Here is a 51,307-nt window from a genome sequence, read left to right on the forward strand (position 1 = left end):
GGCTTGGCCACTGTAAAGTGGTTGATTTAACCCGTTCTGAATATAGGGTTGCCCACTATTCGCAAAGATCTGTTGTTCAGATCCCTGGTACACCTGTTGAAACTGAGGTTGTTGGTATTGCACCATCCATGGTTGCGAAGCCATGTTTTGTTGTGCGATACTAACCGACGGACCAAGATGCGGGGTTATGGTTCCCGTTTGTGTCTGTGTCGTCCCGGCAGTTGGCGATTGTGGTTGTGTTGCAGGTTCAATGGGCTGTTGCATTACAACTTGGGGTTGACATACAACAGGCATCGATTGAACTTGCGACACGGTTACAATTGCTGGCGTCGTCGGGATACTAGACATAGGTACACACTGTTGCATGGAATATACAACTCTTGGTTGTTGGGGTAACATAGGTACCCAACCACTCGTCGTTACTTCAGTCAAACCTGAATGTTGTTGAAAACTGCCGTATGGGTATCCCCCCGGAAGGGGAAGTGAAAGGGCATATTGCCCCCCATATGGTAACAATCCGGAACTCAAGGGTATAGATTGCCTTTGAGGACTGGATGGCCCAAACTGATTTCCAAAGGGATCAATTTGTCTAGTTTCAACATAAGAATTATCGGGTATTATACCGGAAGAACAAACTGGAACAGACCAAGTTGTCGTAATAGTCCCTGGGTGGACTCCTTCTAGCTGATGAGAGCTAGTCGGGACAGCTGGTATGCCGGCAAACATCGTTGGAGTGACAGCAGGAGGTTCTGCTGTCGCTGTGTCATTTGGCACAGTCCTAGATGTCGACGGTTGCTCAGACATTTTAAGTCTATCCAATAAACTGCCTAACGATTCTACAGGAACTTCCAGTGGCGATGGACAAACTTCTGATGCAGAAGGAAAAAGAGTGGCGCCTACTCCAAAATGAGTTGGAGTATTTGCTTGCTGGTCCTCTACGATTTCCTCTATTGCAATCAGACCAGGAGGAAGAGGAAGACCGTCAGGTCTGTAAAAGATTTCTGGTGCCGAAGAAGGGGTTGCTTCGACAGCGACAGTTGTTTGAGCAACAAGACTCTGTGGACCGGTTTCAGATGGAACTGGTTCAGTTATGCAAGTACTTGTCCTCAGACTAGGATCAGTACAACTGTCCCTCTGTTGCTGTTGAACTTCTTCAATAGAGGCAGGGATTCCAGAAATATTAGGAGTGACCAGAATCTCAGATGTTGTCGGAACTGTTGTTCTAACTTTAATGGGATATTTTGACCCGGTCAAGCGAGTTCGCTTCGTCCGTACTACTCTCGATTCCGGAGACAAAGACGGTTGACTCGCGAGTCTCCTCGAACGACGGAGTTTTAATTGACTTTCCTCCACGGTTGCGGATTACTTGATCAACTAAAATACAAAAAAGGGAATTATGTTTCCGTATTGAATGAATTTTATTAGACGCTTTTAGACACAACTTTGCTTTTTCATGTTTTAAGAGTCGAGAAAAAGCTAAAGATGACTCTAGTCGCCTTCGATGTATTAACGAGCCCGAAGTGACAAATGCTCGGTTGGACTTTTTCAGTTATAGAGTTTGAAAAAGGCCAAAAGAAACTGCTCTGGAGATCTAGGCAGAGGGTGTGCCAAACCTTTCGCGAAACCACAGAATACGTTTTACGGTACGGGTGGTCGATCTTCGTGAATGCTGTGTTCACTGCATCGCGATCAGTAGGGCGGCCGACACGGCTTCCTAAGGATAAAGGATAAATGCCTATAGGGGTCTCCCAATATACGCGACGGTACGCGGGAGCACAAGTCCGTATTAGTGCTATCGTCCCTCAGGAGGAATCACCCACCTTCGTAGAGATCAACAGTCACTACGTTTAACGACGCCGGAACACGTCTCTACCTAGACCTCTATTGTGAGCGTTATGTTACAAAGCGTTTTTAGATTCATTCAATATATTTTAAGTTGATCTTGTTTAGCAGTTTGTCTTTCAGGATCACCACGAGATGTATTGGTACAAATTCCTAAATGCAGCTAAAATGATAAGCAAGCTTTACAATCTTTTTAGCTTTGAAAATCCCAACTACTGAGGGGAGAGAAAAACATTATCTTTCCACACAGAGCACAAAGCACAAACTAATGCACTTTCCCCTAGATCAATCACGCAAACTTATCAAAAAATGCAAATGCAAGATGCATGTATTTCTTTTCTTTTCCCTTAATGTTGATGTAGACAAAAGGAAACTGTCGTATAATTTTCGAATTCAATTTGAAGCGTAAACAAACAAGTTTTGTCTAAAATCAAAAGACGCCTTACAGGTACTTGTTTCGACACTAAAAATGTATGAATTCAAACCATAAAATGAAAAACAAACAAACTCAAACAGCCATGAACAGTAATAAAACTAGCTCTTAAGATCACAAAGACACTTTTACAGTTCAGGATCTAAGAGGCCACAGCTACACTGGTTTGCTTTTCACAATGGGAAACTGTAACTGAAACAAGAAATACTGAAAGAACAATCACAGTTTCATCACACAACTGAGGTGGAATAATGTCAAGGAAAGTTGGTTTACAGCAAGTACAAATGACAAGCAATCAGCAGCAAAATAACAGTGAAAACAGGGCCAAGACTCAGTGGGAAACCTCAGGAAGACACTGGCTAACTGGTCCAGCGCAGGCTCTGGTCTGTCAAACTGACTCTCAGCGCAGTTCCCGAAGGGAGTACCTGCGCTGAAATGCAGACTGCCTTTGGACAGCCTGCACTGAGACACGAGAGTTGCGTTTACAAGGGTTTCCGGGTCATAAAAAGCTCAAAAATTCACTGTTTTTGCTGAAATAAAAAGCTATAGGTCAAGTACAAGCTAAGGGATGATCAAGAGGATGAAAAGCTATCACAAAGAGCACAAGAGTCCTTGTGGATCAGCTCTTCAAATCATAAACTTGCTCAGAAACTGAGCCAGAGCAGCTGCCCTCTACTTTGCAATTGAAGGACTCAATTGCAGTTCGATTAGGTGCTCTCCTTGTTTATGAGATGAATAGCAAGAAACACAATAAACCAACAAGATACTAGGTCCCCAGCGGAGTCGCCAGTTTGTTGTGGGGAAAAGTATCCGACTCGGAATGACCCTATCCCTACTCTAAGGGTGATAGTTCCTTAGCAACAACTGAAAGTAAAGCTTTGATAGTTTTCCTTTATGAAAATACAGAGAGGGAAGAAAAGATTGACCAACTGATGTCTTTCGCTTTTGTCGATCCCGTCTTCTCTCTTTGCTTCTTGCTCCCAGCTCCTTGCTCTCTTGCCGGCCCAGCTACACACAGATCCTGCAAAAACGAGAGAAGGAAACTACAAGAAACATGTACTCATAACTGATCCATGGATTAGGATGAATCAAATATACAGATGAAAACAATACATCATTGCAATACAAGTATATAGGAGAACATCAAAAGCTTTATTGATAGAAGAAAAAGGTTCTGAGAAGGTTACAACCATAAATGGCTCCAATCCAGCAGCACCTCCCCAGCAGCAAGAAATCTCCTCTTCTCCTCTATAAAAGCAATCACCCAATAACTCTAACTGTAAACCAACAGCACTTCCTTACTTTGCACAAAATTCCAGCCTTCCTAGACCTCATAGAAGAGCTCTATATATAGGAGATTTGGAGAAAGGATGAGTCAGCTTGAGACTGACCTAAAGCTGCCTTGTGTCCTCTCCCTCTTCAGTTAAACTTCAGTTCTTGAGTCCACTTGGAGATCCTTGCTTCCACATGGAGATCAAGTACCTCTTACTCATCATAGGGCGAATTCCTTGAACCAAGTGTCAGTTTGGAAGCTTCCTGGGCAGTTGACACCTTGCAGAATGACTGTGCCACTTGGCCAATCTCGCCCAGCGCAGGTAGCCTTCATTGGTTTTGACTTTCAGCGCAGGTACAAGGAGGAGCAGTTGACATTCAGTGCAGATGCTTAGTGGAGCAGCTGACATGATCCAAAAATAGCCTGTTTTTTAGTGTTTTCAGGTGGAGAACTGATAGGAAGTGCTGTGGTTTGCTGACCTTGTTCCTCTAGGGGTAAGAACAACATGTTTAGGGATTGAGGATCCCTGTAATTATTGACATTTCATGCTCCATGCTGCGAGGCACAAAAATGTCTATAACAGTTCTTAAGATACCACCAGATCAAAATCATGCCGGAAGACAGAAGCAAGACCACCTTCGCCACTGAATGGGGCTACTTTCAATACACTGTCATGCCATTTGGGTTAAAAAAACGCGCCACCATCTTTTCACGCATAGTTGTTGCCGCCTTCAAAGAATATATCCACAAATTCCTAGGAGTTCTATCTGGATGATTAGACTGTCTTTGGATTGGTTAAGCACCACATAGCAAGCTTACGCTTGATGTTGGATACTTGTCGATGATACCAGATTGCGCTGAACCTCAAGAAGTGTATGTTCCTCGTTCCCTTTGGGAACCTACTGGGACATGTGGTCTGCAAACAAGGACTAATGGTAGACCCCGCAAAGATTGTAGTAATTCTGAATTTGGAAGCACCATGAAGTGTTAAATAGTTGTGCACTACCTTGGGACACACAAGGTACTACAGGAAGTTCATCAAAAGCTATGCCCAGATCACCACACTGATGGAGAAACTATTGAAAAAGGATGTCACATTCTGCTGGAATGATGATTGCATGAAAAGCCTGGATGTCCTAAAGGGGAAATTGGCCTCCGCTCCAATCCTGGTCTTCCCAAAATGGGATGTGGAGTTTCATGTCCATGTTGATGCGTCATGTATCGCGTTGGGAGCGGTGCTCACACAAGAGGGCGGAGAAGGCTTGGATCACCCTATCGCGTTTACAAGTTGTAGATTGTCCAAAGCCGAAAAGAACTATTCCACAACCGAGCACGAGGGATTGGCTATGGTGTATGCGCTCCAAAAATACCGGCACTATTTGCTAGGAGGACATTTCAAGATGTATACAGACCATTCCGCGCTAAATTACTTGGTCAATAAGCCTGTGTTGGGGGGGCACATATGTAGGTGGCTCTTATTGTTCCAAGAATATGACTTTGAGGTCGTGGTAAAACCTGGATGCCTGAACACAGGACCGGATCACTTGTCATGTATTAAGATGGGCGAGGAACCTACTAGTTTGGAGGAAGGATTACCTGACGCACAACTCTTTCCTATGCACGTCACGGATGGACACTTTGAAGATATAATCCACTTTTTGACAACAGGGACTGTGCCGAAGGAATACTCCGTCCAACAGAAGAAGGAATTGGTGGTGCGCGCAATGGATTTTTTTGTCATCGTGGGGCACCTATACAAAATGGGGAATGATGAGATTTTGCGAAGGTACGTACCTGAATTTGAACGAAGTCAGATCCTCACGGAAGCACATGGGGGCGCTGCAGGAGGACACTATGCAAGATGAGCGACTGCACAAAAGATTCTCTGCACAGGGTTGTGGTGGCCAACCCTTCATCAGGATTCAAAAATACACTATAAGGCCTGCGATATATGTCAAAGGATCGGTAAACCATCGCGAAGGGACGAGATGCCATTGAATCCACAAATTATGCTGCAGTCATTCGAGAAATGGGAAATTGACTTTGTAGGACCTATCAAACCCCAGGGAAAAACAGGCGTGTAATACATCATCACCGCGACGGAGTACCTGACGCACTGGGTGGAAGCACAGCTGGTCAAAGACTGCACGACTGCTACGGCTGTGAAGTTTTTGTTTGAACACGTGTTGAACCAATTTGGCTATCCGAAAATCTTAATGAGTGACCGCGTACACTTTTCCTGAACGAGACCATCAGCGCGCTCACAGAAGAGTTCTAGGTGTATTATCATAAAAGCACACCGTATCACCCACAAGCCAATGGGACAGTAGAAGCCTTCAACAAAATACTGGAGACTGCGCTAACCAAAGAGTGTAATGCACAACGAAGTGATTGGGACCTGCGCGTACCTGCAATACTATGGGCTTATAGGACAACGTGCAAGAAATTAACAGGACAAACACCTTTCTGGTTAGTTTATGGCGTGGAAGCTGTCATGCCAATGGAGTATATTGTACCTAGTCTGCACATAACAGCCCTCACAGGTATGACGGACCGCGAAGCTCTAGAAAAAAGGCTCGCACAATTGGAAGAACTTGAGGAGGAACAGTTCTTGGCTGGTTTTCATCAACAAGTATAAAAGCAGCGTGAAAACACCTAGCATAATCACCATATTAAGTTGCACACCTTCAAGGTAAATGACTTAGTGCTGTTGTATGACAGTAAGTTTGATTTTTTTTTGGGAAAGTTCAGAATGCATTAGCTGGGACCATATGTGGTTAAGGAGGTCACAGACAGAGGCACAATCCAGCTAGTCAAACTAAATGGAGGACCCTTCCCAGGCAAGTGAATGGTAGTCGCTTAAAGCCCTACACAGGTGGGCCGACTATCTGATTAGTCGGTAGAAGCACAGTCTTCGCGCTCCAAGGATCCAGACAAAGGCGCGGGACTATAAACATATGCAGCAGATACTGGTACAGATGTATGGAAGAAGTTCGGACACAGAGGTCTCGGGACAACATATGCAGCAGATCCAGCAAGCAGCAGCTCAGTGCGCTACTAACCTCCGCGCAGTTCGAGAACAGTTGGAGGGACTCCGTGCAAAGATCACCGCGCCGACAGAGTGACTCAAGGGCGAGTCGTGATGTTTGTGTTGGGAGCCTGTTGGGCATGGAATCCCCCCAAGGCATGTTTTGGGGCTCAAAGCCCAAGTTTTGACTGAATCTTGTTGTAAAGCGAAGGTATGATAGAGTCACAGGGTTGTCCGCCCTAAGTTTGTAATGTAATATTGGCAGGATAGACCTACCCATGGTCCGCGGACCATGGGATTGTATAAATAGAGCAAGGCTCTAAGTGTAAAAAGATAGACAATGGGAGAGAAGTAGAGGAAAGTCTAAGTGACTGAGTCGCAAGTTGAAGTGTGTCTTTGGGTCGTAGAGTAGGAGAAGGCTCTGCAACTGAGTGCGCAGAGGCCTAGTAGTCCGCAGCTGAGTGCGCAGACCCCTGTAGCTGAGTGCGCAGGGCGAGTCGAGTCTGTAACCAAGGAAGGAATTAATAAAGAGAAGTTTTGTCATAATTCTGTGTATCTGTTCTTGGGTTAATGCATGTTTGATATGATTTGCAAATATATTGTTTATTTACTACGCGCACCTGTATGAATGGTTTATGTTGTTAAGTATAACTTAAAGCATGCAAGTAGGCTAAGATAATCAGATAACATTGGAATACCAGTAAGGTCTTGGGTAATAACAAAGAAGCTCGACATTCAGCCCCTTAGTAGGGCTGCACGAAGGCGGTATATCAGACTGCGAGGTACAAGAAAGTGCACGAAGCAACCTGCGCGCAAGGTCAAACCGCGGACTAGTTGAACTCATCAGACATCTACAGGGTGCGAAAACCTGGTTCTAGCACCCTCCCATACTACTTCGGCTGAAACCTCGGTCTGCGCTCCACGGACTGTTGACGAAAGGGTTAGTAGTGCCGAGATTTGTTTGGCTAACTTAACTCTGAACCTGGGTCAGGCCCCAATAAGCCAACATTGTTGGAACAATATCCTAAGCAATTTCAACACTCCTCTAGATCTTTGGAGATAATCAATTAATAATTAGCTAGGAGAGTCAACTTAGTGGTTGATTGGTTTGGAATTTAGACCAAAGCAATTAACCAATGTGCAGAGTAAGGAAAAATTCAAGTAGTTTGTTGTGCACCCTCACTAATCTATGTGGACCTTGTCTTCCTCACTTAAAAGGAGCTAGTTACAACTTGGAGCCATATAAGATGACCTTATGGGTTGATCTATGAACAAGAATGTGATATGTGTTGCATACGAGAATATGTTGGTTTCTTACACTTCTATGTATGTTGAGTTATGCTTACTTGTGCTTAAGTGTTATGACGTTGACATGAGCTATGCTCATTTCTTCGTTCTTGAAATAACCAACCCTCTGATCTACGTAATCCCCTTTCGCTCCAAACAACTTTCACATCATTATTGGTTCCCTGACCTAATTCCCATGCAAACTGTAGTTTTTGGTTTCCTCAACATCCAAAGCGACTTAAATTGCACTTACCATCCTAATTGTCATAACATATATATTAATCACTACTTCATTACCATACAAGTTTCATTAATATTTTAATAATATTATAAAATTATATTAAATACTACATAGTATAATATTATAGGGGTAAAGATTCATCATCGTATATTTTGGACAAGCCATATTAGTCACTCAGGTTAAACGTGTCAATGAAGTGTGACAAAATATTTCAATTAAAGACATTTTTTTTTTAAGTAAAAGTCTTAGCTTGTCTTGGGGGGAAACTCAATTGGTGATTGAAGTAATGTGAGTCCTAAGAAGACTGAGAGATTCAAGTTTCAAATCCCCCCGTTTTTTACTTCGTTTACAGAAAGGAGGATAAGCCATAGACCCCATAGGTTTACTAGTAGCTACGTATCAGACAAGTTGTTGGGTTCCTTTGGGATACAAAAAAAAAGTAACTAGTGCCTAGTTACTTAAGCAAATTAAGGAGGAGGTAAGATTGAAGTAATGTGAGTCCTAAGAAAACTAAGAGATTCAAGTTTCAAATCCCCCCATTTTTTACTTCGTTTACAGAAAGGAGGATAATCCATAGACCCCATAGGTTTACTAGTAGCTACGTATCAGGGAAGTTGTTGGGTTCCTTTGGGATACAAAAAAAAAGTAACTAGTGCCTAGTTACTTAAGGGATATAGATGGAAAGTTGATGAAATTGGCCAATGCACAATATTGAGTGTGGTATAATATTTATATATGAAACATGTTTATGAAAAATGTAACAAAACATTGATATTATTTTAATATATTTACTAAATTTCTAATTCGCATGTGTTTATATCCATGTGGGATATGTTTAGGATGTACATAGCCTTATACATCTTGTTCATCCACTACTAAACATTTTGATGATCATAAACATGAGCATAATTGCATTATTTGTCTTGTTTATTATGAGACGCATGACATCATTAACTTGACTAGTGGCATTATCAACTTGTTTGTCTAATGGAATTTACATATCTATATGGTTTATAAAACCCTTATTTTCCTTATATTTTATGATGTAATACTTTTTTATTATTTATGGTGTACAAATAATGTAAACTGACAACATAAAATATCTATAATCTTAATTATTAAACAAAACATATTTGGTTATGCATCAGAGGTTGGGAAGGTCACCTATTGCATTGTTGCTTTCTCTAGCTACATCCTTGGCACCTATTGGTGAATGATAGACTAGGGGACCTAATGAATAAGAATAGTGCTGAAAGCTTGTCTCTAGAATCATTTGTGCCCAATGATGAACAATTGGAGATGCCATGGAGTGAGAATCTGGTTGAGGTATTGTGTTACTCCGGTCTTGTTGTTGGTAGAGCACTTTAATTGGTAATTCCATAGCAATTAATTGCATCTTTTGTTGAAGTAAAATTTCCATGATTATTTCCACTTTGAAATTGTTGTTAGTGTCTCATTGTCCCGACTCTTTAGTAAAGGAGTAAAAGGAAAGCACAAGATTATGGATAGACTCCTCATGCCTCTGTAGAGTTTGGCGAGTTTTGCAAAGTCCTTTACAATGCATGTATCCTGAAATCAACAAATTGTGCCTGGAAAAAGATGGTGTTTTAGAATGCCCAAACCTATATGATTACCTCTTCCCGATGAAGAGAAGCAATCCTTTAAACAAGGGATTGTGCATTCAAAGCAATGAATGGAGGGTTGGATGTAAGAAGCTAGAATTATTGTTGCACTAGCGCCACAAATATGGACAAAGCCTAATGGTATGAATTAGTTCATGGTAAGTCAAGGAGGGTTTATAGAATCTCATCATGATAACATAACATGAGTATATAATACCCATTAGAGTCCATGGGAGGCAGAGCAAGCATATTTCGATAGTGGGAAAGTCTTATTGTAGGCACTCTTGCTATGTGGGCAATGAATTCCATGAATTTTACCAAATGTCATATTGATGCGCTTTCATGTGGTGGAAACATATAGTTATGTTATGGGTTGTATGTAAGCCTTGTTGTTGATAATTAAAGTCCTAAATTTTTCCTAAGTGGCCATATTAGCTGGATAATTTGCCATCGAATTGTTTTTCCTTAAAGCATGAAACATTGCACCATATCAAATGAGTGACGAGAATGGTTAATTCTTTCTAGAATGGAAGTAAGGTGAAAACCAAATGGCGAATAATCATAGAGCATATCATTGATGATGATACTATAATCTTTGATTACTATGAGAGTTGAAATGTTCAATCACTTGGGCTAAGTTTAAGTCTTTTACGCATAAGCCTCTACCATGTTGTTAGTCATGACGTTGAGGCTCCATGTAAAAATATATACAATTATTCCTCTAGGGTTGTAGATAGCCCCTCTCACACCTGCCACCTCATTCCAAATGATTTTGATATTAAATTTGATATATAATTCTTTTTAAATTTCACATGTAAAATGAAAAATAAGATGGGAATCAAATCAAAATATAAGTCGATATACAAGTTAATGTGTTTTTATGTAAAAAAACTGACAAATATTTTAAGTAAAAAAAGAAAAATTTTCAATACAAGTAAGATGAAAATTATGTCAAAGTTTAAGTTTATGGTTGTAGCGTTGGGTGTGTTGCTTGATTACTTCATGTCCATTGCTTTATGACTTCAACAACCAACCTTTTCTTGATACATTTATTTTCTGAAGTAAACTCCATAATAGTCATTATGATAAGTCGACGTTTCAAATCTATTAACTAGATTCATGAATAGATTCGAAATATTGACTTATCAAAATGTCTACTGCCAAGCTTAATTCGAAAAATTCATATATCAATCACAATCCCATAGAAATCTAAAAACAACCAACCTTTTCTTCTTGCAATTGTCTTCCTTTTTGAGCCGAGAGGTGCTCTACAACCCAATATTACAGAGATGTGTAGGCATTAGGTGTAATGTAAGAAAGATTATATGTTAAAAATTTATTTATTTATTTATTTTTATTAATTTTTTCCCCACAGAAAAAATTGAACTTTTTATTAAGTGAATAAAAAGTTACAAAGTAGATGCAATGAAGCATTCATGAACAATCTGTGAGATCAACATACACAGTAAGTGAAATCAACAACATAATGAGGAAAGTGAATATCACACTTACTCAAAACAAAAATATCACCATAGGTAACCATGAAAAGCAGAGAAAAAAGGGAATATGCCTCTCCGAACAATCAGAGAAAACAACCCAAACTAGTATCCAAAAATAACCAACATGTCCAGGACAAGTCTAGAAACCAAAAAATATACATAGTCAACAAGATGCCAATAATCCATAAACAACCCCCAAAGGCTCGATAGAGCAAAAACCCAAAAGTTGAGAAACCATATAAAGAGTTTATAAATAAGGAGCCCGATCAGAAACCGTGACCCACCCGTTGTCCGAGTCAGTTATGTACCAGGAGTCCAAAACCTATTGTAAACCTTTTTTATAGAGATAATTTGCCTCCATATTCCTCTCCCCGCAGGGAGAGATGCTTCCTCTGCTGTCATCTGGTCCACCACGAGTACAAGAGCACTCCCTTCAGCCACAACAACAACAACACTTCGATTTTCATTGTTTTCATTATGTAACATGACCTCCACCTGCTGGTCCCCCGACTGGACACCTGGAACCATCTCATCATCCACAGGCAGTCCCTGAAATTCCCCAAACTAGTTCCACCCAGTTCTTCCTCTTGCGCCTGAACCCCAAAGGGAAATCCCTTGCCAAGTGACCGTGCTTATGACAACGGTGGCAACGATATGGCAATTTTTCATAATCCAGGGTCTATGTCAAGGTATAGCCCACCACTTGAATCTCCATCATATCCGCCAACCCCTCCCTCGGGTCCAAATAAACCAGAATACGAGCCACTTTCCTTTCATTTGTTACTTGGAAGGACATATATGCTTCCAAAAAAGTACCCAAAGTGTTCCCAATAACCTTAAAAACATCCAGGGACCAGAGTTGAGGAGAAAGTGAAGGGAGGTGCACCCACACCAGAATCTCACCCAATCTTTCTCTCTGCGCATCAAATAGGGGGTGCCATCTCTTGAAGAAAATAGGGAATTTCCCAAAACCCCAATGTCATTCCAGAACCCAATCAACAGCTTCTGAATTAGTGAAACAGATCATAAGCCACCCCCATGCCAGACCAATAACCTCCGTCTGAGACTCCGGCCCTGATGCCCATTCCTTATTAACCCATTCCTTGATATAGTTAACAGAGAATTGTTTACCTTTTACCCTACCCACAAGAATTCTCTTTGTTGCATCCATTGCCTCATCCATCTGGATATCCACCCCTAAAATTAGTTTAGGTTCCCCTCCTTCTTCCTTATTACCTTCCCTTTTTTTCTCTTCTGCCCAGAGGACAAAACATTCACCAACGGAGTGACAGAGGCATTTTCTTCATCCACTTGGTTACCCCTTGTACACCACCCACTAGGATATCCGAAGCAAAGAGAGTGTTTTGCAGGCCTTCTAGAACCAAATCCTGACCACCAATTCCACTAGTGAGGGGTTGTCCGCCCTCCCTTGACCCTAGAGACCCCAACTCCGGAAAACCACCCTAGTCCAAGGCTTTGCTAGTGAAATCATGGAACCCTAACCCAACATTCACATCAGATTCATGTAATCCGTGGAATATTTTATCTCCAAAAACCCATTAAAGGTTTTCAAATCATCAACCCCATGCTTCGCCTCGAGTCGAAAAGACTTCGATAGATTAATCGCACATTTCGTAACAAGGATTTTTCAATTCAAAGTTTTGTAAAGACCCGGTCCCCCGACCAGCTTCCCAGCCCCCAGAAGCTCATTAAGGCAAGAATGAAGCCCTTCCTGCCTCTTTAAACCACTGCTCCTTACAATGTCTTCCAAACCACCCAATAAACCCCCAAAAACAGAGACAACAACAGGGGAAGTAATACTTCATTTTATAACACTTTTGAAAATAAATATAAAAGCAAAAAGGTATTGGGGAGATGTAGTGGTGTAAAAAAATGATTCCATAACCATATTTAATTTTAATTAATAAGCACATAAAAACTTAATTCTTACAATAAACTTACAATATAACAAGATTCTTAACCATGTATATTCACCCCCATTTTTACTATGGATATTATTAACTTGAAAATAGGTTTTTCTACAATACCATGACTTATTAATACCACATGCCCAAAAACCATAACTCATTTCAAAATCAAAATATTTTATATATATTTTATTTTATTTTTATCTTATATCTTCTAAATTAAATATGAAAGCAAACATGTATGGAGAGGAGTTGGAATGCCTGTAAACATTTTAACTCGATCGAAATAAATAAAAATAAAAATTTAATTAGTTTAAAAGAACAAAATAAAATAAAAATTAATAATTATAATTGATGATGATGATGATGATGGTTAACGTCCCCTGAGACCAAACTTTGGTCTATTGAACCTAAAGAAACGAATTATTTAATTTGATTTAAGATTTTATTCCTATGCTCAAAAAGCTTGGAGAGAAGCCTCTCGAGCTCACTATAATTTTGACATCGTAAAAGGTTAGGAAGGTGAGTGTTGCAAAAAAGATTATGAAACTGAGATTTAATGTGGTTGTACGCGGGGCACTCTAAGAGGAAGTGATTTTCATCCTCGATGTTCATATTGTCATAGAGATGGCAGATCCTTTCCATCCATGGTGCTTTGGGAACTGCCCAACGACTCGTTTCACTATGGAGCTCATCAGAGTTTGTTCTAATCTTGGCTATATTAATTTTCTTCTTTGAGCTAGTTAAAACAAAGAGATACTTTTGATCTTCTAGGGTGGGGTTGATGACCTCCTTATAATATCTTAATTTTATTTTAACTGCTAAATCTTTCTCACACCACATTTTTCTTTGAACTTAGAAGTAACAATATTTTTAATGTTATTAATGTTTTGTAATACAACATTCTCGTCGATCTCCCAATGGTTTAATAAGGCGTTGGTGTCTTTATACCAACCTCATTTGAGCCTTAGGTGGTTTTGGTTGGGTTTTAAAGCTAGCTTAGGAAGTCTATGGTCTCCTATGTTATTGAGCTTGCGCTTGTACAACAGAAGCCTAGTCATAGCTAGGCTGTCGATAGGGGAAAGACCCACTTCCATAAGGAGAATAGGATATGGTGTATTGCTTTTAATTTCGAGGTTATACGTTATAAAATGCTTATGGATTTGCTCAATATTTCTCCAGGATTCTCTAGAGATGTTGCAACCCCAAACCTCACATCCATATAAGATAACAAGAGCGACTAAAGTTTCAAATAGAAACTTCTTTCTACCCCACATTACGAGGTTTGCCATTTTACAATTATTTTCAAGACCAAAATAAGCTTTCCACCCCGCATTAATCCTTTTCTCAATGCTATAGTTCCACTTGAGCTTGTGATGAATATCAATTCCTAAGTACTTGTAAGACAACACTTCCTCCAAGTTACTATTGTCATACATAAAATTGGCGTAAGTGTCCTTCTTGGATTTGACAATCACAACTTTTGTTTCGTTAGTGTTTACAGTCATACCCATGGTAGAGCAAAAATCCTTAAGAAGTCTAAGTTGCTTATCAAGATCAGATGGGCACCTTGCGAGAAGAAAAATACAACATTTTGACTCTTCAAATGAAATTAAATTAAATTTAAAAAATAAAATAAAATAAAAATTAATAATTATAATTATCAATACACATTTTGACTCACTCAAATTGCACAAAACTAAAAATAAAAATAAAATAAAAAAGATTAACTGGTATGGAAGAGTTGTTATAATGTAATGTTTAACATTTTGACTAAGTCAAATTACATAAAAATAAAAATAAAAATAATAAAAAGATTAATATAATAATTAAATTTAGGTTTCTGTGATCTATCACGAAAAGTAAGAAAACTTTTGGTAAAAATCACATCATCTCAGTTTTGTAGGTGTGTTTTTACTGAAAGTTTTTTTACTTTTCATATTAATATAATGTAATGTAAACATTTTAGCTAGGTCAAAATAAAATAAAATTAAAAATAAGAAAATAAAAATAACCCTATAAAAATAAAATAATAATAAAAATAAAAATGACCCATGCTATTGAGAACCCATGGTATTCATGTGGAATATAGCGTATTTAGAGGGGGAAATTAAACCAACCTAGATCCTTCTTAACTCTGGATCTACCAAGCCCATAGAGGGATCAAATCTCTTGATATACAAACCTTTTTTAGAGTGAAAACAAATTTGATCTCTTTGAGCGCTTGGTAGATTTGGAGTTAAGATGGATCTAGGATGGTTATACAACAACCAAAAAAACATGTTAAAATTTGAAAACCCATAAAATTAACATTTTAATCATATTCAATAATTTAATTTATATAATAATATGAAAATTCAGTTAAATTTTTATTACAAGGCCTCACATCCTTTATTTGTTTATTATTTTAAATAGGTAATTGAAAATGCACATTTTTTTTTTAATATATTATTGTAATTATAATACTTTTTATGTGTTTAGAGTTCTAACCAACATTGCATAGAAATACTTATAAGTAAAAATCCAATAAATACCCAAAAAAATAAATCCAAGGGTAAGTAGTGACAAGGAAATAACCCATAAATATTACAAAGAAAGTATTCAAGGATATATATCTTTTTCTTTTTCTTCTTCTTCTTCTTCTTTTTAAACTTGGAATAAAAGTACTTTAACCACAATACTTTCCCACACCTTGATTATGAGGTCTAGCCCCACAAAATTTGGAGAGAGTCAAATCCATGATCACAAACAACTAGTTCCAATATCAAAGAACTTCATACTTGATTCTAAACCACTTTAGCTAACCCTTAAGGCTATTCAAAAATATATATCTATAAAGAAAAACCATAAATATTACAAACAAAAGATTTCAAGAATGTTTATTTTAAAATTCTTTGAAATATAAAAACTTTTAAAAATAAATTTATTATTATTTTAAAAGTGTTTTTTATAAAGTTCTTTAGATTATAGGAAAATTTCAAAATAAATTTATCACTGTACATTTGATGTATGTATTTATGAATAAATTTAAATTTATCATTAATAAATGTAATTATTTTTGATAATTAATATTTAAAATAATTATAACTTCAAAATTAAATAATAATAATAATAATAATTAATTATAATATAAAACTACATATAAATGATTAAATTTAAAACGATTTATTTAAATCCAACCTTTTATACTCGATTCCGTGCAACACTTAATACTCTACCACAAAATAGTTATCAATGACCGTCATGCTCCACTTCTGCGACTTCAAGATACAAGCGAGAGAGAATTATTATACTTCAAATTAAAGGAGTCGTCTTAAAAGCATGGTTAAAACAGTGGAGATCTTTCACAAACTTAATTTGAAACACTTTTTAAATAAAAAAAACATGAAAATATCCATGGCTACATGTACACATAAAAACCAAATATAATGCACTTCAAATGGTCTAGCGCACCCAGGTCGGTTCCCACTCTCCGTATGCTTATAACTATCTGGATATAGTTAGTTACTAGTCATTTCCTAGGGACTTGGCATTGGATCGAGTTGCGCGCTCAATGTGCCCAATCCGAAATTGAAATTGAAATCCATCTCTCACCCAGCGACGATTGAGTATGGCAGATTACTATGACATCGACCACATTCTCATGGAGCAGGAAGTATGTATCTCATACTCTTACATCGCATTTAAACTCATGTTTCAGCGAATAACGGGTGCATTTGTTTATTTCATTGAGATGCGATTATGAGTGTTTTTGTGTGCAGCCTGTGTCTGTAGTGTTTCGGGTCGGCGCAAACGGAGCGGGCCTCTTGGATCCTGGATCTGAAAATAACAATGTAGGTATCTATTTCTGTTCGTATGCATCTTTTCTGGTAAACGTATCTCTTATCTGATCTTCAAAATGTCTGAAACGTAATGAAAAATGGTTACCACAGGTAGAAGCAGGTGCAAAGGTGGAGCTACCCTTCTGGTTGGCCCAGGATCTGTGCACTAGAGAAGCCGTCTCGATCAATAATCCAACATTCTATAATCACAGGTATTTCTTCTGTCTTTTAAAACTTTTGTAACCCTCATCTTCACTGGGAGAAGGATTGGCCTTGCCACTTTTAGTCTGCAAGTGCCACTCTGTCTGTAACATACCCCCTTGTCTATCCGGAGGCGGTTACTGGGTTACCCGACTCCGTTGCATGGTTACAAGAATGGGGTAATGGTTTTTTTCTTTTTCTTTTGGAATGCTAACATTTATTATTCAGCTATCATACTGTTCCATTCCATATCAAAAGCATAGTTAGTTACAGAAGCACATGATAGGATTCAGGAATACATCTGCTTCGAAGTTGCAGAATGGTTACATATACGATCTTATTTAGCTATAAAGAAGATGACTATTGCAGTGAATTTTGAAAATGCTGAATCATACAACAAATTCACAAATTTGGGAAAACAAAAATGAGTATTTCTACAGATTTATCGATGACCTTTGTCTGGATCTGTCCATATATTATTATATATATAAAGATGAGATTGAGAAGAAAATTCTTCACAAAAATGCACGGAACTTCCCTTTCTATTGCACATATTTATTACATATCCAGCCAGTCCATCATGGTTTTGATAACGTTTTTTGACTAGTGTAAACATAGAAGTCGGCATTAGGGAGGTAGACTGACAAGGTCAGCATGATTAAGTTTTCAAGTTGTTGCATTTATCATCTAAGCTCTGTATATTCTAATAGATTGACAAGGTCAGCATGATTAAGTTTTCAAGTTTGTTGCATTTATCATCTAAGCTTTGTATATTCTAATAGACTGACAAGGTCAGCAAGATTAAGTTTCAAGTTGGTTGCATTTATCATCTAAGCTCTGTATATTCTAAAAACCATGAATGCTCAAATATATCCTTTTTTCACTTTCACTAGAGTTATTTGTCATGTTTCATATGTTTCAGATGTGTGAAGTAATTTATTCCTGACATGCTGAATTCCCAGTTCACATATCCTAGATTTAAGTTTCGGATGTGGATGAATGAAATGCGTTTAAGGTTATCATCTCAATCCATATAGTGACTTGGCATCTCTTTTCAGCAGAAGAGGTCCACTGCTTCTGCATAAATGCCTTACATTCTACATTCACATCGCACTGCTTTTAGTGCACTTGATGATTTAAGACTCAAATGTTTCTTTGATAGGCTTGACTTTAAACTTAAAGACGTTCGGTGGAGTTCTTATTATTCTGAGAGATTAGTTTAATGCAGGGACTTAGCTCTCTTAGGTTAGGGTTGAATTTACGAATGCTTGGTAAACATCATAACATGCTCAAGGAAATACCAATGGGCTACCTGATATCCAAGAGTTTCTAGTATTAAGAGGACTTATAGACAATACTTTCTTGTTCTCAATCTTATATGCAAAATGAACGCCTTAAGAGAATCGTTTCTGTCTGAGAGAATGCAGATTCTGTAATTTTCTAGTCAACCTGATTCCTATTGCTTCGGTTTCCAACTATTAATGAAGGTGGTTTCGTCCAAAACATTCCTGGCACTTCAATGTTCTTTTAACAATTGAATGAGCAGCTATTCAATTAAACAGCAAGGCTCTCAAGCAGCATTCCCCTTCGAAACAACACTTGCCCTAGCTCATGTTTGCCAACCATCAAAACTACTCTTGAATGCATTGTAGTCCAGCACTCTTCCTTCTTCCTTAAGACTCAGATACAAAGAAATATACTCTCCAGCATTAACACAAAACAGACTCACTTTACTTCTTCCTCTACATTACCCAAGCATTGACATAAAATGTAATTATATTCAACAACAGCAACAAATTAAATGTCCCTGAGGAAAGGAACAGTGTACATATTCAAACAAAAACCAGCACTCCAATGCCATTAATAAAGAGATAAACAGCCAGTGGGTTCACTTGTAATTAATTCCCAACATCCATTAGAGCAGTCTCATAATATTTTAATAGTTTTTCCTCCACAAACAAGATAGCACTACAGAAGGTTTGTGCTTTACCCAAATGACAACACTGTCAGGTGCACTGAAGACATTGTAGGCTTGCTCATGCAATGGAAACATATCATATTTAATGACTCAAGCAAGCTCAGGAGGCAATCAAGAATTAAATTCTAAATCTTAAAAAAATGAACTTCTCAGAATCATGTTTCTTTTGGCTTCCATTCTGTCAAAATTTCAGACTCCAGTCACTATCTCTCTGGGTTTAGTATGGTTACAGGAGCGCAAAACCAATCTGTGACAGTTTCAACTATTGGCTTTCTAAGTTTGAGTAACCATCTTAGACTAACAAATAATATTCAAAGCTTTGCTTTTGACAGTGCTTGAAGCATGCTAGGTTTGAGTTTTTGCACCAATTGGTAGGTTTATTGTTAAAATTGGCAACTAGGGCTAAACTCCACATGTGTCATCTTATTTTTGACAGATGATATAGTTTTTTGGATTCCTTTCTCCGAGAGGTGTAGGATTGATCTAGAGATCATCTGATTCCGACATGTACAAATGAAGTTATGAATTTATTTTGATTATGGACAAATTGTCAAGGTCAGCTAGCAAACTTATGTAGGCTTAGAAGCCCAACAATCACGTCTATTCATCCTCAACGTTTGCTATAAATACATGATGCCTTAGCCTCATTTGGACACACTGAACTTCACACTTGTCTCAGTCTCTCCTCATTGATTGGGTACGGATTTCTGGGCCTCGCTCTCTCCACATGTCTGAAATTTCAGGGGACCGAATTTCTGGACTGTTTGACCCAGTGAAACATGAATCTCCGGTCACTCGCGATTAATCACGAGTCAAACTCTGCTCTTCCCTCAAACGATCCGATTCAACTATGGGCGAGTCAAACTCGCGTTGACCGTGTTTGACTCGTGGTCAACGCAGGTTTCACTTGTGACTCACCAATTAATTGCGATTTAGGCGACCGAGGTGATTTTCAATCCTCAACTCGAGGGGCATGGTTACCATTATCGTATCACTTTAGCAGCAATCAAGAGATTTCAGTTACTGCTTTTTTACTGATTAGTATGCAGTATTTTATAAACTTTTAGAAGCAGATGCTTCTGGTTCAATGTAGTCACAGGGTAAGAGTCAAGACCCAGTACTTTGGATCATGTTTGGAGTCATAAAATATATGAGATAGTTATTCATTCATGATATTTTGGACATCTATTGATATTATGCATTGTTTGGACATGGCTTTATTGAATATCAATGAAAAATGTTTGTTTGTTTGTGTATATCTTAAATTATTGAATTCACCGATTTTTTCCCGATCCGATTAAAACTCTTCGCTCTTTTGGCTGGCCGATTTATTGCCGATTCCGAGTCTGGTAACATTGGTTTGACCAGACTTTGACTGGGCTGAATTTGACTGTTTTGAGGGCTGTTTTATCTTGCTGTTTGGAGGCCGAAGTTGACTGAAGTTGACCGATTTTCTGAGGGGCAAATCTGCCTTGTTGACCAGTGTTGACTTTTCTGGTTAGGGCTCTTTTGCTGCTGTTATAAATTATCAGATTTGTAAATTGTACTCTCTCTGTGCTGAACTATTGAAGACTAAAAGAAGATTTGATCAAGGGTTTCCCCACATTGGGGTTTGTCCCTGGCTAGTGCCATATTCCCGTGTCTTCTGTATTGTCTTGTCTGCAACACTTGTTAGTTATGTTTTTTCATTAGTTACTGTCATATAATGTTTAATGTGATTGCTAAATGGATTAATGGACATATGGTTGAATGACGTATCTAATCTAAGCAAAGAACATGTTAACATGAAAATTAACATGGTATCAGAGCTAGGTTGAGGACAAGCCCTAGCTAGAAGGAATGCAGTCACTGACAAGCTCGTTGGTAAGTCTCCATGACCACCTCTCTCTTCAAAAGTCAAGGATTCATCAAAAGGCAAAAGCATTCCCAGGATCGAGTTCCTTATGGCATTAAATCAAATTTTGGCCAAGATCTCCAGCTATATTTTCCACGTAACAACAGGACCATTCTCCTTATTTCTAAACATTTGTTTGTGGCAGAAGGTCGACTTTGGAGATTGGGATTAGTCTCTGTGGATTTACAGTACTTGTTTTGGATAAATAGATCATTAGGCATATCGTTGGAGAAAGTTAGTAGCAAAAGATGTTTTGATCTAAGGCACTTCACATGATTCTAATAACTCTGAAATTTTCAGTGCCTTTGGTTTGATTTACTCTTTGGAGGGGCAACTCGAATACCCAGTCAAGGCTATGAGCATAGCGAGTTTTCCTTTCTTCATGAGATATGTATCGGTGGATGGTTTGTGTGTGCGTGGGTGAAGCACTACTACAAGCAAAACATTTTACATATGTTGGGCATGAATCTAATTTCTTAGAGGCTGTGTTCTACTCCTGTACATAACCACAAGTTCTGAAAGTCATACTAAGATGGACGAAGATCATTCCTGTACACTCCAATGCTGCTGTAGCTTCTCTGTTGGGACTGTGTGCTATCTCAGGAACAAACTTTACGTGGTTTGACGGTGATACAAGCACCGTTATGAAATGTTGTGTCTGTATATCAATTTCAGGGCAGACTCTAAGACTTTACTTACCAGGTTCCATCTTTCTAATTCCCCTCATTGAGTGTTCAAATTTTTGAATGAAGAAACAACCTTTTGTGGGTATTATTGGTCTTCTGGATCAACAAAATTGCAATGGATATTCTATTGAGTTTGAAGAAATTTGTTGGGCTCATTCTCATTTAAAATGATAGACTTAAACTATGGACCGGACTGCCATGAGGATCTATAATTGTAATTTACAATAGTGATTTTGATGCTATGTTTTGTCATCCTTGCGCTTGACATTATCCCTCAAATCTGATGATAGTGGCATCATAGCAATATCGATTTGTAGTATTGATATCTGTATCACAGTACCTTAGCACATTAGCATCTCAGTGAAGCACTTATTACAATGGTATGGCAACTCAGAAACCTTGTTGAGAGTGTCATCACTGGTAGGTTGGCATTGCATATAGTCTCACTGCACTTTGATTTACATCTCTCCTATGTAATTATGTGTAAATCAGTTTGGATACTTGTCAAATCTATATAGTTACAGTTCTGAACTAGTGATGATGGCTATGACTGTGTTTTGCAGTAGTAATGAAGTTGTGAACAAGACTGATTCACATCTTGGATAGCTTAATCCATGAGATCTTGTACTCTGTATCTTTCTGATGATCTTTCAGTGACAACTAATTAAAGAAGATCAAAGATCAGGTGCAAGAAGGATCATTTGAAGTCATTTGCGGATCCTTCTACTTAGTAAATATACCTTCAGTAGACAGACCAATATTGGCACTAACAAAAGAAGAATTCATTGTTCTCTCTCTGAAATCTCGTATGGCCTTAGGGAACTTTAAAAGTTTTGGTGAGCAGACAAATTTTGAAAGGGCTTATGGGCTTGTAGCTTACTTCATTCTTTTAAGGATTTCGTTGAGCACATTTACAAGTGGTTATGAGGTAATGAGGTAATCCATATGCCGTAAAAGTGTTAATTCCATACTCCATCTGTAACTTTTCGACTTGGTTATTCTTCTTCATTTGGTATCACTGTGGTATTAGCATCTTTGTAGCAGTCCGTCTCACAGTCGTGTGTTGAATAACACAGTTACTTTATTTCAGTTCAGCACTTCTATCCACTTGCAGCAATTATATTCAGAAACTCAACATCCAGCATGGAAGGTCATCAATGACAGAAGCATTGGCAATGGATCTTGTTCACAATCGAAGTTGTGAACAAGATGTGTAAGTTCAAGATAATCTGATGAATTTAAGGACAAATCTATTTCTGTGTCCTTGACATCTTGCACAAAGGACTTTTGATGAAGTATAAAAGTAGCTGTGTGATAAGTTTTGGGAGGAATACAACATAAAGGAATATCTTGGTTAGGAATGGTTTTGGCATATTGCTCATTTCAACAGATGGTTTGAAACTGGATATCCTTGATATAGCAACACTGTTTATTCCTCGTACAGTAGTTGATGTTATGCTTCCTCAATTCAAAGGAAGATGATGAAATTCAGAAGTCAGAGAAAAGTCACTTATCATGGTCATATGGATACAAATGACTGGATGAGAAAATCATCTTTATTGAGTAGTTTCATGCACATGGCAGAAATCATTTAGCAAGCTCATCGTTGAAAGCTAAATGACCATCTGATGTATGGCCTCAGAGGGAGCCATAGATTATTTCAAGAAAGATAACCATGTCAAAGGGTGTTGATTCATGATAGCTGATTATAATATGATATCTGATGACTCTAAAAATGATATCCTTGTTACTTAAGAGGCAACATGATTGGCTGACTTTAATGTATAGACTGAAGGATGAACAACATGGTGCAGATGGCTTGATGGATATACTTTGAACAAGCATACTTTTCCAATGTTTACAGGGAGCCATGATGTTTATTGAGATCCTCTCATGTAAGAGGGAGTTGGCTTTTGAATTTGAGGTGAAGGACTTAGGACCGATGCAGTACCTAGGGTTGGAGGTCTGGCAAAAGCCAAGTGAAATTTTCCTCTCTCAAGGAAAATATGTTGTGAAGATATTGGAAAGATTTGGGATGGTGGATTGCAAGCCTGTGACTACTCCGATGGAACTTAACTTTAAGAAGTTATGTGGTAGTGCTGTTGGACTTGAATTGGGAAATGCTTCTGAGTATCATCAACTCATAGGAGCACTGATGTTCTTGGTGAACTTCCGTTCGGACATATGTTTTACAGTTAACAGATTGAGCCAATATATGGTTGAGCCTCATCAAATACATTGGATTGGTTCCAAGAATCTTCTGAGATATCTTTGGGGCACAATCACTCATGGATTGAGATACACTGTCAAAGATGTGAGGTTGCATGGTTATTCTGATGTTGATTGGGCTGACAGTGTGGTGGATTGCAAGAGCACTTCTGGGTGCTATTTTTCTTTGGGTTTTGATTCGATAGCTTGCATGAGCAGGAAGCAGAAATCGGTTGCCTTGAGCACCGCTGAGGCCGAATACATAGCTGCTAGTATGGCCTCTTGTGAAGCTATTTGGTTGAGGAAGCTCTTCAGTGAGCTATTTGGACATGTGCTGGATACCACCGTGATCCTCTGCGACAACCAGAGTGGGATCCGATTATCAGAGAATCCAATGTTTCATGATCGCTCCAAGAATATAGATAGTAGGTACCACTTTATCTAGGATATGGTACAATGAGGAACAATAAGGCTCCATCACATTGGGACTGATGAGCAGGTCGCCGATATTCTGACAAAGCTGCTGGGGAAGGTCAAGTTCTTGACTTTTCGAGAACGACTTGGAGTTGTGGAGAGACCTTCTTATGAGGGTCATGTGTGAGATGGACATTGAGCTCTGGGAGCTCCGGGGCGCTTTGGGTACTTCTTGGAGCGATGAGCAACCATAGGGTGAGTGGTTTAGCCTTCCCTAGTGGTTTTGCTGTGTACAGGGTGAGTGGTTTAGCCTTCCCCTGTGATACCCCTTGGTGACATGTAGGCATGATGAGTGGTTCATCCTTCTCTTGCTAAGACATGTTACCCATGCAGTTTGGGACTCATGGGAAGTACCTCTCATCTGGCCAATGAGTAGGGAAATGAGGATAGGGACCATAGTACTACCGATGGGCGCATCATGTACTACCGTACTCCTTATGCTAGGATGATCGATATTGCTCTGGGATTAATGGGCACTGACTTCGGGTCAGTAAGAGTGGTATGAGACACTCTCTTTTGATTGGAACTGACTTCGGGTCAGTAAGAGTGGTATGAGACACTCTCTTTTGATTGGGACCGACTTCGGGTCAGTAGAGAATGGTATGATACATTCTCGATCACTTCTTCTTCATAGTTCAGCAGAGTAGTGCATTGATGGCAGAGATAGTACAAATTGGCAGATGGAGTTCTCCCTAGTGGAGAGGGAGTGTTAAATTGGCAACTAGGCCCAAACTCCACATCGGTCATCTTATTTATGACAACTGATATTTTTCTTGGATTTCTCTCTCCGAGAGGTGTAGGATTGATCTAGAGATCATCTGATTCCGACATGTACAAATGAAGTTATGAATTTATTTTGATTATGGACAAATTGTTAAGCTTCTTTGTTCAATTCATTTCAAGTGCAACTTTTCTTTTTGTTCCTACTTAAAAGTATGGAAGGTTGTTTCTGTTTGTTGGGCTATGAAGCCTCGGTAATTTCTCCACAGGGATATTGTTTCTAATTTATCTTCATTGCAAATAAGATAATGGGAAGATGAATGGGCTATGTTTCTTAGCTAGGCGAGTGGAACTTATTAAGGCACATCAAGAAAACAGCGAAATCTTCCAATAATTCATGGATGTATTTTTCAGTTTGCTCAAATCCTCTTTCAACTTTAATAACCATGGAAGCATAATAATCTAGTACTTAAGAATGATAATTTGCAGCAATGACCCTTAAATTCTTCAATATGAGGTGTTTAACTAGGTTATTGTGAGCGATAGTGAGAGTTGATTCCCACTCCCGAATATCCCTTCTTGCATGGGGCATGTATATCTTATTTTATTGGTGATGTCCCTAGGTTCATTTATTGATTTTAATTCACCACTCAATCTGGTGTGGGATACCACCTTTTGAGCATACTGCATAAGATTTATGCGTTGGATAGGGCAAAATTGATGTCAGTGTAAATGCACCTCATAATAACCCTCAACTACTTAACATAATGTAGAGCATGTAGATTTTTGAGCACTCAAATCAATATCTGTTGATAAGAGTAATGCATATCAATCCTACTGAAATGTTTAACACAATGAAGTGATATGATCTAGATTGGTTAATAATGGGGTAATGGCTAATTTATAATGCCAAGATGAGATTGTATGCCTGTCTCACATTGAGTGTAGGTTAACATAATTTTTGTAATGGGCATTACTGTTCATTGGACTCTATGTATTCTATGAATCCTTCTAATGTGTTATTCCCATTAATTTTTTAAGTATTTAATATCTAGGGTTGCCATAACATCTATTAAAAATATTATCACAATATCATATTTCCTATAGTAACACCTAGTCTTTGCATATTCACCCAACCACAATATCAAAAGTCAACGAGATTGAGGCATGCAACAACATTGTGTAAGCAACACTAGTATTCAAGTGGTGATGGATACTTTTCTCAAGTTGAAGATCGGACAACTGAGCTAGGGACCGCAACTCCACCCAACTTTAGATTGGGCTATACTACGGTCTTGCTTGCAGCCCAATCACCCCCAAGCCATATTCTAGAGCATGAGGGGATTGCACATGGGACAAGACCCAAAATTGCCAGCTGAAGCAGAAACTCTTGAAACTGGTGCAATACTAGAGAGTTCCTTTGATTGTTTGGATGCGTGCTTCCTTGACTTTCCCATCTCTGATTTCTTGAGATTTTCCTTTTAGCTGTTACGCTGTAATTGAAGGAACTCGCTGTGATACCAATTTTTGGAATATTTACCAATACTGAGAGGGGAAGTGAATCAATATTGGACACTTTATAACAAATTTAATCATATCATGAAAACATTAAATAGTTAACAACACCATTCAACAATGCATAACATCATAGATAGTACAAAAGGTATTTTTAGGTGGAAACCCTTCGGAGAGAAAGGCCACTGAATACTGTTTAATATGTCTTAAAGATTACATCAACAAGAAACTCCAACTTCCAAGATTCTCTAGCAATGACTTGAAGGAGGCTCCAACCCCTTGGTTTTATTAACTCCAACTGAAAGGGTGCCAACACCCTGGTTTGTTAGCTCCAACACCTTGCTAGCATCAATTTGCTGCCGTAGCACCACCCTGCCACCTTGAAGTGTTCTCATGCTCCAACCTAAAGTAGACTTCAATCTTTGCCTTGCACCACTCTCCCACCCTACTCAACAAGCCACCATTTGCCCTAAAGGCTTCGACCTTCAATTCACCATAGTGGACCACGTTTCATATATTTTCATATTGCATCCACCTCTGCTTAATATCAACATAAACAACTTCAAATCAATCTGCTAACTTTGTCAATCTGCAATACTATCACAAGGTCAACAACAACAATACTGACTTTCTCTGCTCACTAAATGATCAAATCCCAGAAGCACTCAACACTCTCTGCTCAACAAATAGATTTGCTCAACATGTATATCCAATGGCGAACCCTAGCAACATAGAGATAGACCTTGTAAGCAAGACAATTCAACTACCAAACCAAACCAATTCAACAACTTAAATAGTAAAATTATGCTTTTCAATAACATCAAGCCTTGATCTCCACCTGCAGAACAAACTCTATCCAAACTCTAGCAATAATACCCTTCAAATTGTTAGAAAATGTAAAGTGGCAACTATTATATCTTATTTTCTTTAACTTTGATAGTGCTTGTGAATCTTTAGTTATCTTCTTTAGTCAGATCTTTCATCAAACAATATCAAGAACAATAACAGTATAAAAAAGAGGACACAGATATGGGCTCTCAGCCAGGGTAAAACCTCTCCAAGGGGAAACCCCAAAAATTCTTATCTTCTTAGAATCTGCTTCAAATGAGATAAAAAAACCCAATCCCTAGACCAAGTCCTTCTCCGAGTATCAAGTCGGCCCTTTCTCAAGTCCTTACTTTATTCTGCACCAAATTGTTACACCCTGCAAGTTCGACCTGCCAGCTACAACTCTGCTACTCGACCTTCAACTTCGACCCAACTATTTCATCCTTATAGCCTCTTGGAAACTCCAATATAGCCTTCTTCTGAGACTTGCTAAGAGAAAGGCAACTCTCCCAAGGTCAACGAGGTTAGGATAAGGGTTTTCCCTCTTCCAGCCACCGGATTTTGCACTTTGTCCTAATGCAACTTGAACTTGCAACTTTGACTTGTTTTTGCAAACAAGAAAGCCTAGAATTTCGCATGTGTGAGAAAGATAGAGCCCCAAAACAAGAAATTTCGTCCTCCCAACCTCTTATAGTCCTCCGCTCTCCTTTTTCTGTCCTTCCTAACTAAAGATTGAACTTTTTCTTGTAGATCGAACTTGTGAGTGAGTGTGTGTCAAATGAAGTCAAACTCCTCCTTTATATAGTCTTCTCAAGGGGTCAAATTCCCTCCTTTAGGCCGACATGGTGATCTCAGGGCCGACTTGTACTCTTGGAGATTCCAAGACTTTCTAGACTCAAAAATAATTCTTTTTACATTTACTCCATTGACTCGTGACAATAAATCCTAAGACCGCACAAACCTTAGAAGCGTGAAGAACATGCTTTTACCTAGAAGACCATCAATAATGAGCATGCAACCCATGCTTTAATAATAATAACTTTCTTTCTTCTTTTCTTGTTTGTTACATAGGATACATATTGAAATGAGTACAACATTTATGAAGACGAAACTAGTTGGGAGGTTTTACATGTGACACCGCACTACCTGTACAAGGTACATACCACATTTGGATGTCTACAAGGTATGTCCTTTAGGACTATTCTTATCTTGGATCTCCATCCTTGAGTCCTCAATGAATATTGGTCCTCTTCAACCACTGTTCTCTTGGATACGTGTCACATCCTCAAAGAGTGTCGGTCCCTTTACTTTCTTGGATGCTATATCCTCATGGAAACCACAAATGCTTATCCAATCCTCTGATATTCTCTCTTTATCACCTGAAGAGGAGAATGCACATGTGATGTCCAACATCACTCCCTCTCAAACTAAGAGGACATCCCTATTTTCCTTTAATCTTGAGAATAGAACGTTGCTCCTATACAAGGAGACTCCTTTACTCCCTCTCAAAATCATAGGAGATCTAGACTTTCATTCTATTTGGGAAATCATCTTCACAAGCCTTACAACTTGTCTTCATAAGAGTATCAGCTACTGGTTCTTCATAGTTGGTCGGATCCCTCTTTCTTCTGCTTCATCGAGCTTTCTTTCTTTCAAGGTATCATGGAGCCACCTTCTTTCTTCAATGTTGTAATAGGTTCCAAGCCAATCTTCTTGCTCATCACTTTCTTCTTTGATATGAAGGCATTATTTTGAGCCTTCCCATATTTCAAGCTGATCATAGCTTCTTGAAAGTGATCTTCCTTTGACCTTTAGGTTATCTTCTCGAACTGGTACCTTTTAGTCCAAGATGTTCATATCTTGACTTCATAATTGCCAGGTAAGAGATATTGAGCTTCCCTCAATATCCTTCATCCATTTCCATCCATACAATTGAACTTGCCTCAACTGTCATCATGAATTCTTGCAACATTTTCTAGGTAGAAAAATAATATGTTAACTAGATAACCAACAATAATGAAAATCAGACTTACCTCATCATGATGACCTTCTCATTCCATTAACATCCTCATCAACCATCTCCACCTGAAACTTCCTTCATGCCTCAGAGTGCCCAATGATTGAACTTTATTACCAAGTTACAACTTTTTTTTTAGAGATTATACTGGATGTTAATCATTATTTACATATTCTATAGAAAGTCCTAATCTTTTATTTAAAGTAAGTCAAATCCTATTCTTTTCAAGCATCATATATCCAATATACTTATGCATATTTTATGACCAAAGTTTTTGCCCATAAGATTCTTGTACATAGGAATCTTATCCAAAGTTTTATATCCAGCATGCATTCTTATGCTTTTATAAGATCATCTAGCTATTTATATATATCTCACAAAGAGCCTCTATCTTGACCCATTGCATTCCTTCATCCCTTTATTAGTCTTGACTCCATATTACATGGAATGCATACTAACCTTGTCATAGTGCTTTTCCCAAGAACCTTCGATTATGATGGTTCTTTCAGGATCATGATGATCCACCTAAGCAAGATGACTACCTCTAACATAATGTTAGATAATGCCTAGATGATCAATATGCAAAATGGGCTATCTATTCATCTTTCTAGATGTTCTCTACAAAGCAACTTAAAATTCTAGACATGCTACTATCATATGCTTCTCTCTATGATGCTATGCAAAACTTACTATCCTAGAGGAAAGATTAAACTTCATAGAGAACCTGACTTGTCAGTGAACCTCCTTTAGTAGTAAAGTGTCCAAATTCATTGCATCCAAAATATTGCACTTTGGACATGTACCTCTTCTTGGACTTACCAAACTTCCCCTTCTTGAACTTCTTGACTCAGTCTAGAAAGGCTTGAGATTGCTCATTTGATCCAATATCATCTTTGACCTTGATCCTTGATTCTTCCAATATGCACTACGCCCACAACTCTTCAAAGGGAGTTGAATCCTTCTTGGAGTAAATGCTTGTTGTAAAGCTGCTCCATTTTGGTGGCAATGCATTCAATACACAAATGGTTACTTCCAAATCAGTAATAGGTTCCCCAAGTCCTTGCAGATGGTCTCTTAGTTGAGAGACTCTCATGAGAAAGGATGCCACATCCTCATCCTTTGATTTCTTCATTCTATACAACTTGTTCCTCAATGACATCTTTTGTCCTGTTGTACTTACCAAATACAAATTCACTAGCTTGTCATACATGGCCTTGGAAGTCTTCATATTTGCAACAAATGGAACAAGAGAATCCTTAATTGATTCAATTATGATCCTTTGAGCTCTTACTTCCCCTTTCTTTTAGTTTGCTAGTTCTTGTGTCTTATCTTTCTTAGATTCAGTAATTTATCTAGTAACATATCCCATTACTTCTTGCTCTGTGAGTATCAAGTCAATTCTTTTCTTCCATGTTAGATAGTTCGAAGCCCCAATGAGCTTATTGGTCTTGTAGAAAGAACACATATGACTTGAAGATTCAAACATAGTGTAATAATATGTTACTTGAGATCACAATTTTCCTTGACGATGTCTTCGACCTTCTTGATGTCTTCAAGTCCTTTGGAGAGTATGATGTCCTTGAATGATGTTCCCTAGGATTCCTCCACCAACAACAACCAAGATTGATGCCTTGCAAATAGACTTCCTTTATGCGAGATCAACACTCCTTGTGAGATTGATGTAGTCTTAATCTTCTTCAATGTAGGAACCTTTAGATTAGAAGGATCTTCTATCAGCGAGCATTTAACCAAATTCCCTCGAGACAATTTTTCTTGTAGTCTTCTTCTTTCCGCCTTTGAGAGCTTCCAATCTTTTGATCAACAATTCTTTCTAGTGTCCTTCCAGATGCCTTCCTTGTTCACCTTAGCTCTGATACCATGGTCGAAAATGTAAAGTGGTAGCATTTATATCTTATTTTTCTTAACCTTGATAGTGCTTGTGAATCTTTAGTTATCTTCTTTAGTCAGATCTTTCATCAAACAATATTAAGAACCGTAATAGTAACAAAAAGAGGACACAGATATAGGCTCTCAGCCAGGGAAAAACCCCTCTAAGGGGAAAATCTGGAAACTCTTCTCTTCTTAGAATCTGCTTCAAATGAGATACAAATACCTAATCCCTAGACCAAGTCCTTCTCCCAGTACCAAGTTGGCCCTTTCTCAAGTCTTTCCTTTATTTTGCACCAAATTGATACTCCTTTTGAGACCTGCTAAGAGCAAGACAACTCTCCCAAGGTCAATGAGGTCAAGATAAGGGCTTTCCCTCTTCCAACTACTAGATTCTGCACTTCATCCTATTGCAACTATGTAACTTCGATCCGTTTTTGCAGCCTAGAAACCCTAAAATTTTGCACGTGTGAGAGAGATAGAGCCCAAAATCAAGAAATTTTGTTCTCCTAGCTTCTTCTAGACCTTCACTCTCCTTTTTCTGTCCTTCCCAGCTACATATCGAACTTTTTGTTGTAGATCGAACTTGTGAGTGAGTGAGTGTCAAATTAAGTCGAACTGCTCCTTTATATAGCCTTCTCAAGGGGTTGAATTCCCTCCTTTAGGCCGACTTGATGATCTCAAGGCCGACTTGTACTCTTGGAGATTCCAAGACTTTCTAGCCTCAAAAATAATTCTTTTTACAATTACAAATTGCCCGAAAGGGTCTTATAAAGATGATGTTGACTGCATTGACTCATGACAATAAATCCTAAGGCCTAAAAAACCTTAGAAGCATGAATAACATGCTTTTACCTAGAAGACCATCATTAATGAGCGTGAAGCCTATGCTTTAATAATAATATTTTTCTTTTTTATTTTCTTGTTTGTTACATAGGATACATATTGAAATGAGCACAACAATTATGAAGACCGAACTAGTTACATTTTCAACACAAATATCATTGGAATAATAGTCCTGGGTGATCAATGTTCAAGCATCATTTAAAATAATGCTCAACAAACAGAAGCTTCAAACCCTAGCTGTATCAATTTTGCTATGATAAGCACTTTTCAACCAAACCCTAAGCAACAACATCAACATTTGTTTGCATGATCCTTGTGAGAGCCTTCCTATTATTAGTCTTATTATTTACAAATTCTTTGTCAAAGCCTGATCATAACAAGCTCAACAATCAAATATGGGGTCAGATTAGCAAGCAATTAGCAATGACATCAAGAGCACAGTCTGTCATTGCTCTCATATCAACATCACTTCTACTCATCCAGACATAAACCTAAGACTGACCACTCTCTAATTGTTCAATAATACATTCACAAACATCAATGCCTTCACAATATACTTGGAAATACACTTCTCTGACATGGATCATACTCTAATCAACACCTTACAAATAATAGACATTCCCAGCCATAAAGCGCACAAAATTATTGATCAAAAGAAGTTAGATTTGTCACTATATCCTATGTCACACGGTTCGGGTTCGAATTCGAGTTCGACAATGATTAAGTTCGATTCGAATTCGAATTTTCCGATGAGGTTCGTATGAGGTTTGACATTAAGTTTGACATATAGATATGACATAAAATAATAAAAAATCAAAATCAATCAATAAAGCTATATGAGTAGCAGTGAGCACCCACGAGCCACAAATCACGACCACTATTCACTTCACGCTCCAGGCGACCGGGACAAGCAACATCTAGAAATTGAATTCAGGAAATTGCAGACAATACAACACACAACAACAACACTGAGCACAATAGAGCGAGTACACTCAAATTGAAGTTGGCTTGTGAAAATATATCAACAACCATGGTAAATAAAGCCAAACTAGTGGCCACCATGGGAAACTAAGTGGCGGTAAGCGAAACAAGAGAAAACCATGTGCTGCCCATGGTTTTTCTCATAAACCTTAAAACCATTGACAAAAGCAACTCAAACTCAACCTCGAATGGCAGAAAAAAATTAAAAAAATTTAAAATTCGGCTTCAGGTTCGTCTTTAGGTTCGCCTTCAAGTTTGAATTTGTTGAGGTTCGAATTTGAGGTTTGACTATCAGGTTCACCGAACCTGAACGAATTTGAATTTTTTTTGGGTTCGCCGAATTTCGAACCTCAAGGTTCAAATTCGGCGAACCCTGTGACATAGACTATGTCACACCACCGGTTAATAGAGTAGGCCTAACACTTCATAAATTTCCCATGGAATCAACATTTTGAACTATACTCAAAGCAAAATGTTAAATTGGGCACTATGAATATTGCTACAGGCTACATGTCAACACTTGAACCAAGATACAAAGTGCATACTATATAAGATCAGGTGGACATTTGTTTTCACGGATAATTACTTACTGGTCTAATCGTTTTCTCTGTATGCTGTTAATCTCCATCAGTTCTGCCTTTTGGAGAGTAGCCTAATCAAGTATTAAATTGCTTTTGATTCTGCCAAAAACAGGTTGTGGTCAGCCCTTGACTGAGGTCTTGACAATTGCCCAAAAACACTTCAGATTGCCTAAAGTTAATGTTTATTTGTGGTCTTATATTCCTGAAATCGGCCCTTGATTAGAGAATAATTCGACCTCGAAACAGCTGTAAGTAGGCCCTATAACCACTTGAGAGAAGGCCTTAGACAAGGCCGAAAATTACTCATGAACTCGGATTCAATCTGCCTCAGGCATGCTGAATGAGGGCCTTTGGAGCTCGACTGTGGTATTGTCTCAGAAGGGGATGAATCAATGCCCCAGAAAGCCTCGGACCAGGCCAAGATTGGCCACAAATCAGGCCTAAAACAAAGCTAAGATAATTTTTAGAATCAACCCGAAATTTTCCTCAAGAACTCGGCTCGATCAACAACAGTTACCATGAAATAATCCTTACCAGTCCGACGAATCACCTTAAAGGATTGAACTAATAAAGCTCAGAAAAAAATCCTCAAAGAGCTTGGCCTCCTCTAGATATTCGTGTTGCCTGGGCCTCAAGAATTTCAGAGAGATTAATAAAAAATGATGAGCTTTAGTGATGCTTTGTAAGGGGAATCAAGATATCTATTTATACAAGGTTTGGTATAAAAAGGGGGCGACCTGCCCTAATACATGGAGCCGACCTAACCCAAAAATCAAAATTAAAATTTTCAAATTCATATTTTTATTATGCGGACCTAACACCCCTTTCGGAAACTAGTTCACAATGAATATTTTCTCCTTTTGAGGCCGATTTCATAATAAATATTTTCACTTATGGATGGTTGGCTTGGTCAACTCAAGACCCACATAAGTTATTCAAGATTTACTTAAATATCAATGCCAAATTTTGGCCAATCATAAAGCTGCCTTTTATCATTCCTTTTGGGCACCATGACCATACTTTCAGGGCTTCATCTTTGAGAAGGCATATCTCCTCAACCGTGAGGAGTTACGTGGCGTGCCACCATCTGTGGGAAACGACTTGACGAGTACAATCAGCCTGTGCTGGTTTTTCTAGCGAACTCATGATCCTACCTGTTCAATTTCCTCATCAAATGCGAGGCATCTTGATTTCATTGTTGGGGACAGGCTTCCTTTTCTTTCTTCCAAGGCTTCATGTCCATTAGAGCTTTCAATTAATGCAATTCATTGGCGTATATTAAAAGTGTTCAAAGACGGACATTGACCTCAAGGAAAATACTGTTCAACATCCAACATTATATTAAAATATGACTTTAAACAATCTTTATTTTGCTATTTATAATAAAAAATTTGACAGTTGCATTACAAATTGTTTTGGTCACAATACAACATGAGCTTTTTCAATAGAGGTTCAAGGAGAAATAGAAGAGGATAGAACAAAAGAACTAATATGACATGGAGAGAAAGTAGAAATAAGATCAAATTTTCTATTTATTTTGATGCAGATTCAGTGGAATTTAACCAATTAATCCAAATTGGTCATTTGTACCTTGGAGGTTCCCCTCCTCCCACTCCACATGCATCTCAAAACATGCCTCTGCCTCACCCAAGCATAGTGGAATTTCTTAAACCTCAGGCTCCCCAGCAGCAGTTAGTTCAAAATGGTGGATGGGAGGCTAACCCTGTCAGGCTTGCCTTAGGATTCGCTCATTGGCCCACTCTCTCTCATTATTTTGTGCATCTTGTCAATTGCTCCTCCTCAGATACCCTCTGCTCTATCTCATGCTACGTCATTTCATGCTCAGCAGTCCCTTGACTTTCTTGCACAGTTGGCAGTGGGAAAACTACATGCATCTGCTATGCCTGTGCACTCCTTTTGAGGCCACCTTGTCTCATGCTTGTTTTGACATCCCTACAGCTGAAGGAGGGAGGAGGGAAATTTCCTTTACTGATATGCATCCGGAGATCCAAGGAGAGAGAAAGGAGGAAAACTAACTCTACTATCTGGCTGGTCCAAGTAGAGATCCGTAGCTGACTTGAGTTTTTTTCCTGATATTATGGTTCTTACTTTATTTTACTTGCAGTCGTTTCAGACTTTGACATTGTTACTCTCTTTTGACAACACTTTATTTGATCATGGTATATATATTTTTGATGATGTTATATTTTGTGGGGAAACTGAGGTGATATTATATGCTTAATTATACATGTCATAGATGATGGCTCACTTGATGCACATGGTTATCATGATGGTGGTGTTATTGACGATGTCATGTTTTATATGTTTATTATGGAGTTACAAGATTAATATGAAAATTATATGGACATAGTTGGGGACCTCACCTACTTTATAAATTTAATTAATAAAAAAAAACGATCCCTTCTAAATGCCTTCTCCCGATTAAAAAGAAAATGACATTTTTCATAACACAATTAGTTAATAGACAGTTTTGCCCTCGAACTACCTAAGGGATGTAAAAAATAAACAGAAGGTAAGGAAGGCGAGGATGGAAAATGCCAGTCAGGAGAGGTATGCATAAGTTCTAAAAGTTGTCATTTTTCCTCTGATTCATTATTTCTAGAGTACTAGAACTTACCTGTTTGGTGTTAGCAGAAATCCTTTCAGGAGTGAAACATAGTAAAGTGATCTCATCTTATTTCTTGCATCAATTACTGTGATTAGGTGGTCAGATATTTCTTTTATATCAGTGCTGATTGTTATAATTTTTATAGAAAACATTGCTATCCAATCTTATCGAAAGAGCCCATGCTGCCCAACACTACATCTTGCTTTATTATTTGATATTCTGGATGTCTATTGTATGAATTCTGTTACATCATAGACATTTTAAAGTGATTTCTGGTCCCAATTTTCGTAGATATTGGCTGAAACTGCAAACTGCACAGTACTTTAACAACTGATAATTTTAGCATATTTTCTCCAATGAATTTACTTTATGATTTTTATTTTTTGAGATAGATTTCTCTGATATTAATAGCAGAGAATAATTATTGAACTTTATATCAGATTTTAAATACATACATGTACAGTCTTATGGCTGATAGGGTATGATATTCAAGAAATCTGCCATGCAAATTAACTCATTTATTTGCTGTTAATTTGCTTTAATCTCCAGCCTATTAACTCAGGGCAGTATATATGGTTGTTTATCTAATTTCCTTTCTGCTTATTATATCACTGAAATCAGTTTTCTTTGATTCTGTTGTACAAATCTGCTTTAAGTGGTTTTCTTCTATCTCATTGTAGACAGCTGTCGTAAAATCATAATTCTGGGCATTAAACCCCAGGCCTATTTCCACTATCTCACTAGCCCATTGAGATTCGAGGGTGTTGGCAAATAAATATAAAAACTCCGCTTGTCAAGGGTTGCTATAGGATTACCTCATCCAAGGAGGAAGTTATCCTTCTCATTGAGATCTTTCCAAGTGACATCCATATCAACTCATCATGATTTGAATATGGGGAGCTAGTAATGTGGGAATCCACTAGTCTCATGTAGAATCATCACGGAGGTTCCAAACGGGTTTTAAAATACTAAACCTAACCCTATTTCTAGCTACCAAAAATAGAACATGTGGAAAAGAGTTTAATTTTGCATTAGTTGCCTGTTGCTCCATAGAATGAAGAGGAGTGTGGAGGAGATATGAACAAAGTAGATAGATGGAAGCATATTTTTTCAAGGACAATAGAAGACTTAAGTGTTTCATAGCTTAAGATGGAAGGCACAATCCTTCATTGATTGCTAGTTTTCCCGTATTGATTTCCAGGCTAAATAATTGTGTTGCATTGTGTGGTTTTTTATTGTAGTCTATTTCATATGTTATAGTAGTTAAAGCTACAAATAGTGTCTTTTTGTTTCTGTTAAAGCATGAAAAATATAAAAGATAGCTGCACAATTGAGCATAGGCTCATTGTTGTTGTTTTTAGTTTAGATGTGTTTTGGCGAGTTGATCATTGGAATATCCAAGGTGGTTTACAAATCATATTGGCTTGAGATTAGGTTTATTTGGGTGTTTGTGGTTTCAGTGCAGTATATGCTTTACTCAATTCAAAAAATCCAAGTCAATGACAGAGTTTTACCTTGTCAATCTTGGGATTGACACAAGAAATGTTAAGAAGTGGTTGCAGTCCTTAGAAATGGTAGCATTCTTGTGGCTAAGTGGGTGGTAGTGTTTTGAGGGTCCAACACATTTGCATTTTTTGTTTTAGCATTGGGTGGTGCTTACTCAGCACATAGGATGAGTCATAGGGACCTTCAATCCATGTCATTATATTTATGCCCACTTATTTCAGGTGTCGGGTTCTCTCATTTTAGGAGTATATGGTTAGCTAAGAACATTGTTGCAGTTGGAATTGTGATGGCAGTAGGATAGGATGGGACGTCACTTGTTGAACTATCTGTAGTTGAAAGGTCGAAGGTTCTTGTGTTGTAGAGTAGTCTTGTTATCAAGTACATAGAACGAGGAGGAAAGACATTTTTTATGGTGAGGTTTATGGGATTATCTCTTGCTCTTGGAAGGAGTGGTATTCTCTTGTTTAGAAGTATGGTCTCCTTGCTACTGGGATGCCTGGGTTGGTTTCAAGGGATTGGGGCCAAAGTTTTCGCTCTCTGCTTCTACAGTTTGACTCCCCATGATTGTATTCGTTGTTTTATCAGAGACCAAGGTTACTTGGGAGCGGGAGTGAAAACAAGGAGCGGGAGTGAAAACGGGAGCGAGAACGACATTTTAAGAAGCTCCCGGTTTGGGAGCGAAAATAGGAGCGAGAGTGACATTTTAAGAAGCTCCCGGTTTGGGAGCAAATCCTGGAGCGTTTTTTATATAATATATATATATATATATATATATATATATATATATATATATTTATTTATTTATATTTATTTATATTTTGATGCATATATGTCAACAAAAACATGTAGAATGATGAATTAGATATAAAAAACATTAAAAACATAGATTGAACCATATAACAACAATCATCTAGAAATCTTCATCAACCACGTCCACAAGTTAGTAACATAGTAATATACAACATATTGAGTCTCATGATTCATTAATCTTAAAGTTTCAAGCTTTCAAAATTCAATATATAACATTTATCATCATTGATCACCAAAGTTGTACTTGTAAGGTAAGTGTAACCATGCAATGCAACACAATTATTTACCCTAAGTGGAATGACTTCTCCAACTGCTGCCAACTCATCTCTCAAATTAGTAATCTTTGTGAGATATCCAGTTGCACTATCATTGCCCATCTTAATGGTCTTCAGCTTCTCCTTCAGGACCATTTTCCGGTTCTCATTGGTACTCTGGTAGAGATTGGACAATGCTGTCCACATCTCATGGGCATCTCTCTTTCCTCTCACATGAGGAATGCAATGGTCTTTGACTCCGTCTAGAATCAGTCTCTTACCCTTGTTGTTCTTTCTATTATAAGCAGCCAATTGAGTAGCATCAGTAGGCACAACGACATGGTTCTGTGTGGTATGCACCATGATGTCCCAGACTTCTGCCTTCTCAAATATGCTCTGCATTCTCTCCTTCCAAACGCTGTAATTGGAATGCCCATCCAACCTATCCTCCACTCTCGATCCCAATGACATCTTGCTGTCCTAAAACTGAAAAATAACACTGCTGTAGTAAGGATAAAACTGCTGTTTGTGAAAAATCAGCTTGCTGGAATTTTTTTGAGTGAAAAATCAGCAGGTTGTAATTTTCCTCTTTGCTGTCCCAAACTGCACTTCAACACTCAAGCTCTGATACCATGTAAAAATTTCTCATTTCCCACCTCGGTTTCCAGTTTCACCTTATTTCTCCAAAATAGTTAAATGCCTTTTCACATATCCATACATTTAACAACTGGAAAATGAATTTTGCTGAAAACACAAATTCTGGAAAAATTACAGAATGCTGGAAAATGCAGAAATAAAAATCAGCACATACAAACAGTCAGTCAACACATTTAAACACAGTGATTTTTGGTCAAGGTGACCTTGGAAAAACCCCCTACAACTCTTGGGGAACCAGTTCGAAAGCTCATTCTTATTTCTGGAAAATGCTTTTTACAGTGAGAGAAAATATTCAGCAAAAATCAGCAAGCAAACTTTTACAACTTATTTCGTTTTCCGTGCCTCACAGCCAACTGCAAAAACTTGCAAATAGCAAAATTGAATAGCAATAAATGCTGTACGGCCTCCTCGATTTTGTGCCCAATTTCAGTGTTAAATGTTGTTGTACGTTTTGCCTAGAAAAGCGTGCAAGCTGCCATAAAATGTTGCTGTATGGTTTCCTCGATTTTTGTGCAGGAAAAAACAGCAGTACAATGTATGGGTTTTTGCCTAGAAATGCGTGCCAAGGTACAGCCACTTGCTATACGGCCTCCCTTGAAAAACGTGCCAGTAATTTTTAGACTTTCTTCTCGATTTTTGTGCAACCTTGTTGTAAGGCCTCCTTGGAATCTGAGCCAAAATTGCTGTACGGCCTTTCTAGAAAATCGTGCTTAAAACCTGCCTTTCACTGTGTGCTAACTCAGCTGTACGGACTTGCTGGAATGTTGCCTTGGAATGTGTGCCAAGCTGCTGCCTCCTTTTCCTCATTGTCCAGAAATCTCCCTTGCTCTCTTGCTCTCCTCTCAATCTGCTCATGAAAGAATGAATGACCTTTTCCTCCTTTCCCTCCTTTAATCTAACCCTAAGTGACTTTTGGGGAATCCCTAAATCCAATGGCTGAAATAGATTGAGATCTAGGGCTGAGATTAAATGCTCATTTAAATTTCACTTTCTATTTTTTAATTCACCCCACTTTAATAAAGACCCACTTAGTCATTTATTTCCAAAGTCACTTTTCCTTTCTAATTTTAAATTTTCACATTGACTTTATTAAAGTCACTTTAAAATTAGACTTTTAGTAACTTTATCACTTAAAGTCACTTTTAAATTAGATTTGACTTTATAAAAATTATAAAGTCACTTTAGGAGAAAAATTAAATTCTTTTGGACACTTTTCCCTAGGCCAAAGATCAAAGCCTTAGGGAACCACCTGTCATTCGGTACCAAATTTCAACATACAACATATTGAGTCTCATGATTCATTAATCTTAAAGTTTCAAGCTTTCAAAATTCAACATATAACATTTATCATCATTGATCACCAAAGTTGTACTTGTAAGCTAAGTGTAACCATTACAACAAATAATATCTAACATGAAATGAAATGTTATAAAATGAAATGAAATGAAACAACTTTCAACTTTCATGAAACATCATATTCATAATTCATTACTAATGAGTTATAATTGCCACTTCAAACTTAAATTGTTATATATTGTTTAAAAAAATATCATAATAGATATGAAAGAGTCAATAGTTATAAAAACTACTAAAAACTAGAAAAGACAAGTAAAATTCTACTTTGTCCACCACGAGAAATGTCTAATTTTTTAGTCTTGTTGGAAAATCAGGATCTTTGTCATTAATATCACCCTCTAAGCATTAATATCCAAAGATATCTTTGTCATTACCTCTGGATCTGTATAGGGATCTTTGTCATTAATATCACCCTCTAAGCATTAACATAAGATAGAAAAAGCATAGCATGTCAAGTCAAGATTTTGTTTGAGTGATGTGTACATTTTTAGGAGGGTCATGATAGAGGAGTTCAACAACCAATGTCACTAACATCAAGGTAGATAGAGGGATTGGTGCTCTTGATTAAATACGAGTTCCATACCCTAATACATGGCAAAATTCAATGGAAACATTGCAATCCCCCAATCTTGAAATCCTGAAAAAAACTGATAAGTCTACTGGATTTTGAATGAAATCTAAAATTCTACTTTGTCCGTATGAAATGCAATGAGGTCGGAACCACTCTCAAACATCCCGAGTCATTTCATGATAATGTTAAAAATTTAAGTAAAAGTGACATGCATTTTATCCTTGTCACTTTTACTTTAAGAATTTAAAATTACCATGAATCACATATCAATACTAGGGCCATAGGCTTGATCATTAAGCTGCCCCACTCAAAACTTATTTGTTTCTTTGAAAAAAATTGCATTTGGAACATTACTGCAATTTTTTTTTGCAAAAAAGGCTAAACGCTCTTGAAAAGACAGGGAATGTTTTTTTATGGGAGCGCGCTCCGAAGGAGCTCCGGAGCCGCTCCCGATTGGAGTGCGAATTGGGAGTGGGAGCGGGGGGGGGGGGCGCTCCCCCGCAACCCTGTCAGAGACATTTGTTATCTCAGGTCTCCTCAATGCATGTTGGGTCTCTAAGTATCCAAAGGATAGATGGGTGTGTAGACATTCCAATGTTTGGTTGGTTCGAATTTCTTAATGTTAAGAGTTTGTGCTTGGTTGGTTGTCTATTAGGGGATTCCATCCCAAGGCTTGCTTGGCCAAGAGTAGACTTGCTGATGGTCTCTATCTTGTTTGCCTTTGATTAGAGACAGTGAAGCATATTTTCTAGGAGTGTTAATTTGCCAGACATTGCTGGAGTTATATGGAGGATCAGTATTCAGTGTTGCTTCAACGCAGGAATCATAGGCTTTGTGCTTTGTTTGGAGATGCCTCTCTCCTGTTTTTACTGCATTCTTTGGGATATGGCATTGCCTGTGGATTTGGCTTTTTTTATTCATTGGAAATTCAGGTGTAAGTTTGTTTTTGATCATGAGGTCATCAGTTTGTCCACCTTTTGTTCTTTGTGGAGGGATGAGGCTTGTCATCAGCTTCTGGCTAAGAGCACTTTGTTGATCAAAGATGCCCAATCATTGAATCCGACAGAGTATTCTGATTTTATTTCAGTATTAGTAGCTTTGAGGAAGCGGTTATGATATCCATTGTATATACACGTCCACTTTTTGTACTGATCTTTCTAAATCTTTTTCTGTAAATGTCATTTTTCAAGGAAAAAATAATATTTCAACAGTTCTTCTGCAAATAATACTAATATTGTCCATATAATATTTTGTTATTTCGCTTCGTTATGTTGTACTTCAATACTAGCCCCTCAATCTACACATAAAAACATTTTCACACTGGTTTTCTCTGGCATATTTTTTGGAGGCAAGATAGAAAGGGTGTGTAGAGCAAATGTGTATAAACAAAAAGGGTAAAATCAATTCTGGAAAAAATTATAGTTCCACAAATTTATGCAATTTTAAGTTGGAATCCTTCAAGAATTTATATCAAGTGGAAGTAAACTTGGACTCCATTAATTTAAACCCAGAAGCAAACTGTGCGATGTTGGATTCAAACATTAACTTTTGGGAAGATCCAAAAGTTAGCATTTTAATTGGGAAACCATTCTTTTGAAACTGGAAATTACAATGCAAAGAAAATGTTAGTGTTTGGTTATAAGCCAAACCTTTTGTTTATAGCTGAGTTATATGAGAACTGTTTATTATGTCCATTAAGATGTCTTGATTGTGGAGCAGGATTAGGAAGGAAATGCAAGCTGATCCTGCTTGTGTCAACCTCAGAAGTCGATGCCCCTACTTCTACGAGCTAGGATGCAAACTTGCACCTTTGTAAGTTCTGTGATTCCACTTCCCTTGTGTATATAGATTATTACTGATGCACATGCTAAACTTTATTTCTATGTTTCTAACTATTGTTCAAAAATTATTTGTCTTCTGTCCATTTTACTTTTGAAGTGCTCAAGAAGCTGCATATGCATAAAGTTTTACTAACTTTTGTGGTCAGGACTTGGAATTACTCCATGAATCTCAAATTTTGTTTCGTCAGAAGTATAATTGAAAGGGCCTTAAATTTGGATGTTCAGATTATAAAATCTGGGCCTGATGTAATATATTTTTACATGGTGAAACTTTGTGAAGCTACCTGATGATGATAAATAGAACACTGATGAAAGCTGTCTTTACTTTTTACCCAGTTGCATTATCTTCATGCATTAACTGGCTATATTTAATCTGGATATCTGAGAAAATGCTTTTCTATTTGCCTTTTTTTAGAGTTTCAGATAGAAGTCTTGGGTCCTTTCTTCTCTACACATTGCGTGGGCGTTTCAAAGACATTCTTTGCAAAGCTCATAGCATCGCTTTTTCTGCGACATCAAAATCTTTACAGCTTCTGACGAGGGAAGAAAGCCAATGTAAGGATGCATAACCAGCCAATATCAATATTCATAGTTTTAATTTGTATTGTTCACTCGTGTCATAACAATTTTTAGGGATCAAGGAGATAATGGACCCTCGGTGAATAAAAATAGACAAAGAAGCCATGTGGTTTTATGAAAAAGGGCATACATTATTCTTGATGACAGATATTTGTAGCTTGACCTTTTCTTGCTATTGGCCTTGGTCTCTGTTCAGTGTCTCTGTGACTAGAATAGAATCTCCTTTGATTTAGCAGTTGGAGGCTTGTAATTTCTGCCGCTCGTTGTTTTGTGCAGTGTTTGATGCAGCTTACACTTCAATGAAAGCTTTCAAGAAGTGGCGCCTTGAGGGCCCAAGATTGGAGAAGGCATCTGTTCTAGGACGCAAAAGAAGACGGGATGAGTCTTTACATGCCCCCTGATATAAAGTTTAAACTACCATTTTCTTGACTGAAATAGCATCTACTGAAAGTTAACTAACCTGCTCTGCTGGGTCTTATAACACGGGAATTGCTGTGTTGATGTAAATGTGGCAAGAAGGTTTCCTCAATCCAGGATCTGGATAACAATAATTGTGACTTAACTGAAAATATAGTCAAGATAAGTTCAGTTTATGGGGATAGCACAAATGAGAAGCAGAAGTAAAGTTCCTAGATGCTTAATGTGCTTATAATCGCAAACACTGTACTGCCACAGTTTTCAGTTTTCATAACAAGAGAAGAAGCCCATGAAATAGTTTTGAACCCAACATCGTTGTCTGCACATCAAAGACCTCGCTCATCCTAATTTCAGGTTCAAGTATTTTATTAGCTATTTAAACTGATTTGCAGATCATTAGTTTTGTGCTAGATTTGAGATATCTTGAATAAGAACTAGTAAAGGCCTGTGACAAATAGTTGCCACAAACATTATTGCCTTTGTTATTCAAATAGTTGCCACAGACATTATTAGCTTTGTTATTTCTAAATTGACAAATGCTAGAATCCAATTTATTTGCTTTTATATGGTTCAGGGATGATTGTCAGCAAATAAATTTTGAAGCTATGGTTCCTGATATAATGTATTTTTGAGGTGAGAGAAGAGGGTGAACTCCCACTACAAGTTCAGGTATGGCATAAGATTTTAGATTTTAAAAACCAGAATCGGGACCAGAACTAGCTGAGGGTCAGATCATGGCTGAATTGGAACCCACCGATGGATCTGTCCACCAATTCTTTTTATAAAACATGAAGGTTTTATATATATATATATATATATATATATATATATATATATATATATATATATATATATATATATAATCAATGTAGTAGACACCAAATAGGAAGAATTTGCCCATCTGTTGCAAAGAATTCTTATACACTACTATCTTCCACAAGAATTGCCTAGCTGAATTGTATACCGTTGTGACTTACACTAATCTGAGCAATTCATCAACAAAAACCTGAGTGAGCTTTATTAATATATTTTATTGTTATAACAATGTAATACATACATCACCATTATTCCTATAATGCTAACGTGCTCCCCCTTATTACATCATTGCCTTCGGAGTGTAAGGGAAGAGATTGCAAAGATTCTTGAGTGGGACCTTATTGGAGTTCAATATTATGTTTTCGGACAGGCTTAAGAATGAAATGGCACTGAATGTCAGTGTGCTACTGCTTAGTACATTCCTAGGAGATGAATTTGAACAAGCTTCAGAACAACTTGATTATCACAGTGCACCATTGTAGGTTTGATCTGTGGTGTGCCCATGCCTGCAAGAATTTGACCATCCAGATCGTTTCACAGACAGCTCCACTTGCTCTGTGATATTCTGCTTCGGTGGAGTGAGCAACTCTGATTCGCTTCTTACTTCCCCATGAAATGGTACCAGAGCCAAGGGAAAAAATGTAATCAGATGTAGATGTGCAATCATCAATGGACGTGTGTAGCCACTCAAAACAAACTATTCATTTTTCTTATATACTAGACCATGCTCAGTTGTACTAGAGATGTACAGCAGTGTTTGTTTTCATCCTTTCCAATGAAACAGTTTAGGCTCCTGCATAGCATCAGTGACAGTACTGACAGAAAAGTTGATGTCAGGTCTGGTGTGTGTTAAATAGATGAGACTCCTGATTGATTGTTGGTACAGAGTTCAGCGGAGGAGTCAAAATGTGACAACTAGAGTTGATTCTCTATGGGTGTTGACATCAGCTTACACTCCAACATACAGAATTTGTCTAGTAGTGATTTAGTTTACATATGCTGTGACACAAAAATCTGATTTGTTTTGTTTGCCAAACCTCTAAACCAAGGCAGTGATGCAAAATCTCACGGTCTATCACATTGAATAATTTTTTCAAAGCATTTCTGTTGCAGCAATTATCATTTCTGTGCAGCTGGTAATGACCAAATTGATAACAACATTCCCTCCCCCCCACCTCATGCTCTTTGAGATAGAGATTGGGATCATAAGGGTGCCATGTGAATCCCTTCTCTAGAAAATGCTGATCAATCTTGATAGACCAGGTTCTGTGAGCCTGCTTAAGGCCATAGAGACTTAATTTAAGTCTGCGTGCCTCCTGCTCCTGATTTGGTGCAACAAACCCCTCTGGCTGAGTCATATAAACTTCCTTTTTTAGGTTGCTGTTCAAAAACATAACTTTTTACATTCATTTGATTTATTTTCGACCCAAATTATGTAGCCATGCAAACACCTTTCGGATGGTCTTTATTTTTGCCGTGGGAACAAATGCAATTTCATAGTCAATGCCTCCTGTCCAAGGATATCCTTTTGCCTCAAGACTCGCCTTATACTTGTTGATATTGTGATTTTCCGTCTATCTAGTGTCAGGTAATTTATTTGCATAAATTCTGTAACATTTAATACTAGAGTACATAATCTTGTGTCAAAATAAAGAATATCCAGAGTCAATTTACGCAAAGTTATCTCTGGATCATCAACATTTTTAATTGTAGAAACTCAGGTCACAAACATACTTGCAAGTATTGTTTGTATCAGGTACTCGAAATCAACTGGGCTTATAATCCAATAGAGAAACACTTATATGCAAATCAACGCACTGCAATAGAGATAATCAAGAAATGTTCAAAATCCTGATACACAATATGGGATTCAACTAAACCAGTACAGGATTAAATCCAGCCTTCAAATTGTGATTTACTAAAGTTGTGATGGTTGAAATGCAGGTTACAGTGTTCATCCAATTTCATGAATTGAATTGCTCTTAAAACAATAGTTTGAATAACTAATCCAACAACAATAATCATGAATATTTCATTTAGGTTACAATCATAAACCACGTTACTAATCCGTGCAATCATACCACACAAGAACAGAGTATTCTAATTTATGAAATAATTCAAGCACAAATAAACTAACAGAAAACTGATTAAAATTATGCATGTACCAGAGATAGGGGATCCCCATCCTGGAACGTGTTGCAGGGATGCTACAATCTTAAAGACCGGTTAACCATGTAATATGAAGCATCAAAGATTTTTTTATATTAAAGTCTGAAAATGATATCAATAGTTTACAGTATTCATAAAAATCCATAGGCTACAGTATTCATAAAAAGTCCTTTTGCTCCTTCTAGCTAGTCATTCCATAGATCCTAGCGTTCTATTTATAAAAGATTATGTATCAAAAAACAGAGTGCCATTAGATGCTGCACTATTCCCCGAATTCCCACAATTCGTTACATTTGGGGATTAGATAATTGCTTGATGAAAGAAGAATGTATAATAATAATAATAAGACAACAGCAGTTCACAAGTAATTATCATGTAAGAGAAATCCTCCCCTCTTGATTTCTTAACATGGTATCAGAACTAAGGTTAGAAGGGTGAAGATCACTTCTTGTTGGCAGCTGTATTTGAAGTCCTCTTTGAAATCCCTATGAAGTCTGATTTTACATCTTTGTATCTTAATTTAAGAAGTCCGAATTGTTTTCTGTATGCAAAACAAGTGATACGAGCCCTTTCTTGAAGTCTGAGTTCCGAAATTTGTATTGTCTTCATATGAGATACTGTGATACACTTGATTCTCATACACAATAACTATCTAGGAGTCTTCTGCTTCAAAATCCGAAGTTTATTGGAAAGGTATGATTAAAACATAAACGCGAGTCTCCCTTGAAAGTTGAGATATAATACAAGACTTAAGTTCTGGGGAAATCTGAGATATAATACAAACAAAGGTGTGACAATGCGAGATATTGAACAGTAATTCAATTACTCCTGGACTATGATGCAAGGTTCTTGGTACGAATGGAAGTCATATGACTGTGATACAAGTCACTCTTATTATCTGAACTATGACAAGATCCTAAGTATGAATTATCTTCTCTGATGCAGGTAAGTACTAGTGATGCGAGTTCTTTATTAACTATGAGAAGAAAAATAATACAAGTTATGAAGTTGCTTTATAGCCCAAGTTCATCCTTCAAAAGATGCGAAGTGATACAAAAGAATGCGAGTCCTTGTCCCGTACAATCATGAAGTGATACAAAAGAATGCGAGTCCTTGTCCCGTACAATCATGAGAAGCTAAGTTACAACACATAGTGGCCTTGTTGCAAGTCTCTCTTCTGAGTTAGTAGATGTATGACGCTGATCTTGTATATGACAGTAACATTATGAGCAGTCCCTTGATATGACAGTATAGCTGATACAGCAGTAACCTTGAAATTGATATAAACCCTTATGACAGTATGACAGTAATGCTGAATGGCAGCAGGGTTAGAATTTGGATTTCCCTTTGCCCTTCCTACAATTTGTTTTTGACCTCTTGGGTTTTTGTGCTTACTGTCAAGAAACATTAGGTTTAAAAAATTGCCATTCAAAAATGATGCCTTAGGCCTTCACCAATAAAGGTTTGTTTAAAAAATTACCCTTCAATAACATAATTATAATAAAAATTGTCACATGTTTATCATAAAAATTGTCACACTTAATAATCATCGTCAAAATTTTATATGTTATGGTATTTTTCTAATATATTTTCTAATTTTTTTTTTTTCCAAAATACATATAAAATTAAATTTACTACAGTTACAAAAATAATTTATAAATTTATAAAATTCAAATACTCTAAAAAAAAATTCATAATTTTAAATTCATTTTATATTAAAAAATATAATTTCAATTATTAAAAATTAAAAATCTTACTTCAAAATTTATATTATTAAATTTCAATGAAAACAAAAACACAACTCACAAAAACACAATATAAAACATTTAAAGTATATAAATTTGAATTTAATATATTATATCAATTTTTCATAACTATAACATAAAACATTTAAAATATATAAATTTAAATTTAATATATTATATCAATTTTTCATAACTATAACATTAATTATATCCCTCACTCCAATAAATAACTTTTTAAAATAAATTAAGTTTATGGATTAAACCATCATAAATTAAATTAAATAATACATTTTTCTTATCTAAAAAATCACGGAGTTGTTTTTAGTGCGACTCTTCGAGGTGAAATTTTAGTTTGTGTTATTTACACTGGTTTTTTGACTATATATATGGATTCAACACCCTGAAAAACCCCTAGTGCACTTAGAGTGTGATGAAGTTATCCATTAAGCTTGTGATTCAATAAATTCCTGCTAAATTTTAGAGAAATTAGACAGGAAACGCTTCCAAAAAATCTCACTAAAAACAACTCGAAAAATCACTTAACACTTCTAATTACTACTCATCAACCACTGAGCATTTTAATGTTATATACACTCATTCTCAATGAAACTCTGAACTCTAAATACCATCAAGCTAAAAATGACGGAATTTAAACTTGTCTTTTTCCCAATTTTCTAAATGACGGAGTCATATTCGTTTCTTTTCACCATTTGAAATTTATGGCTGACCTAAATATCTCTCAAGCTTCGTTTGTACTAGCTAATAAGCTACTTTGCGATAAACCGCCAAAGCACCAACCATTTCCGCGGGCTGCCGAGGGAATTGTTCTTCTATTCCTTATATAACGCATCAACGTAGTTGGGGAATGGTTTGTTCAATTACCAAGCCTAAGCTTAGCTGGTTAGACCCAATCTTGAATGAAAAAATATACAACACTTAACTCTTAAACAAAGATTTGGCTTGATTTGAAAAATTATTAATAATTAACTCCGGGCTTATTTTATTTGGTTTGGAAATTGGTAGAGGACTACCATTATTGCTTTAAAAAGATAGGATAATAGCATTGGAGAGGTATATATACATATGAATCCCCACTCATCCTATATTTTAAATATATATGCGCATTGGAGAGGTACATATATAAGATATTTTCTCCTATGCAGAAAGGATGTAATTTATTTAAACACAATTCATTTATATATTTCAAAAATGCATTTTAAAATCACTAAAAATTTATCAAAGCTAAACTAGATGTTCATGAGCCATGACACGCTTCACCTTCATGAGCCCTATTGAATGCACCCCTTTATATCATTGAATGCACGCTTTTGATGTTTCAGCGATTTCCAGTAAAGTTTATTGAAATGGATACATATATATTAGTAAGGGCTGATCAATGATTTAAGGTATGGATCCTTAATATATGGACACTACACGAGAACAAGACTGCTGATCACGAGGCCCATTTAATGCCATGTAGTGCATTTGTAGGAAATTATTGTGAAAGGAGAACTGCTTTACTAGTTTGCACCTAACGAGAAATAATGATCACGAGACCCATCTAATGCCATGTAGTGCATTTGTAGGAAATTATTGTGAAAGGAGAACTGCTTTACTAGTTTGCACCCAACGAGAAATAATACATTGGCCGAAGCCTATCCTGTACAGTTATAGCTGTCAAATCTCGATTGTCCTTGCAGTTGCAACTTGCGTCGCTCACTAAGGATTCAAGGACTTGAGGATTTATGCTAACTCCAACTTCCAAGTAGATGCCAATTTGCTAACAACACCCAAGCCTTGGAGCATCTAGTATTGGTAGCTAGAAAATAAAGCGAAAATAAATGGGTATAATGACATTTTCAGAAATTTATTGACTGTCAAAAATACGTTTTCCAACATTACAAGCACATCAGGGAAAATAGGTGTCGGAAAACTTTGAACTTCAAATACGGGAAAAATGGCCCATGACGGGCATTTTCCCAGTCAAATTCCATTCGTGAATGACAGTGATAAAATGGGAAGAATGACAGTGATCTGAAGTCCACTGCATTTTGACAAAGATCTGAAGCAAGGTTGACAAAATTATGACAATATGTCTAAGTTATGACAGTGTTGGATGACTTGACAACACTGGACAGTGAGAGGTCAAAGAAGAACTGAAATAAGT

At 37.4% G+C, this 51,307-nt stretch overlaps 1 protein-coding gene across 1 annotated transcript; it reads left to right on the forward strand.

Moving 5' to 3' along the window:
* Nucleotides 1–16,571: 16,571 nt before the first annotated feature.
* Nucleotides 16,572–44,555, forward strand: LOC149167942 (DNA replication complex GINS protein PSF3-like). The gene is made up of 6 exons (XM_089433262.1): nucleotides 16,572–16,808; nucleotides 16,915–16,986; nucleotides 17,086–17,186; nucleotides 43,293–43,385; nucleotides 43,830–43,969; nucleotides 44,270–44,555. The coding sequence occupies exons 1-6, from the start codon at nucleotides 16,764–16,766 to the stop codon at nucleotides 44,392–44,394; spliced, it is 576 nt and encodes a 191-aa protein (XP_089289388.1). The 5' UTR covers nucleotides 16,572–16,763; the 3' UTR covers nucleotides 44,395–44,555.
* The last annotated feature ends 6,752 nt before the right edge of the window (nucleotides 44,556–51,307 follow it).

Source organism: Pinus tabuliformis, chromosome 5_1 (assembly GCF_031772625.1).
Source record: "Pinus tabuliformis cultivar Carrire ecotype Pingquan chromosome 5_1, CPIR1, whole genome shotgun sequence".
In the NCBI taxonomy this organism is placed as follows: Eukaryota; Viridiplantae; Streptophyta; class Pinopsida; order Pinales; family Pinaceae; genus Pinus; species Pinus tabuliformis.

Excerpts from the sequence above, each read along its gene's own strand:
- LOC149167942 (XM_089433262.1), top strand. The coding sequence starts at position 16,764 with ATGGCAGATTACTATGACATCGACCACATTCTCATGGAGCAGGAA. Across the intron at positions 16,987-17,085 it reads CTGGATCTGAAAATAACAAT|GTAGAAGCAGGTGCAAAGGT; the intron begins GTAGGTATCTAT and ends TGGTTACCACAG. Across the intron at positions 43,386-43,829 it reads GGATGCAAACTTGCACCTTT|AGTTTCAGATAGAAGTCTTG; the intron begins GTAAGTTCTGTG and ends GCCTTTTTTTAG.